At 40.3% G+C, this 72,089-nt stretch overlaps 1 protein-coding gene and 3 long non-coding RNA genes across 4 annotated transcripts; 2 read left to right on the top strand and 2 right to left on the bottom strand.

Annotated features, from left to right (window-relative positions):
* Window positions 1-12,444: 12,444 nt before the first annotated feature.
* LOC147356989 (uncharacterized) lies at window positions 12,445-23,048 on the bottom strand. Its single transcript, XR_015142844.1, has 2 exons — window positions 22,635-23,048; window positions 12,445-13,587 (listed from the first exon to the last, which is right to left on the bottom strand). It is a non-coding gene; the product is annotated as an uncharacterized LOC147356989 (long non-coding RNA).
* On the top strand, window positions 17,431-28,150 carry LOC147356988 (uncharacterized). The gene is made up of 3 exons (XR_015142846.1): window positions 17,431-20,550; window positions 27,238-27,369; window positions 28,023-28,150. It is a non-coding gene; the product is annotated as an uncharacterized LOC147356988 (long non-coding RNA).
* On the bottom strand, window positions 27,484-31,365 carry LOC147356987 (uncharacterized). Its single transcript, XR_015142845.1, has 3 exons — window positions 31,053-31,365; window positions 30,565-30,589; window positions 27,484-28,894 (listed from the first exon to the last, which is right to left on the bottom strand). It is a non-coding gene; the product is annotated as an uncharacterized LOC147356987 (long non-coding RNA).
* Window positions 31,366-31,636: 271 nt separating this feature from the next.
* On the top strand, window positions 31,637-36,557 carry LOC147356986 (histone H4-like). The gene has a single exon (XM_086342774.1). The coding sequence runs from the start codon at window positions 35,522-35,524 to the stop codon at window positions 35,831-35,833; it is 312 nt and encodes a 103-aa protein (XP_086198900.1). The 5' UTR covers window positions 31,637-35,521; the 3' UTR covers window positions 35,834-36,557.
* The last annotated feature ends 35,532 nt before the right edge of the window (window positions 36,558-72,089 follow it).

Below are 72,089 nucleotides of genomic sequence, written 5' to 3'. Positions count from 1 at the left end.
ATAGACTGGAGACTTGGTACTGTTGACATTTCTACACTACCCAAAGCTAAGTAAAAATTCATTGCAACACCAATCAAAATATTAATGCCATTTCCACACAAATGGAAAAAGCAAGTCCAAAAATATATGTGGAACCACTAAGGACTCCAATAGACAAAATGAGAACAAAGATCAGTTTCTCACTTCCTGATTTCAAAACACATTACAAAGATATAGGAATCAAAGCTGTATGATACTGACATAGAAACAGATTCATGGCCCTAAATACCAGAATAAAGACCCCCAAGTAAACTCAAAGATACATAGTCAAACAAAATTCACCTAGTTTCTAAGACAACATAGGGAAATGGTAGTCTCTTCAACAATCAGCAGGATGAAAAGATAATTCACAGAAAAATAACAAATCATATATCAGATAAGGAGCTCACACTCACAATATATAGGAAAATACCACAACTCAAATGCAAAATAAATAAAAAAGGTAAAAAAAAAAAGAAGTTGATGAGTGTGCAAAAATGGTGATCAAAACCATCTGGAGCTTTTGTCTGAAGGGCTTATTGGGTTCTATGAGGAGCAGTGACCCTGGGTCCTGCTGCTCTGAGTCTCTGACCTAGGTCTGGTCAGTCCCAAGAAACCAGGTCAGCAGAGCTGCGAGAGCAAATGTGTAAAGAAAGCCAGAAGCCCCTTTACAGTCTCTAGAATCTGTGGCCATGTTGGTCTCTAGGGGCAGCTGGACATGGACTGCTCTCATATGGAAGCCCCTTCAGGAGAGCATCCTTGGGGAGGTATGGTGCTGAGATGAGCTCCAGGAGACTCAGCCCAGGCAGGGACACCAGAGCACGTGTGCTTTGACTCATCCAACCCTGAGAGAACCCTTTACATGAGGAATAAACAGTGAGAACAAACATGAGGGGAAGCCACACGCCCTAAAAATGCAGGAGAGAGTTCATGTCTCACCCACTACCTGACACTCACTGCAAGAACTTGGTCTCCAGTGTCAAGTGACCATGAGAATTTTGTGTCCACAGGATGTGGCCATCACAGGAGACATTAAACATGAAGCCAAAGTCCCCTGTACATAATACCCAGCAGGTACTAACCAGAAGCCAACCTTTCATATTTGGCCATGAAAGGACAAGGAAAGAGTAGTCATATAAGAAAGGACATTTCTAAATGGAAAAGCAAGAAAAGATGACTATAAGTAAATAATAAGACACATGGACACATAGTTCTATTATTTCATTAAAATATGAAAAGAACAAATCACAATTCTACAAATATGTCCTTCTTCCTCAGTTTATATTCACCTTCCTTCATCTCCAAAGAAGCAGGTGTAACTGGTGTGGTCCTGGAACCCTTTCCCTCTAAATCTCAACTGAGAGTTGTTCCCTACCCAAGTTCTCTTCCACATCACTGCTGCTAATGCTCTCCAGGAAGCAGTCTGCAGAAAGACAACCATGAGCAATAATACAGTTATTATACAAGTTGACCCACCCATTTCTCTTCCTCTGCTTGGCTCACACAGCATCTCCCTGGTCTTCCCTCCAGGTTCACAGACCTCCCCTGTGTTTGTGGAGTCAGAGTCCTTCAACAAGACGGTGATCACAGTTGCAAAATTTACATGAAAAGCAGATGTGGGGAGAATCACCGTTCAACCTTACACTTCTACAGGCCCAATATAGCTCTAACATTCAAGCTTATGAAGCTAAATTCCAACACTTATGGACATACTTTAAATATAGCTAGTGTGATCAAACAATTGTGTGGTTTTTGTGATATTTTTAATATAACAAGCTAATTATTGTTTGAAATATGTTAATTATAGATAACTCATGGCTACTACACTGGAAAGTTCAGGTATAAGAGCTCCAAAGACAAGGAAAAGGCAACTAATTGCCTGTTATGGTTTTTCTTTATTCCAGATAATTTTATGGCCTGATAAGATCATTCATGTGTAGGCATACCTGAGGTTCTTGAACCCAGGCCAGACATTGGGAGTGTGCTTGTGAACATTCCAACAGTAAGGTGAACACTCAGATTCAAAGAAAATTCTCCATAGGTGGCTCACTTGTAGGCAGAGGAGAAGGGCATGGCCCTGCACATCTGTATTACAAGTAACCAGAGAGTAGATACAGAGGGGAGGGAAGGGACAGTCATTGTCTTCATGAGCCCATCTTTCCCATTCCTGACTCTAGAGGTCCCAAGGAAGACAACACAAAAGTCCGCTTAGGAAGTGAAAGATTTGTACACTGAAAATCATAGAACACTTTCGAAAGAAAGAAGAGACAAGTAATTGGAATGACATAACATATTCATAGACTGGAATATTTAGTATTGTTGACCTTCCTATACTCTTAAAAATGAGGTACATATATATGAAACCACTCACAAAATCCCATGTCATTTTTATAGAAATGGGGGGGGGGGGGGAAATCCCAAAATACTAAGATTTATGTAACCCAAAAGAAACCCAGAGAAAACAGTCTTAAGAGAAAAGAACAACAATGGGGCCTTCAGGCTTCCTGAATTCAAAATAGATAAGAATGCCACAGCAATCAAAATGGTATTCTACCAGCAACAAAATAGGCAGAGAGAGCAATGAATTATAAGGAGAGAATCTTGAATAAATTGACACATGTGTGGCCAAATGATCTTTGCCAAGTTTCTAAAATCACCAAGTGAAGGATCGACACTCTCTTCAGCAATCAATAGAAAGGCAATCTATAGAATGAGAGGAAATATCTGCAAACTTCGTATCTGAATAAGAGGCCAATATCCAGAGTAAATAAGCAACTACTACAACTCAACTTCAAAACAACAGCAGGCAAATAACTGACTTTAAAAAAATGTGTAAAAAGTTTCAGTAGACATTACTTCATAGAAGACAGAAAAGTGACCAATATGCATAGGAAATGTGCTCCTCCATCCATGGAATTTTCCAGGCAAGAGTACTGGAGTAAGTTGTCATTTCCTTCTCCAGGGGATCTTCCTGACCCGGGAATTGAACCCAGGTCTCCCTCATTGCAGGCAGACGCTTTACCCTCTCAGCCACCAGGGAAGCCCCAGCATCACTAAGTATCAGTGAAATGGAAACCAAGACAAAAGAAGATATCAAGAAAATAACAGATGTTGTTAAGGAAGTAGAGAAGTGGAACTTTTGTGCCCTGTTGGTAGGAATGGAAAATGGCATATTCATTAAAGGACAGTTTGGAAGTCCTTCAAAAATTATTGAGAACATAAGATCTAAGAATCATTGTTTTGAGTGTATGTTGAAAGGAGATAAAACAAGAATGTCCAGGAGATTTCTACAGTCTCATATCCATTGATTGCTACATTATACACAACAACCAAGATAGAAAAACTGCCCAGAGTCCATGGGCAGATAAGTGAAAAAAGAAAATGTTGTGTATACATATGCTGGAATGTGTTTCAGTGTTTAAAAATGAAGGATATCTTATCATTTGCAGAAATATGAATGAAGCTGGAGGATATTGGTAAGAGTGAAATAAGCTAGTCACAGGAGGACAAATACCTGAGGTATCTTAAGGAAAATTCAGAGAAACAGAGAGTAGAAAGACTAGAAAAGGTCAGTTTTCATTCCAATCCCAAAGAAAGGCAATACCAAATAATCTTCAAACTACCACAAAATTGCATTCATTTCACACACTAGCAAAGTAATGCTCAAAATTCTCCAAGCCAGACTTTAACACTGCGTGAACCAGGAACTTGCAGATGCACAGGATGGACTTAGAGAAGGCAGAAGAACCAGAGAGAAAACTGCCAATGAATCATCAAAAAAGCAAGAGAGAAAAAAAACATCTACTTTTGCTTTATTGACTACGCTAAAGCCTGTGACTGTGTGGATCACAACAAACCATGGAAAAGTCTTAGAGAGATGGGAATAACAGACCACCTGACCTGTCTCCTGAGAAATCTGTATGCAGGTCAGGAAGCAGCAGTTAGAACTGGATATAGAACAACAGACTGGTTCCAAATTGGGAAAGGAGTATATCAAGACTGTACATTATTACCCTGCTTATTTAACTTATATGCAGAGTACATCATGAGAAATGCTGGGCTGGATGAACCACAAGCTGGAATCAAGATTGCCAGGAGAAACATCAATAACCTCAGATATGCAGATGACACCACTTTTATGGCAGAAAGTTAGGAAGAACTAGAGAGCCTCTTAATGAAAGGGAAAGAGGAGAGTGAAAAAGTTGGCTTAAAACTCAACATTCAGAAAATGAAAATCATGACATCTGGTCCTATCACTTCATGGCAAATAGATGGGGAAGCAATGGAAACAGTGACAGACATGACAGAGAAATATATTCAATCCCTGGTCTGGAAAGATTGCCATGGAACAACTAATCCCCTGCGCCTCAATTACTGAGCCCAAGCTCTGTAATCAGGAGCCACAACTACTGAGCCCACGTGCCAAAACTACTGAAGCTAGAGAGCCCTAGAAGCCACGGTCTGTAACAAAAGAAGCCACAAAAGTGAAAAGCCTACACTCCAAAACTGGAGAGTTTCCCTGGCTCTCGACAAATAGAGAAAAGCCTGTACAGCAATGAAGACTCAGCAGAGACAATAAAAAAAATTAATGAAAATTAAAAGGAATCCTGTAAACATTTCCCTGGGTAATGATGGGATTTGCCTTCCAGGTTAAAGGATTTCACTTGGTATAGATTTAAATACAGAGAATGTGTATACTTTGTTTAATCTTAATATGCATACTCATTCATGGTGCATGGTGTTAGGAAATTTGTTGCGGAAGTTGATACCAGTAACAGTGATGGTTAGAGTGACAAATATCAAGGAAAACACAGCAGAAAAAAATCACACACAAAGAATCACACTATTCATTATACATAGAGATAAACCCAGTCCCATGGACACTAACCTACACTATTAACCATAATACAGCTTCTTCCTGGAACTACAGTAATCAGCTACATTTCTCTACTTGTAAATCACTTTCTATCACCAGGGCCCGTATACTCATTCCCATCACAAATTTGGAAACAGTTTGCCCTCTACATTAAAACCATCGAGAAAGCCCCAACTTTCTCATCTACAAAGTTTTTTCTCCCAGAGTTATGATTCTAGAATACATACTGTTTTCACGTTCTGGAGGGGCCACCTGAAAGTACAAAAGAGAAGACACTATGAGGGTAAGATCACATAGATGCACAATCTTTGGTTCATTTGGTGACAGTAGAAAACATAATGAAGGGAAGGGTGGAGTCCAGAGAACCAGGTAAGATCAGAGCACACATACTCAGGATGAAAGGCAAGACCATTGCCTGGAGGATGGAACTTCAAAGACCTTTTGGGTTGCAAATTGCAGAATCCTTTTCTTAAGGAAAGGTTGCTGCAGGAGAGAGAATGCTGTACCCTACAGGGTGTAATGGATGATAACAATTTTAATATCCTGTGGACTGAGGCATCATGAGTTGGTATCACTCCACAATATCTCAACCAAGGGAATTGTTTCAATCTGAAACAAACAACCTCAAAGACTCATAATTTAATTATACTGAAAGAGAAATGAAACAATATTTCTATCTAAGATCAGAAGGAAAACAAAACAAAACAGCTTGCCTTGGAGACACATAGAGTCTCTTCTGTCACAAGCTGAGTTGACTGGCAGGTCCTCAGTGAAGTCTAGAGGGACACAGAGTAGCTGTTAGAACACTGGTGAGGCTGCTCAGGAATCATGCAGGGGGTTTTCTCTTTGTGTGGACATGGGGTGGTGTGTATGGATGTGGGAAGTTAATAAGCATGAGCTGAACCTGTGTTCATCCATACTCTTTGGAGGAGGAAGGAAAGTAGAGGAGGAAGGAAATGAAAAGAGAGCTTTGGCTTTCTAGATAAGAGGAACCTAATCAACAGGAAATATTCTATCTAAAAAAAAGGAAAACACTAAAATATGTATACTGTTCACTGAAAGAGACCCATGACTCCTGCTTATTTTGAGCTCTTGCTAAACTGCCATGGTCTCTTGATTTTTCCCAGATCACTCTTCCCCCATGATCCACAGTTGCTGCAACTACATCATGTTTTCATGGGACTTTGTACTTGATTAAAGTGAACTCTTAGAGGACTGAATTCAAGCCTGGGCAACGTATGCTATTCTATTAACTCACTCATTACTATATCTTAAAATCAAATATACAAGATTTGATAATACTAAATTCCTACCATTTAAAAACAGCCACTATGATTAATGCTATATTATTCTATCAATATTTGTTTTCTATACAATGCGTGCATGCCCACTGAGTCAGTTGCTGTCCACACTCACTGGGGTCATACGTTTAGTGGGACAATTAATTATAGACAGCACAGTTCCTCCACCAGGTCTTCCTGGGGAGCTAGAGGGACACCCGGTAGCTGTCAGGACACTGGGGAGGCTGCTCACCAATCACTCAGCATTTCTTTCTTTCTTTTTTTTTTGTTTTGATGGGAACATGGGGTGAAGTGTATGCATGAGGGAGTTTGGTAACTGGACTAAGCTGCTGTTGAATCATCCTCTTTGCAAAGGAGAGGAGCAGGAAAGAAATAAAAGAGAACTTCTGTGCTTTAACTAGTGATAACATAACCGATGGGGAAAAAAGAAATATCAAAATGCATGCCAGCATTCAATGACAGAGATCATGACCCTCCTGCTTATTTAGAGCATCTGCTATATTGGCCTTGTCTTCTGGATATCTTCCCAGAGAACTGCCTCCCCAGGATCCACCTTTCTAGCTATTGTACTTACCAAGTCTTCTATGAGACTCTGTTCTTCATAAAAAGCAAACTCTGTTAGAGGACTGAATTCATCCCTACCTTTCCAAATAGTTATTATCAATCACGTGATATTTTTTCCCAGTCTTCATTTTCCAAACAATTTTTGCATGTCCACTGAGTCAGTGGCTATCCACACTCACAGAAGTCATACATTTAGTGGGATGTTTCATTATGCAGAGGAAGCATAGGGTGAATGCTGACTGTCTCTAACTCAGCTGATCAGGAGATTATAACAAGAGTAATGGTCTTTAGACTAAGGACCAAGTGCCACTATGAGATCTGACACCTTCCATTGAGTACGCCAACAAAGGTCCATCTAGTCAAAGCTATGGTTTTTCCAGTATTCATGTATAGATGTGAGAGTTGGAATATAAAGAAAGCTGAGTGCCAAAGAATCAATGCTTTTGAATTGTGGTGTTGGAGAAGACTCTTGAGAGTCCCTAGGACTGCAAGGAGATCAAACCAGTCAATCCTAAAGGAAAACAGTCCTGAATATTCATTGGAAGCACTGATGTTAAAGCTGAAACTCCAATACTTTGACCACCTGATGCAAAGAGCTGACTCATTGGAAAAGACCCTGATGCTAGGCAAGACTGAAGGCAGGAGAAGAAAGGGATGACAGAGGATGAGATGGTTGGATGGCATTATGTACTCAATGGACATGAGTTTGAGTAAACTCCGGGAGATGATGAAGGACAGGGGAACCTGGCGTGCTAGAGTCCATGGGGTCACAAAGAGTCGGACATGACTGAGTGACTGTGCTGAACTGATTGAATGTGTGCTACAGGGTTTAATCAATGTAAGGCTTATGTTAATGTCACCCAGTACAATGAAATATCTCCCTGATGATAACTGCTTTTGCCCTTGCTTAAGCAATGAAGCTAGCATCAATACATATGATCTATAGTTTCTACATAAGGCCACACAACTCTCAGAATCTGAGAGCTGACTAGAAGAGTGTGACCCCAAGGTGCTTTTCACACTAATAATTGGGTCACATTTGGCTGTTAATCCACCTATGCTTGCCCTGGGTTCCATGATAATGATTGGCATGGTCTGTACCTCTGGAGCTGCTAATACCTCCAGGCATAAACATAGATGCAGGGACCACTTTCTCCATGACTAGGATTTCAAGGCTGAGTGATCAGTGTAGGTTAGGGGTCCAGAGCAGTCACACTGGGACCACCTTGGGTTCTCAGTTGGGTTTTTCCACTTTGAAGGTCAAGAGCTTGGGCCATTTTTCTCAGTACCATCTCCATTTGAAGAAAATAAATATTAACCAAACCTGAGGAATGGATGAATTGAGGAAAGAATCAAGTAATATATAGCCAGTGTGCAGTGGTGATAAGAAGTGTTTAGAAAGTTCTCAGTTGCCTTGTGCTGTGTAAGAGGGAAACATGTCCTGAGGAAACATACACATAGTTTCAAAATCACACCACAAGGGCTCACACATGGGGCCCCAACCCTGATTCACACAAACCCACAGCATCTAAATGATGTAGTTGTTTCCAGGGGCGATAGAATACAATACAGACATTGTTTTTCCTGGGAGATCAGTCTCTTCTCTGCACAGCAGATCTTAGCCCTCTAGGAACCCAGCATCAGCATCCATACACAATGGAATATTAGTCTCCAATGGCGCCTCTCCAACCAGAGCTGGCAAGACAGCCTCACCTTTAACAACTAGATTCTTTCTCAGCAGAGGGATAATCCCTGAATATTTACCGTGTTCATAGACTGCTCCATATGCCTGTGATTAGAGAGAAGCAAACAGAGGGAGGGAGGGTGTCAATAACATGTGTTCTCTGCAGTAAGTCTTCTGTTAGCTGATTTTAGTCCTCAGATAACTAAAAGTTATTTGGTCCTCAGATAACTAAAACTCTTTAAGTCAATGCCTCCCTAAGAAAACAGAGAGGACCCCTGTTGAAAAGCCTGGAATATTTCACACAAGACCTCTCAGTTTCAATTTGAACAACAGTTACCAAGTTGTTTATGAAGCAAGGAAATATTTCTACTGAGGACACTACCTATAGTAGTAACTGATGCTTTTTTTTATGAAATTTATTTATTTTTAATTGAAGGATAATTGCTTTACAGCATTTTGTTGTTTTCTGCCAAACCTCAACATGATTCAGCCACAGGTATTCATATATCCCCTCCCTTTTAAACATCCCTCCCTTACCCCTCCCCATCCCATCCCTCTAGGTTGATACAGAGCCCCTGTTTGAGTTTCCTGAGCCATACAGCAAATTCCCATTGGTTATCTGTTTTACATATGGAAATGTAAGTTGCCATGTTACTCTTTCCATTATCTCACCCTCTCCTCTCTTCTCCCCATGTCCATCAGTCTATTCTCTATGTCTGTTTCTCCATTGTTGCCCTGTAAATAAATTCTTTAGTACCATTGGCAGGGGGCACAATTGAGGGACTCTGGAGAGGCTACTCCTCAACATGTCCCAAAGGCGCTATCTGCTGAGCCCCAGTAGCTGTTAGCCAAGCCGGTGGGGGTTCTTCTGTCCTTTCTCTTCTCTCTGCCAAGGATCAGACCAATGAAACTGTGAACAATGGTCAGATATTTAGCAAATTTTCCGGTGAGCTATGAAGGAGATTCCTTGGCACGTTTTTCCCACTGCTTTTTCCTCCTGTCCTTCAGCTCTCTCCCTGGACTCAAGCCCGGCCAAAACTAATGAAACTCAGGCTCTGATGTCGCATTACAAAAATTCATTGAGATACAAAAGAGAGAAGCCACTCTTCAGGGTATGAACCATTGCTGAGGGCAAGGGCTGGGGCCATGGAATTAGGCCTGGCTAGGTTTTGTGAAACCTCCCGGTTTTGGCAGATCACCAGGCAAATGTCAGCCAGATACCAATGATCTGTACTCTGCTCTTTTTCCTGCTCCTTTGGTGTCTTGGAATCCCCTTTCCATCCCCTGCATCCACATTCCATAGTTCTCTATGTTCCTTCTCTTTCCCTTAGATTCTCCAGTCTCTTTTGCTTTCAGGCCCTTTGTAATGTGGACACTCCCACTTAAAACTGAAAATCCATGTTTTGTCTTGTCCAACTCCCAGATTTTTTATTACACAGAATTTTCTGGGTGGCACTGTGCACACCCTACTGCCTCATCTGGACAGTTGCACTCTTAAAGCTCTCCAAACGTGGAGATTTGGAAATTGCACCATGTGTTTTTCTTCTCCGTTTTCAGGGGAGGTAGAATGCAAAAGGGAGAAGGCAATGGCACCCCACTCCAGTACTCTTGCCTGGAAAATCCCATGGGCGGAGGAGCCTGGTAGGTTGCAGTCCATGGGGTCGCTAGGAGTTGGATACAATTGAGCGACTTCACTTTCAATTTTCACTTTCATGCATTGGAGAAGGAAATGGCAACCCGCTCCATTATTCTTGCCTGGAGAATCCCAGGGACGGAGGAGCCTGGTAGGCTGCCTCTATGGGATCGCACAGAGTCAGACACGACTGAAGCAACTTAGTAGTAGTAGTACCATTTTTCGAGATTCCATATATAGTCATTAGAACATGATACTTATCTTTCTCTTTCTGATTCAATTAACTCTGTATAATAGGTTCTAGATTCATCCACCTCATCAGAACTGACTCAAATGTGTTCCTTTTTATGGCTGAGTCCATTCATCTATTGATGGACATCTACATTGCTTCCATGCTCTAGCTATTGTAAATAGTGCTGCAATGAACAATGGGATACATGTCTTTTACAATTTTGGTTTCCTTAGGGTATATGCCTATAAGTGGGATTGCTGGGTCCTATGGTGGTTTTATCCCCTGTTTTTTAAGGTATCTCCATACCATCTTCCATAGTGGGTGTATCAATTTACATTCCCACCAGCAGTGCAAGAGCAGTCCCTTTTCTCCACACCCTCTCCAGCATTTATTGTTTGTAGACTTTTAGGTGATGGTCATTCTGTTTGGTGTGAAGTGATATGTCATTGTAGTTTTTATTTGAATTTCTCTAATAATTAGCAATATTGAGCATCTTTTCATGTGTTTATTAGCCATCTGCACGTCTTCTTTGGAGAAATGTCTATTTATGTCTTTTCCCCACTTTTTGATTGGGTTGTTTGCTTTTCTTACATTGAGTTGTATGAGCTGCTGGTATATTTTGGAAATTAATCCTTTTCAGTTGTTTCATTTGTCCATTATTTTCTCCCATTCTGAGGGTTGAACTTGCACCTTGCTGTGCAAAAGCTTTTAAGTATAATCAGGTCCCACTTGTTTACTTTTGTTTTTATTTCCATTACTCTAGGAAGTAGGGCATAGAGGATCTTGCTTTGATTTATGTCATCGACTGTCTGCCTATGTTTTCCTCTAAGAGTTTTATAGTTTCTGGCCTTACATTTAAGTCTTTAATCCACTTCAAGTTTATCTTTGTGTATGGTGTTAGGAAGTGTTCTAATTTCATTCTTTTACATGTAGCTGCCCAGTTTTCCCAGCACTATTTATTGAAGAGGCTGTCTTTGCCCCATCGTTTATTCTTGCTGCCTCTGTTGAAAATAAGGTACCTATAGGTGCATGGGTTTATTTCTGGGCTTTCTATCTTGTTTCATTGGTCTATATTTCTGCTTTTGTACCAGTTCCGTACTGTCTTGATGACTGGAGCTTTGCAGTATAATCTGAAATCAGGAAGGTTGATTCCTCCAGCTCCATCCTTCTTTCTCAAGACTGCTTTGTCTATTCAGGGTCTTTTTTGTTTCCATATGAATTGTGAAATTTTTTGTTCTAGTTCTGTGAAAACTGTATTAGTAATTTGATAGTGATTGCATTGAATTTATAGACTGCATTTTGTAATATAGTCATTTTCACAATATTGATTCTTCCTACCCAGGTACTTGGAATATCTCTCCATCTGTTTATGTCATCTTTGAATGCTTTCATTAGTGTCATAGTGTTTCACTTTTTATGTCATTCTGTGTACAGTTCTTTTGTTGCCTTAGGTAAGTTTATTCCTAGATATTTAATTCTTTTTGTTGCAATGGTGAATGGGATTGACTCCTTACATTCTCTTTTTGATTTTCTATTGTTAGTATATAGAAATGCAAATGATTTCTGTGTATTAATTTTGTATCCTGCAACTTTGCTAAATTCCCTGATTAGCTCTAGTAATGTTCTTATACTATCTTTATGGTTTTCTATGTACTGTATCTGGAGACGGCATACTGTATCATGCCATCTGCAAACAGTGAGAGCTTTACTTCTTTTCTGATCTGGATTCCTTTTATTTATTTTTCTTCTCTGATTGCTGTAGCTAGGACTTCTATAACTAGGTTGAATAATAGTGGCGACAGTGGACACCCTTGTCTTCTTCTTGATCTTAGGGGAAATGCTTTCAGTTTTTCACCATTGAGAATAATGTTTACTGTAGTCTTATTATATATGGCTTTTACTATGTTGAGGTTGGAGAAGGCAATGGCAGCCTACTCCAGTACTCTCGCCTGGAAAATCCCATGGACGGAGGAGCCTGGTAGGCTGCAGTCCATGGGGTCTCTAGGAGTCGGATATGACTGAGGGACTTCAGTTTTGAAAGGGTGTTGCTGAATCACGAGAAGACACTGGGATTCTTGGCCCCCAGAGGAGAAGAATTGAACCCGGGGCCAGAGACGAGGCTTGATCACTCAGAGCTTTTGTGTAATAAAATTTTATTAAAGTATAAAGGAGATAGAGAAAGCTTCTGACATAGACATCAGAGAAGGGCAGAAAGAATACCCCCTTGCTAGTGTTAGCAATGAAGTTATATACTCTCCAATGAATCCAAAGAATGTCTGAAGGTTGTAAAGACCTCACCAGACCTACTCCCATAATTTACATTTTAAGATAACAGAATGAGCCAGAAGATTTAATCCAGAGACTGTCCTCAGGCAGGATACATTATTGTTATATAATCCTTCTAAAGACCAGGTCTACTCCCATAATTTACATTTTAAGATTACAGAATTAGTCAGGTTTAATCCAGAGACTGTCCTCAGGCAGGATACATTATTGTTATATAATCCTAAGGAATGTAGAGAAGGAAAAAAAGTCTGTCCTTTCTTCCTCCTTGAGAATTCCAGACCCCTCTTCTCCTTGGGGACCCCTAGACTTCTTATCAACCTGCCTAGGAAATGACTCTCTCATCCCCCCGGCCCCCTTTTCTTTTAGGAGAATTATGTTGCCTAGGGAAAAGGGGCGTTCTCGTTCCATAACTGCTTTCGAGCTGACAAGGGGCGTTGTCCCTAAATTGGTGAGGCAACATATTCTCCTAATCCTCATATTGAGGATATCTGATCCAGGGGCCCCAAATAGTAGTTGGAGGAAGCTGCAGCAGTAGCAGGAGTTTGAGCAACCATTTTTAACTTAAAAGCTTTCATGCGGCTAGAAACAAATCCAGTTATACAGTTACAGATGCAGGGAGCAAACAGCAAAAACAAAACATTTAGAATCAAAATTAAAAGTCACATTATGTCCATAGTTAGAGTACAAAGTGTTGCACCAATCCATTTTAGGGTTGGTAGATGTCATCAAATGAAGAAGAGGCATCGCATGTGATTGTTGTCGAAGGTATTCACAGACTTAGAGAAAGTCTTTTCCTTGAAGTAGGGATGTCCACCATGGGAAGCCTTCCACTGATGAAGAGGGGAGTGCTCCACAGACCCAGCAGTTAGACCGACTGTGGAATGCAGCTTAGGAGTGAGCCCAGGACAAGAAGACATTGTCTTGAGAATCAAACGGCAGACTCAGGACTTTTGGAGTCAGCAGAAGTAGGCTCACATAGATTATCAGGCCCATCTGAAAGGTATAAAGTCAGAGAATAGAAAGTAAAGACATAAAATGAAGTCACTTAATTTTGGTCAAGGTTCCATCTCTTAACTTGAGTGTGATGTACCCAAGAATCAATTCCTGGCACTTTGACAGCTGTGGGAGAAGAAAGAATAACCTGGTAAGGGCCTTCCCAGAGGAGCTCGATGGATGGGCCCCCAGATCCCAATGTTTTTATCAGAACCTCAGTTCCTGGCTCAAATAGAGGCTTGCTTGACTCAGAGGCGGTGTCAGGAGTCGTCTCCCAGAGTTCTGTTAATGCCTGTTGAAAAGCTGAGTTATATAACTAGTTAATTCCAAGGCTTCAGGGTCTATAACAATGTCCGTGCATAAGAGAACCCTTCCATAAATACATTCAAAGGGGGACAGTCTCTCCTTTGGGGGGAGCAGTTCGAGCTCTCATTAAAGTTATGGATAGGACTTTAATCCATTTGTCCTGTGTCTCTTGAGTTAATTTGCACAGATGTCTTTTCATAATGTCATTAGCTTTTTCAACCTTTCCTGAGGATTGGGAACAGTGTAAGTGATATTCTATTCCTAGAGCTTTAGATACCCACTGAGTTATAGCAGCTTTAAAGGCAGAGCCATTGTCACTCTGAAGGCTCCGTGGCAGCCCAAACCTGGGGATAATTTCATGGATTAAAATCTTTATAACCTCCTTAGCCTGTTCACTATGATAGGGAAAAGCCTCAATCCATCCAGTAAAGGTATCTACCCAAACTTGTAAGCAAGAATATCCATTAGCTTTTGGCATATGAGTAAAATCAATTTCCCCGTCCTCTCCAGGATACTTCCCACTTCGTTGTAATCCAGATTTTGCTAGCTTTTCAGACTTGGGGTTATTTTTCTGACAAACCTCACACTTTTTGATAATATCTTTAAAGTTTTCATTACATTTTTACCTTCAAACAAACAAGAAGCCATTTGGTAAGTACTCTCTGCACCCAAATGAAAACTCTGATGTAAATCCTTAAGAATTTTCCACTGAGCATTTTCAGGAATTATTAATCGTTCATCCTCAGACTGTAACCATCCTTTATCAGTAACCTTTGCTCCTCTTTTCTCATATCTTTCTAATTCTTCCTAATATTTTGGTTTTTCCTGTTCCATAGGACCTGCCCCAGAGAAGGCAATGGCACCCCACTCCAGTACTCTTGCCTGGAAAATCCCATGGGCGGAGGAGCCTGGTAGGCTGCCGTCCATGGGGTCTCGAAGAGTCGGGCACGACTGAGCGACTTCATTTTCACTTTTCACTTTCACGCATTTGAGAAGGAAATGGCAACCCACTCCAGTGTTCTTGCCTGGAGAATCCCAGGGACGGGGGAGCCTGGTGGGCTGCCGTCTATGGGGTCACACAGAGTCAGACACGACTGAAGTGACTTAGCAGCAGTAACAGCAGGACCTGTCCAGATCAAAGGCGTCTGCAGTGAAGGGGTTTTGTAAAGTGCTGCTTTTCTGGCTTGACAGTCAGCCAGATGATTACCTTCGGCTACTTTACTCCCATCCCTTCTGTGCCCTTTGCCACAGCTACTTCTTTAGGACAATATATGGCAGTTAAAAGTCTCTCAATCTCTCTGAAATGCTTAATAGGTTCTCCTGTTGCTGTTTTAAACTATCTTTCCATTTTTCAGCATGAGCATGTAAAGTCAAATAAGCATACTTAGAATCAGTGTATATATTTACCCGCTGCCCTTTGCTTAACTCTAGAGCTTGGGTCAGAGCCACAAACTCCGCTGAGCACTGGTTCCCTGGGGGAGAGATTTTGCTTCCAAAACCTGTTCAGCAGTCACCACGGCGTAACCTGCTTTACGCTTTCCATCCCGAACAAAAGAACTGCCATCTGTAAATATTTCCATGTCAGGATTGTCTAATGGGGTATCCTTTAGATCCTCCCGAGCTACACAGTTTAAAGTTAGGAATTGAGAACAACCGTGAACAGGTGTTTCATTTTCCTTCTCAGGAAGGAAAGTGGCAGAATTTAAATTTCCATAAACTTTAAACTTAGTTACTGGTCCTTCTAACAACAATGACTGATATTTAAGAAGCCTACTGTCTGTCATCCAAATATTAATCTTAGAATTTAATATTCCACTCACATCATGAGAAGTCAGTATGGTAAGTTTTCATCCATTAATTATTTTTAAAGCTTTCAGATGCTAATAAAGCTGCTGCCCCAATTACTCTTAGGCAGTGGGGCCACCCACGTGAAATTACATTTAATTCTCTGCTTAGATAAGCAATAGGTTGCTGGTGAGGCCCTTGGGGTTGTGTCAAAACTCCCAATGCCACACCTTTTCTTTCAGTGACAAACAAATTAAATTCTGATCCTGTGGGCAAGCTCAGAGCTGCAGCTTGCAAGAGAACAGTCTGAAGAACCTTAAAAGCCTTTTGAGTTTCTGGAGACCAAACCAGTTTGTCGGTTTGGGCCTGCTGAGTTTCAGCTATAAGTTTCTATAAAGGCTGGGCAAGTTCCCCATAACCCGGAATCCAAATGCGACAGTAACCTGTGATTCCCCAAAATCCTCTCAATTGTCTTAAAGTCATAGGTAGGGGATGATTTAGTATAGGTTTAATTCTCTCAGGGCCTATGGCCCTAGTCCCTTCTGATATAATTAGGCCCAGATATCTAACCAACTGTTGACAAAGCTGAGCCTTTTCTCTTGATGCCTTGTAACCACAGCCTGTCAGAAAGTTTAAGAAATCTGAGGCTTGCGAACAAGCTTCCTCTATCTCAGCACAGAACAAAATATCATCTACATATTGTAACACCACCGCTTCAGAGCTATTAAAGTTTTGTAGATCCTGGGACAAACTTCGTCCAAATAAGTGAGGACTGTCACGAAATCCCTGGGGCAAAACTGTCCAGGTTAACTGAAAGGCTGGCTGAGTAGGGTCTTCAAAGGCAAATATAAATTGACTTTCTTCTGCCAAAGGCACTGAATAGAAGGCATCTTTCAAATCAACTCCTGAGAAATATTTGGCTCGTTCAGGAATTTCAGACAATAGAGTATAAGGATTAGGCACCACGGGGTGTAAAGGAACTACAGCCTCATTTATTATTCATAAATCTTGAACTAGTCTCCATTTACCATTTGATTTCTTTATACACAATATAGGAGTGTTGCAAGGACTGTTACAGGGAATTAATAGTCCCTGTTCCTTTAAATTTTCAATGATGGGTTTTAACCCTTCCTTAACCTCAGGTTTCAGTGGATACTGCTTCTTATGTGGAAATACGTGCGGGTCTTTGAGCTTGACAACTATAGGAATAGCATTTTGTGTTCGACCCACAGATTTTCCATCAGCCCATACTCTAGGATTTACATTTTGTTCAACTAAAGGGAGAGAAAGGGAGGGCTCCATGTCAGAGGCGTGGACCTTGCTCAGTATATCCCTCCCCAAAAGGGGTGAGGGAGATTCTGGCACGATCAGAAACTCGTGTGAAAATAGCACAGAATCCCAGTTGCAAGATAAAGAATAACTGAAATAATACCTTTTGGCTCATCCAGACAGTCCCATTACAGAAGCGGATCGGGAAGAAAGTGGGCCAGGGGCTTCAGTAAGCACAGAATAAGTCGCCCCAGTATCTAAAAGGAAATCGACGGATTGGCCCCCCACAATTATTAATACCCGGGGTTCCTCAGGTGTAATTAGGACAGGAGCTTGTGTGGGGACCCCAGGGCACCTTCAGCCCTGATTGTCTTGAGAGTCCGACCCCGGAGACCTACGCCTCTGGGGACAGTCTCTCTTCCAGCGTGGTCCTTTGCAGACTGGACATGGAGCCAGGGGCAGCTTAGATGCCTGAGGGCAATCCCGCTTGAGGTGCCCCTCCTTTCCACAGTAATAGCAAGCCCATCCCTTTTCACCTGGGTCCCTCTGGGCATTTTTCTCAGGCTGTTTAAGAACGTTTTTCATAGCCATTGAGAAGGCTTCCTCCTTTTCCTTTGTCTTTTTTTTTTGCCTTTCTTTCTTTTCCTCATATTCCCTACCATAATAGACTGTCTGAGCCAGTTGTAATAGAATATCTAAAGACTGATTTTGTCCATACTCCTGTTTTAATAGCTTACGGCGGATATCTGGAGCTGACTGAGTGAGAAATCTATCCTTTAAAATCACTTTTCCCTCTTCACTTTTGGAATCAATCTCAGTGAATCTGCAAAAGGCTTCTCTCAGTCTATCTAGGAATTTACCAGGAGCTTCCTTCTCCTCCTGTTCTATGTCTGCCAATTTGCTGAAGGAAATGGCAACCCACTCCAGTATTCTTGCCTGGAGAATCCCAGGGATGGGGGAGCCTGGTGGGCTGCCATATATGGGGTCACACAGAGTCAGACACGACTGAAGAGACTTAGCAGCGACAGCAGCAGCAGCGGATACTGTGGCCATGCAGTATCACATAGGAAGACCAGGTGTGTCTTCTTTAAGCCCTGGGGATCAAATCTATCCCAGTTTTTCAGGATACAGTTCAAAGGAGGCTGAAATTGTTAGCTCCCATCTATAAGAGAGAAAAAAAGTGACCAGTGTCATCTTTCTACCGGAGGCGTCCCTTCCTGTTCTAGATGGGGATGTAGACAGACTTTACACCAAAAGCTTTTCCTTCCTGCTCGGACTAAGTCTGTCCCTTACCGACACAGGTGCCATACTCGTCCCTCCCGGTTCTACCACCTAGATGGAGTGGGGATGTATCAGGTGTAGATTTAATAGCATTGCTACTTGACGTCAAGCTCTTCACCCTTAACCTTGCTTGCCTCTGAAGCCACCCGGGGTGCAATCAGAGTAACGTTCTGGAATGCCTCCCAAGCTAAGACCACTGGGAAAAACATTTGTCACCTGAGTGCCTGTGCACAACCCTGAGTATTTCCTGACCACGATAAAACCAACACGAACATAAAACTGAGATGTTCTTTCCAAGCATCACCACACCAGTGTAAGAGCCTGCTCTGATCCACTAAGAGCCAGTGTTACCAAAGGAAAAAATCCATTGCAGTCCCAATCTGAGGAACCTTTAACCTCAGAGATGTTCTTGGAGCTAGAGCTCCATCTAGCTTCCTAATTTTCCATTCCTAGCGAGGTTAGGCGCTTTCTTGGCTACCAAGCCCCTTGAAAGTCTATGATCCAACAGATTAGGTTCAGATAAGATCAGATCAGATCAGTCGATCAGTCGTGCCCGACTCTTTGCGACCCCATGAATTGCAGCACGCCAGGCCTCCCTGTCCATCACCAACTTCCGGAGTTCACTCAGATTCACTTCCATTGAGTCAGTGATGCCATCCAGCCATCTCATCCTCTGTCGTCCCCTTCTCCTCCGGCCCCCAATCCCTCCCAGCATCAGAGTCTTTTCCAATGAGTCAACTCTTCGCATGAGGTGGCCAAAGGACTGGAGTTTCAACTTTAGCATCATTCCTTCCAAAGAAATCCCAGGGCTGATCTCCTTCAAAATGCACTGGTTGGATTTCCTTGCAGTCCAAGGGACTCTTAAGAGTCTTCTCCAACACCACAGTTCAAAAGCATCAATTCTTCAGTGCTCAGCCTTCTTCATAGTCCAACTCTCACATCCATACATGACCACAGGAAAAACCATAGCCTTGACTAGATGAATCTTTGTTGGCAAAGTAATGTCTCTGCTTTTGAATATGCTATCTAGGTTGGTCATAACTTTCCTTCCAAGGAGTAAGCGTCTGTTAATTTCATGGCTGCAGTCACCATCTGCAGTGATTTTAGAGCCCAGAAAAATAAAGTCTGACACTGTTTCCACTGTTTCCCCATCTATTTCCCATGAAGTGGTGGGACCGGATGCCATGATCTTCGTTTTCTGAATGTTGAGCTTTAAGCCAACTTTTTCACTCTCCACTTTCACTTTCATCAAGAGGCTTTTGAGTTCCTCTTCACTTTCTGCCATAAGGGTGGTGGTATCTGCATATCTGAGGTTACTGATATTTCTCCCGGCAATCTTGATTCCAGCTTGTGCTTCTTCCAGTCCAGCGTTTCTCATGATGTACTCTGCATATAAGTTAAATAAACAGGGTGACAATATACAGCCCTGATGAACTCCTTTTCCTTTTTGGAACCAGTCTGTTGTTCCATGTCCAGTTCTAACTGTTGCTTCCTGACCTGCATACAAATTTCTCAAGAGGCAGATCAGGTGGTCTGGTACTCCCATCTCTTCCAGAATTTTCCATAATTTATTGTGATCCACACAGTAAAAGGCTTTGGCATAGTCAATAAAGCAGAAATAGATGTTTTTTCTGGAACTCTCTTGCTTTTTCCATGATCCAGCAGATGCTGGCAATTTGATCTCTGGTTCCTCTGCCTTTTCTCAAACCAGCTTGAACATCAGGAAGTTCACGGTTCACATATTGCTGAAGCCTGGCTTGGAGAATTTTGAGCATTACTTTACTAGCGTGTGAGATGAGTGCAATTGTGTGGTAGTTTGGCATTCTTTGGCATTGCCTTTCTTTGTGATTAGAATGAAAACTGACCTTTTCCAGTCCTGTGGCCACTGCTGAGTTTTCCAAATTTGCTGGCATATTGAGTGCAGCACTTTCACAGCATCATCTTTCAGGATTTGGAAAAGCTCAACTGGAATTCTATCACCTCCACTAGCTTGGTTGGTAGTGATGCTTTCTAAGGCCCACTTGACTTCACATTCCAGGATGTCTGGCTCTAGGTCAGTGATCACACCATCGTGATTATCTGGGTCATGAAGATCTCTTTTGTACAGTTCTTCTGTGTATTCTTTCCATCTCTTCTTCAGTGGCCAGGAGGACCAACCCCACATCTAAGGAGCCATGGCTGCACGGGCACAGGAGGGCCTAAAGGAGCTATCCCACAATGAAGGTCAGGAAGGGCGGAGGTGAGGAGATACCCCTTGTCCAAGGTAAGGAGCAATGGCTGAGCTTTGCTGGAGCAGCTGTGAAGAGATACCCCACGCCCAAGGTAAGAGAAACCCAAGTAAGACAGTAGGTGTTGCAAGAGGGCATCAGAGGGCAAACACACTGAAACCATACTCACAGAAAACTAGTCAATCTAATAACACTAGGACCACAGCCTTGTCTAACTCAATGAAACTAAGCCATGCACATGGGACAACCCAAGACGGGTGGGTCATGGTGGAGAGATTTGACAACATATGGTCCACTGGAGAAGGGAATGGCAAACCACTTCAGTATTCTTGCCTTGAGAACCCCATGAACAGTATGAAAAGGCAAAATGATAGGATACTGAAAGAGGAACTCCCCAGGTCAGTAGGTGCCCAATATGCTACTGGAGATCAGTGGACAAATAACTCCAGAAAGAATGAAGGGATGGAGCCAAAGCAAAAACAATACCCAGCTGTGGATGTGACTGGTGATAGAAGCAAGGTCCAATGCTACAAAGAGCAATATTGCATAGGAACCTGGAATGTCAGGTCCATGAATCAAGGCAGATTGGAAGTGGTCAAACAAGAGATGGCAAGAGTGAATATCGACATTCTAGGAATCAGTGAACTGAAATGGAATGGGTGAATTTAACTCAGATGACCATTATATCTACTACGGCGGGCAGGAATCCCTCAGAAGAAATGGAGTGGCCATCATGGTCAACAAAAGAGTCCGAAATGCAGTACTTGGATGCAATCTCAAAAACGACAGAATGATCTCTGTTCATTTCCAAGGCAAACCATTCAATATCACAGTAATCCAAGTCTATGCCCCAACCAGTAACGCTGAAGAAGCTGAAGTGGAAGGGTTCTATGAAGACATACAAGACCTTTTAGAACCCAAAAAAGATGTCCTTTTCATTATAGGGGACTGGAATGCAAAAGTAGGAAGTCAAGAAACATCTGGAGTAACAGGCAAATTTGGCCTTGGAATACGGAATGAAGCAGGGCAAAGACTAATAGAGTTTTGCCAAGAAAATGCATTGGTCATAACAAATACCCTCTTCCAACAACACAAGAGAAGACTCTATACATGGACATCACCAAATGGTGAACACCAAAATCAGATCGATTATATTCTTTGCAGCCAAAGATGGAGAAGCTCTATACAGTCAGCAAAACAAGACCAGGAGCTGACTGTGGCTCAGACCATGAACTCCTTATTGCCAAATTGAGACTGAAATTGAAGAAAGTAGGGAAAACCACTAGACCATTCAGGTATTACCTAAATCAAATCCTTTATGATTATACAGTGGAAGTGAGAAATAGATTTAAGGGCCTAGATCTGATAGATAGAGTGCCTGATGAACTATGGAATGGGGTTCATGGCATTTTACAGGAGACAGGGATCAAGACCATTCCCATAGAAAAGAAATGCAAAAAAGCGAAATTGCTGTCTGGGGAGGCCTTATAAATAGCTGTGAAAAGAAGAGAAGCGAAAAGCAAAGGAGAAAAGGAAAGATATAAACATCTGAATGCAGAGTTCCAAAGAATAGCAAGAAGAGATAATAAAGCTTTCTTCAGCGATCAGTGCAAAGAAAAAGAGGAAAACAACAGAATGGGAAAGACTAGGGATCAGTTCAAGAAAATCAGAGATACCTAAGGAACATTTCATGCAAAGATGAGCTCAATAAAGGACAGAAATGGTATGGACCTAACAGAAGCAGAAAATATTAAGAAGAGATGGCAAGAATACACAGAACTGTACAAAAAAGATCTTCATGACCCAGATAATCACGATGGTGTGATCATTGACCTAGATTAGGTTAGTACTTCTAATTCCCAAGGAGTTATGAAATGGTCAAAGAGACCAAAAAGTTTGACTGAGAAAGGAGAGTTCGGTCCATACGCTTTGCCCATTTCTGGTCAGTTCCTGGAGGAGACATTGGGTGCCTCTTGGCATTGGCAGGTCGGTATAAACCCCCAATGGGTTTCTGCCATAAGCCATTTGAGATCACCGTGGAACCGCAGAGCAGGGCTCCTTACGTGCTTCACGCAGGGCATGTCATTCATTCACACAAGCACACTGTAGAGTTAGTAAAGCACAGCAGAAAACGTGCTCTTTAAGAGAACATTGAGCTAGAACTCCAAGCATCCTTACCTTGTCCTGAAGGATCCCAGATGAGTCCTCAAGATCAAAGATTGTTGTTCAATCACGTAAAGACGCCAGGGTTCCTGGCCCCCAGAGGAGAAGAATTGAACTCGGGGCCAGAGATGAGGCTTGACCGCTCAGAGCTTTTGTGTAATAAAGTTTTATTAAAGTATAAAGGAGATAGAGAAAGCTTTTCACATAGACATCAGAAGGGGGCAGAAAGAGTACCCCCTTGCTAATGTTAGCAATGAAGTTATATACTCTCTAATGAATCCAAAGAATGTCTGGAGGTTGTAAAGACCTCACCAGACCTACTCCTATAATTTACATTTTAAGACAACAGAATGAGCCAGAAGATTTAATCCAGAGACTGTCCTCAGGCAGGATACATTATTGTTATATAATCCTTCTAAAGACCAGGTCTACTCCCATAATTTACATTTTAAGATTACAGAATTAGCCAGAAGGTTTAATCCAGAGACTGTCCTCAGGCAGGATACATTATTGTTATATAATCCTAAGGAATGTAGAGAAGAAAAAAAAGGTTTGTCCTTTCTTCCTCCTTGAGAATTCCAGACCCCTCTTCTCCTTGGGGACCCCTAGACTTCTTATCAACCTGCCTAGGAAATTACTCTCTCAGTTTCACTTTTCACTTTCATGCATTAGGGAAGGAAATGGCAACCCACTTCAGTGTTCTTGCCTGGAGAGTCCTAGGGATGGGGGAGCCTGGTTGGCTGCCATCTATGGGGTCGCAGAGTCGGACTCGACTGAAGTGACTTAGCGGCAGCAGCAGCATGTTGAGGTAGGTTGCTTCTATGCCCATTTTTGGAGAGTTTTAATCATGAATGGGTGCTGAATTTTGCCACATATTCTTTTGCATCTATTGAGATGATCACATGGCTTTTATCTTTCAATTTGTTAATATGGTGTATCATATTGATTGATTTGCATATATCAAAGAATCCTTGCATCCCTGGAATAAACCCAACTTGATCATGGTGTATGAGTTTTTGATATCTTGAATTCTGCTAGTGAAAATTTTGTTCAGGATTTTTGCATCTATATTCATCAGTGATATTGCCCTATAGTTTTCTGTTTTTGTGTTGTCTTTGTCTGGTTTTGGTATGAGGGTGATTGTGGCCTCACAGAATTAGTCTGGAAGTGTTCCTTCCTCTGCAATTTTTTTAAAGAATTTTTCAAAGGATAGGCATTAGCTTTTCTCTAAATGTTTGATAGAATTCTCCTGTGAAGTCATCTGGTCCTGGGCTTTTGAATTTTGGGAGATTTGTTTTTAATCAAAGCTTCAATTTCAGTGCTTGCAATTGTCTTGTTCATAATTTATATTTCTTCCTGGTTTAGTCTTGGAAGATTGAACTTTTCTAAGAATATGTCCATTTCTTCCAGGCTATCCAATTTATTGCCATATCAGTTCAGTTCAGTGGCTCAGTCGTGTCTGACTCTTTGAGATCCCATGTCCGCAGCACGTCAGGCCTCCCTGTCCATCACCAACTCCAGAAGTCTACCCAAACCCATTTCCACTGTGTTGGTGATGCCATCCAGCATCTCATCCTCTGTCGTGCCCTTCTCCTCCTGCCCCCAATCCCTCCCAGCATCAGAGTATTTTCAAATCAGTCAGTTCTCTGCATCAGGTGGCCAAAGTATTGGAGTTTCAGCTGCAACATCAGTCCCTCCAATGAACACCCAAGACTAATCTCCTTTAGGATGGACTGGTTGGATCTCTTTGCAGTCCAAGGGACTCTCAAGAGTCTTCTACAACACCACAGTTCAAAAGCATCAATTCTTCTGCACTCAGATTTCTTCACAGTCCAACTGTCACATCCATACATGCTACTGGAAAAACCATAGCCTTGACTAGACGGACCTTTGTTGGCAAAGTAATATCTCTGCTTTTTAATAGGCTATCTAGGTTGGTCATAATTTTCCTTCCAAGGAGCAAGCATCTTTTAATTTCACGGCTGCAATCAGTGATTTTGGAGCCCACTGTTTCCCCATCTATTTGCCATAAATTGATGGGACCAGATGCCATGATCTTAGTTTTCAGAATATTGAGCTTTAAGCCAACTTTTTAATTTTCTTCTTTCACTTTCATCAAGAGGCTCTTTAGTTCTTCTTCACTTTCTGCCATAAGGGTGGGGTCATCTGCATATCTGAGGTTACTGATATTTCTCCTGGCAATCTTGATTCCAGCTTGTGCTTCCTCCAGCCCAGTGTTTCTCATAATACTCTGCATATACGTTAAATAAGCGGGCTGACAATACACAGCCTTGACGTACCTGTTTTTCTATTTGGAACCAGTCTGTTGTTCCATGTCCAGTTCTAACTGTTGTTTCCTGACCTGTATACAGGTTTCTCATGAGGCAGGTCAGGTGGTCTGGTATTCCCATCTCTTTCAGAATTTTCCACAGTTTATTGTGATCCACACAGTCAAAGTCTTTGGCATAGTCAATAAAGCAGAAATAGATGTTTTTCTGGAACTCTCTTGCTTTTTCCATGATCCAGCAGATGTTGGCAATTTGATCTCTGATTCCTCTGCCTTTTCTAAAACCAGCTTGAACATCAGGAAGTTCACGGTTCACATATTGCTGAAGCCTGGCTTGGAGAATTTTGAGCATTACTTTACTACCATGTGAGATGAGTGCAATTTTGTGGTATTTTGAGCATTCTTTAGCATTAACTTTCTTTGGGATTGGAATGAAAACACCTTTTCCAGTCCTGCGGCCACTGCTGAGTTTTCTAAATTTGCTGACATATTGAGTGCAGCACTTTTACAACATCATCTTTTAGAATTTGAAATAGCTCAACCGGAATTCCATCACCTCCACTAGCTTTGTTCGTAGTGATGCTTCCTAAGGCCCATCTGACTTCACATTCCAGGACGTCCTGCTCTAGGTGAATGTGAGTGATCACACCTTAGTGATTATCTGGGTCATTAAGATTTTTTTTTTTTTGTACCATTCTTCTGTGTATTCTTGCCTTCTTTTATTCTTTTCTTAATATCTTCTGCTTCTTTAGGTCCATACCATTTCTGTCCTTTATCGAGCCCATCTGTGCATGAAATGTTCCCTTGGTATCTCTAATTTTCTTGAAGAGATTTCTAGTCTTTCCCATTCTGTTGTTTTCCTCTATTTCTTTGCATTGATCGCTGTGGAAGGCTTTCTTATCTCTTCTTGCTATTCTTTGGAACTCTGCATTCAGATGCTTATATCTTTCCTTTTCTCCTTTGCTTTTTGCTTCTCTTCTTTTCACAGCTATTTGTAAGGCCTCCTCAGATAGCCATTTTTCAGTTTTGCATTTCTTTTTCTTTGGGATAGTCTTACTCCCTGTCTCCTGTACAATGTCATGATTGTACAATGTCTCCTGTACAATGTGCAATGGTGCACGAGCATAGTTGAGAGGAGCTACCCCACATACAAGGTCAGGGGCAGCGACGGAGAGGAGTTACCCCACGCCCAAGGTAAGGAGCAGCGGCTGCACTTTGCTGGAGCAGCCGTGAAGAGATACCCCACATACAAAGTAAGAGAAAGCCAAATAAGACAGTAGGTGCTGAGAGAGGCCATCAGAGGCCAGACAGACTAAAACCACAATCACAGACAGCTAGCCAATCTAATCATATGGATCATAGCCTTGTCTAATTCAATAAACTAAGCCATGCCATGTGGGGTCACCCAAGACAGACAGGTCATGTTGGAGTGGTCTGACAGAAAGTGGTCCACTGGAGAAGGGAATGGCAAACCACTTTAGCATTCTTGCCTCGAGAACCCATGAACAGTATGAAAAGTCAAAAAGATAGGACATTGAAAAATGAACTCCCCAGGTCAGTAGGTGCCCAATATGCTACTGGAGAACAGTGGAAAAATAACTCCAGAAAGAATGAAGGGATAGAGCCAAAGCAAAAACCACACCCAGTTTTGGATGGGACTGGTGATAGAAGCAAGATTCAATGCTGTAAGAGCAATATTGCATAGGAACCTGGATTGTTAGGTCCATGAATCATGGCAAATTGAAAGTGGTCAAACAGGAGATGGAAAGACTAAACATCAACAGTCTAGGAATCAGTGAACTAAGATGGACTGGAATGGGTGAATTTAACTCGGATGACCATTATATCTACTGTGTGCTGGAATCCCTTAGAAGAAATGGAGTAGCCATTATAGTCAACTAAAGAGTTCGAAATGCAGTACTTGGATGCAATCTCAAAAACGACAGAATGATCTCTGTTTGTTTCCAAGGCAAACCATTCAATATCATGGTAATCCAAGTCCATTCCCCGACCAGTAATGCTGAAGAAGCTAAAGTTGAATGGTTCTATGATGACCTACAAGACCTGCTAGAACACCCCCCGCCCCCCCAAAAATGTCCTTTTCATTATAGGGGACTGGAATGCAAAAGTAGGAAGTCAAGAAACACCTGGAGTAACAGGCAAATTTGGCCTTGGAGTACAGAACGAAGCAGGGCAAATGCTAACAGAGTTCTGCCAAGAGAACACACTGGTCATAGCAAACACCCTCTTCCAACAACACAGGAGAAGACTCTATACATGGACATCACCAGATGGTCAACACCAAAATCATATTGATTATATCCTTTGCAGCCAAAGATGGAGAAGCTCTATACAGTCAGCAAAACCATGAACGGGAGTGGACTGTTGCTCAGATCATGAACTTCTTCTTGCCAAATTCAGACTTAAATTGAAGAAAGTGGGGAAGACCACTAGACCATTCAGGTATGACCTAAATCAAATTTCGTATTGCCATATAGTTGTTCATAATTGTCTCTTATACTGCTTTGTATTTATTCATTGTCTGTTATAACCTCACCTTTTTCATTTCTAATTGCATTTATTTGATTCTTCTCTCTTTTTTTTAATTAATGAGTCTGGCTAAAGATTTGTCAATTTTGTTTATCTTCTCAAAGAACCAGCTTTTAGTTTTATTGATCTTTACTATTGCTTTTATCAACTCTTCACTTATTTCTGCTCATAACTTTATCATTTCTTTTCTTCTACTAATTTTTTTGTTGTTCTTCTTCTTTTTCCAGTTGTTTTACCTGTGAAGTTAGATTGCCCATTCAATGTTTTTCTTGTTTCTTGAAGTAGGATTGTATTGCTATAAACTTTCCTCTTAGAACTGCTTTTGCTGCATCCTATTGGTTTTGAGTTGTTGTGTTTTTATTATCATTTGTTTCTAGAAATGTTTTTATTTCCCTTTTGATTTCTTCAGTAACATGTTTGTTATTTAGAAACATGTTGTTTAATCTCCAAGTGTTTGTGTTTCTTACAGTTTTTTTTTTTTTCCCCTTGTAATTGATATCTAGTCTCACAGTGTTGTAGTTGGAGAAGATTTCTGATATGATTTAAATTTTCTTAAATTTTCTGAGGTTTGATTTGTGACCCAAGATACAGTCTGTCCTGGAAAGTGTTCCATGTGTGCTTGAGAAGAAGGTGTATTCTTCTGCATTTGGATGGGATGTACTGAAGATATCCGTGAGATCCATCTCATCTAATGCATAATTTAAGACCTGTGTTCCTTATTGATATTCTGTTTTGATGATCTGTCTATTGGTGTGAGTGGGTGTTAAAGTCATATACGATTATTGTGCTACTGTCAATTTCTCCTTTTATGTCTGTTAGCGTTTGTCTTTTGTACTAAGTTGCTCCTATGTTGGGTGCATAGATATTCACAATTGTTATGTCTTCCTCTTGGATTCATCCCTTGATCATTATGTATTGTGCTTCCTTATCTCTTATAACATTCTTTATTTTAAGGTCTATTTTGTCTGATATGAGGATTGCTACTCCAGCTTTCTTTTCCTTCCCGCTTGCAAGGAATATATTTTTTCATCCTCTCACTTTCAGTCTATATGTGTCTTTTGGTCTGAAGTGGGTTTCTTAAAGACAGCATATATATGGGTCATGTTTTGGTATCCCTTCAGCCAGTCTGTGTCTTTTGGTTGGAGATGCTGTGTTTTTTTTGTTTGTTTGTTTGTTTGTTTTTAATGTCTTTTTTAATCAAGTCTGTGCTGATAATAGATTTATACTTGATATTTCCCCAGCATATATTAGTGCATATATCAGTGACAATGTACATTGTCATATTACATAGATAACTGCATTTGACTGAATAAAACATAAAGAAATGAAGCAACAGTCTTACCACAGATAAAGACAAGTGAACTTACCTTCAGAGTACTCAGAGGTTGTTCCTCAGCCCAGGCCTGGTGCAGTTTCATCCCTGGGTTCTCATGGGAAGCTACAGGGACACAAAATAGACACCAGGACCCTGGTGAGTCTCCTTACCAGTCACTCAATGTTTTGTTTCTTTGTTAGTTTGATGGGGACATGGGGTAGAGTGTATGCATGAGGGAGGTTAGTAACTATGAGCTGAGTTGCTGTTGAATCATCCTCTTTCCTGAATGAAGGTGAGCATAGGAGAGGTTCAGGAAAGAAAGGAAAGAAACCTTCCACATTTTAACTAGGGATGACGTAATCGTTTGGGAAAAAACAAACACTAAAATGCATGCCAGCTTTCAATGTCAGAGACCCTTGATCCTCCTGCCTGTTTAGAGCTTCTGCTAAATGTCCCTGTCTTCTGGATTTCTTCCTAGATCACTGCCTTCCCAGGATCCACGGTTATAGCTATTGTAATTATCAAGTCTTCTATGAGACTCTGTTCTTTATAAAAAGCAAACTCTGTTAGAGGACTGAATTCAATTCTACCTTTCCAAATAGCTGTTATCAATCATGTGGTATTTTTTTCCCAGTCTTTATTTGCCAAACAACGTTTGCATGTCCACTGAGTCAGTGGCTGTCCACACTCACAGAAGTCATATATTTTGGGGACAGCTCCTTATGGAGAGATACCATGAGTTGAATGCTGACTGTTTGTGACCAAGCTGTGAGGAAGTTTACAACAAAAGTCATGGTCACTAGGCTAACTATAAAGTTAGCTATCAAATTCCATTGTGAGATCTATTTGACACCTTCTCTTGATTGTGTGATACAGGGTTTAATCAATGTAAGGCTTATGTTAATGTCACCAAATACAATAAAATATCTCCCTGATGATAATCTGTTTTTGTCCTTGTTTAAGCAATGACAGTAGCACCAACAAATATGACCTATAGTGCCTACACGAGGACAGACAACTCTCAGAATCTGTGAGCTAACCAGGGGGATATGAGTCCCGAGGTGCCTTTCACACTAATAATTGTCCCAAAGTCAGCTGTTAATCTGCCTACGCTTGCCCTGGGTTTTGTGACCACTGAGCCAACTTTATAATGATTGCCACGGTCTGGACCTTTGGAGCTGCTAGTACGTCCAGGTATAAACATAGATGCAAGACCCCCTTGCTCCATGACTAGGATCCCATGAGAGTGATCAGTGCAGGTCAGGGGTCCAAAGCAGACACACTGGGACCACCCTGAGGTTCTCAGTGTGGCTTTTCCATTTAGGAGGTCAAGAGCTTGAGCCATTTTTTAGCAGCATCTCCATCTGAGGAAAATGAATATTAACCAAACTTGAGGAATGTCTGAGTTGAGGAAAGAATCAGGTAATGTATAGCCAGGGGGCAGTGTGATGAGAAGTGTTTAGAAAGTTCTCAGTTGACTTCTGCTGTGTAAGAGGGAAACATGTCCTGAGGAAACACACACAGAGCTTCTAAATCACACCACATGGATGCAAACAAGGGCCCCTAACTCTGATTCACACAAACCAGCATCATCTAAGTGATGTAGTTATTCCCAGGAACCATGGAACACAGACACTGTTCTTTCCTGGAAGATCAGTCTCTTCTCTGCACCCACAGGCCTCACCCCCATAGGAACCCAGCATCAGGCACCTCTCCAACCAGAGCCGGTAAGAGAACCCCACCTTCATAAGCTAGATTGTTCCTCAGAAGAAAAACGTTCCCTGAATACTTACCATGTTCATAGGCTGCTTCACATGCCTGTAAGTAGAGAGAAGAAAAGAGTGTAAGGGTTTCAGCATCTTGAGTACCATGCATTCAGGTCTTTCATTCTCATTTTATTCTCATAAAACCAAATGGGAAAGTGTTGTTGAGTCCATAGCCCCAAAAGAAAACAGAAGACACCTGTGGGGAAGGCTGGAGCTTTTCCTAGAAGATCTTTCCAGCTCTTTTTGACCAGCAATTACAAAATTTTATTTCAAGAAAAAAACAATTTCTGCTGAGGAAACTGTTCCTGAGTACAGTTTTAAATTTATGTTGCCATTTTTGAAAAATTTCCTTTTGAGTAAGTTATCTGCTGGGTAAGACTCAACATTCATCCATCAATTTAAAAACTATATATCAACTGTCTTGAATATTTTGAAAGTTTTTTTCTGAATTCAGCGAAAAAAAAAATAAAGTCATGAAGCAACAGTTTCATCTTAGATAAATAAGGGCCACTTACCACAGAGGTGGGCAAAGCCTCTTCCTCCAACTTTGAATTGGATACCTCCCCAAGCTAGTCCTCAGGGAGCTCTAGGAGGACATAGAGAGACTGTCAGGACATCTGTGATGATGATCGGGAACACCTTGTTAATGCAGACATGTGGTGGGAGTGTATGGATGTGGGTGGTTAATAAGTGTGGGCTGAGATCTATTGGACAACCTTCCTCATGGGTAGAAGAAGGGAAAGGAGATGAACGTTTCAGAAATGAGTCAGAGAGCCTTTGAATTTCTAGCTAAGGGGACCCTGATTGACTTGAAATTGTCAGTCTGACAAAGGGAAACACTAAAAATTACACTAAGCTTCAGTAGTCATTTACATTTGTGAGACTTGGACCATCAAGAAGGCCGAGTGCCAAGAATTGATGCTTTAGAACAGTAGTGCTGAAGAGACTCTTGAGAGTTCCTTGGACAGCAATGAGATCACACAAGTTAATCCTAAAGGAAATCAACCCTGAATATTCATTAGAAGGACTGATGCTGAAACTCCAATATTTTGGCCACCTGATATGAAGGGCAGACTCACCGGAAAAGCCCTGATGCTGGGAAACATTGAGGGTAGGAGGAAAAGGAGGGGCCACAGAGGATGAGATGGTTGGATGGCATCATCAGCTCAATGGACATGAATTTGAGCAAACTCCAGGAGATAGTGAAAGACAGGGTAGCCTGGTGTGCTGCTGTCCATGGGTTCACAAACAGTCAGACACAACTTAACAACTGAGCACTGTGATCAAAGATACATTGTATTTATTATTTTCATAACTTTTAAGAATTAAAAAGTTATGTAGCATTTTCTATACTCACAATGCTGTGTACCTATCAACACCATCTACATCTAAATCATTTTCATCAGATCCAATATAACCTCTGTACATATTAAGTCATAATCCACCTTTCCTCTAGTCTCGTGGCTTTGTTAATTTCTATTCCCAGTTTCTGTGTGTTTGCCTGTTCTACATACATTAAACCAGTGAAATCATACAATATTTGTCCCTCTGTGCCTGCCTACTTTCACTAGACATTTTTTTCAATAATACAATAATTGTTGTATTCTTTGAATAATAATTTTTGTATTATTTCGTGCATCCATGTTGTAGTATATTTCAATCCTTAATTCATCTTTATGGCTGAATAGTATCCCATTATGAGTGTGTGTGTGTGTATATATATATATATATTTATATATGTATGTATTTTATCCATTCATTCATCACATTATGGTCTTTGGGTTGTTTCTATCATGTGAGTACTAATAATACACTGTGAACATTAGTGTATGGATTTCTGTATGCTACCATAATGGTGATAATAATATTGTGAATATTTAAAATATCATTGAGTGTAACAATAAAAACTGTGAATCTAAGGTGAACTATGGATTTTTAATTGCTAAAAATATATTATCTCATTAACTGTAATAAACCTTCCACACATATGTTATCTCTGAGTAACATATGATAGCTGAAACTGAAGTGATAAGATATAGGAATTTTCTGTACTACTTTTACAAATTTTATGTCAATGTAACCCTGTTCTAAATAAAGTCTAATAATTTAAAGAAATCTTGAAACATGGCTTCAGGGAGGAACATATCACAGCTAATGTTAAAAAGTTAGCTAATGTCCAAACTATAGCTAGAGACCATCTTCACTCTTAAACATGAACCAAATGTTGAATTTAAAATGCATCTTTCTGGAGGAGGAGCTAAGATGGCGGAGGAGTAGGATGGGGAGAACACTTTCTCCCCTACAAATTCATCAAAAGAACATTTAAACGCTGAGTAAATTCCACAAAACAACTTCTGAAAGCCTGCAGAGGACATCAGGCACCCAGAAAAGCAACCCAAGTCTTCGAAAGGAGAGAGAAGAAATACAGCTCCACTCACCAGAACACCGACACAAGCTTCCCTAACCAAGAAACCTTGACAAGCCACCTGTACAAACCCACACAGAGCGAGGAAACACCACAATAAAGTGAACTCCACAAACTGCCAGAATACAGAAAGGACACCCCAAACTCAGCAATTTAAACAAGATGAAGAGACAGAGGAATACCCAGCAGACAAAGGAACAGGATAAAATCCCACCAAACCAAACAAAAGAGGAAGAGATAGGGAATCTACCTGATAAAGAATTCCGAATAATGATAGTGAAATTGATCCAAAATCTTGAAATCAAAATGGAATCACAGATAAATAGCTTGGAGACAAAGATTGAGAAGATGCAAGAAAGGTTTAACAAGGACCTAGAAGAAATAAAAGAGAGTCAATATAAAATGAGTAATGAAATAAATGAAATTAAAAACACTCTGGAGGCAACAAATAGTAGAATAACAGAGGCAGAAGATAGGATTAGTGAATTAGAAGATAGAATGGTAGAAATAAATGAATCAGAGAAGATAAAAGAAAAACAAATTAAAAGAAATGAGGACAATCTCAGAGACCTCCAGGACAATATTAAACACTACAACATTCGAATCATAGGGGTCCCAGAAGAAGAAGACAAAAAGAAAGACCATGAGAAAATACTTGCGGAGATAATAGTTGAAAACTTCCCTGAAATGGGGAAGGAAATAATCACCCAAGTCCAAGAAACCCAGAGAGTCCCAAACAGGATAAACCCAAGGAGAAACACCCCAAGACACATATTAATCAAATTAACAAAGATCAAACACAAAGAACAAATATTAAAAGCAGCAAGGGAAAAACAACAAATAACACACAAGGGAATTCCCATAAGGATAACAGCTGATTTTTCAATAGAAACTCTTCAAGCCAGGAGGGAATGGCAAGACATACTTAAAGCGATGAAAGAAAATAACCTACAGCCCAGATTATTGTACCCAGCAAGGATCTCATTCAAATATGAAGGAGAAATAAAAAGCTTCTCAGACAAGCAAAAGTTGAGAGAATTCAGCACCACCAAACCAGCTCTCCAACAAATACTAAAGGATATTCTCTAGACAGGAAACACAAAAACAGTGTATAAACTCGAACCCAAAACAATAAAGTAAATGGCAACGGGATCATACTTTGGCAACGGGATCATACTTATCAGTAATTACCTTAAATGTAAATGGGTTGAATGCCCCAACCAAAAGACAAAGACTGGCTGAATGGATACAAAAACAAGACCCCTACATATGTTGTCTACGAGAGACCCACCTCAAAACAGGGGACACGTACAGACTGAAAGTGAAGGGCTGGAAAAAGATTTTCCACACAAATAGGGGCCAAAAGAAAGCAGGAGTAGCAATACTTATATCAGATAAAATAGACTTTAAAACAAAGGCTGTGAAAAGAGACAAAGATGGTCACTACCTAATGATCAAAGGATCAATCCAAGAAGAAGATATAACAATTATAAATATATATGCACCCAACATGGGAGCGCCGCAATATGTAAGACAAATGCTAACAAGTATGAAAGGAGAAATTAACAATAACACAATAATAGTGGGAGACTTTAATACCCCACTCACACCTATGGATAGATCAACTAAACAGAAAATTAACAAGGAAACACAAACGTTAAACGATACAATAGACCAGTTAGACCTAATTGATATCTATAGGACATTTCATCCCAAAACAATGAATTTCACCTTTTTCTCAAGCGTGCATGGAACCTTCTCCAGGATAGATCACATCCTGGGCCATAAATCTAGCCTTGGTAAATTCAAAAAAATAGAAATCATTCCAAGCATCTTTTCTGACCACAATGCAGTAAGATTAGATCTCAATTACAGAAGAAAAACTATTAAAAATTCCAACATATGGAGGATGAACAACACCCTGCTGAATAACCAACAAATCACAGAAGACATCAAAAAAGAAATCAAAATTTGCATAGAAACGAATGAAAATGAAAACACAACAACTCAAAACCTGTGGGACACAGTAAAAGCAGTCCTAAGGGGAAAGTTCATAGCAATACAGGCATACCTAAAGAAACAAGAAAAAAGTCAAATAAATAACCTAACTCTACACCTAAAGCAACTAGAAAAGGAAGAAATGAAGAACCCCAGGGTTAGTAGAAGGAAAGAAATCTTAAAAATTAGGGCAGAAATAAATGCAAAAGAAACAAAAGAGACCATAGCAAAAATCAACAAAGCCAAAAGCTGGTTCTTTGAAAGGATAAATAAAATTGACAAACCATTAGCCAGACACATCAAGAAACAAAGGGAGAAAAATCAAATCAGTAAAATTAGAAATGAAAATGGAGAGATCACAACAGACAACACAGAAATACAAAGGATCATAAGAGACTACTATCAACAATTATATGCCAATAAAATGGACAACGTGGAAGAAATTGACAAATTCTTAGAAAAGTACAACTTTCCAAAACTGGACCAGGAAGAAATAGAAAATTGTAACAGACCCATCACAAGCACGGAAATTGAAACTGTAATCAGATTGCGACAGCAACCATGTCTGGTCGTGGGAAGGGTGGCAAAGGCCTCGGCAAGGGGGGTGCTAAGCGCCATCGCAAAGTCTTGCGGGACAACATTCAGGGTATTACTAAGCCAGCTATCCGGCGTCTGGCTCGTCGTGGAGGCGTCAAACGTATCTCTGGTCTTATCTACGAAGAGACTCGTGGGGTGCTGAAAGTGTTTCTGGAAAATGTGATCCAGGACGCGGTCACCTATACGGAGCACGCTAAGCGCAAGACTGTTACCGCCATGGATGTGGTCTATGCGCTCAAACGTCAGGGCCGTACCCTTTATGGTTTTGGTGGTTGAGCAAAGCATCTAGCTTGAAACGTTTAGAAAAACTAAAGGCCCTTTTCAGGGCCGCAGAAAAAAAAAAGAAACTGTAATCAGAAATCTTCCAGCAAACAAAAGCCCAGGTCCAGATGGCTTCACAGCTGAATTCTACCAAAAATTTAGAGAAGAGCTAACACCTATCCTGCTCAAACTCTTCCAGAAAATTGCAGAGGAAGGTAAACTTCCAAACTCATTCTATGAGGCCACCATCACCCTAATACCAAAACCTGACAAAGATCCCACAAAAAAAGAAAACTACAGGCCAATATCACTGATGAACATAGATGCAAAAATCCTTAACAAAATTCTAGCAATCAGAATCCAACAATACATTAAAAAGATCATACACCATGACCAAGTGGGCTTTATCCCAGGCATGCAAGGATTCTTCAATATCTGCAAATCAATCAATGCTATACACCACATTAACAAATTGAAAAACAAAAACCATATGATTATCTCAATAGATGCAGAGAAAGCCTTTGACAAAATTCAACATCCATTTATGATAAGAACTCTCCAGAAAGCAGGAATAGAAGGAACATACCTCAACATAATAAAAGCTATATATGACAAACCCACAGCAAACATTATCCTCAATGGTGAAAAATTGAAAGCATTTCCTCTAAAGTCAGGAACAAGACAAGGGTGCCCACTTTCACCATTACTATTCAACATAGTTTTGGAAGTTTTGGCCACAGCAATCAGAGCAGAAAAAGAAATAAAAGGAATCCAAATTGGAAAAGAAGAAGTAAAACTCTCACTGTTTGCAGATGACATGATCCTTTACATAGAAAACCCTAAAGACTCCACCAGAAAATTACTAGAACTAATCAATGATTATAGTAAAGTTGCAGGATACAAAATCAACACACAGAAATCCCCTGCATTCCTATACAGTAATAATGAGAAAACTGAAAGAGAAATTAAGGAAACAATTCCATTCACCATTGCAACGGAAAGAATAAAATACTTAGGAATTTATCTACCTAAAGAAACTAAAGACCTATATATAGAAAACTATAAAACACTGGTGAAAGAAATCAAAGAGGACACTAATAGATGGAGAAATATACCATGTTCATGGATTGGAAGAATCAATATAGTGAAAATGAGTATACTACCCAAAGCAATTTATAGATTCAATGCAATCCCTATCAAGCTACCAACGGTATTCTTCACAGAGCTAGAACAAATAATTTCACAATTTGTGTGGAAATACAAAAAACCTCAAATAGCCAAAGCGATCTTGAGAAAGAAGAATGGAACTGGAGGAATCAACCTACCTGACTTCAGACTCTATTACAAAGCCACAGTTATCAAGACAGTATGGTACTGGCACAAAGAGAGAAATATTGATCAATGGAACAAAATAGAAAGCCCAGAGATAAATCCACGCACATATGGACACCTTATCTTTGACAAAGGAGGCAAGAATATACAATGGATTAAAGACAATCTCTTTAACAAGTGGTGCTGGGAAAACTGGTCAGCCACTTGTAAAAGAATGAAACTAGAACACTTTCTAACACCTTACACAAAAATAAACTCAAAATGGATTAAAGATCTAAACGTAAGACCAGAAACTATAAAACTCCTAGAGGAGAACATAGGCAAAACACTCTCTGACATACATCACAGCAGGATCCTCTATGACCCACCTCCCAGAATATTGGAAACAAAAGCAAAAATAAACAAATGGGACCTAATTAAACTTAAAAGCTTCTGCACAACTAAGGAAACTATTAGCAAGGTGAAAAGGCAGCCTTCAGAATGGGAGAAAATAATAGCAAATGAAACAACGGACAAACAACTAATCTCAAAAATATACAAGCAACTCCTACAGCTCAACTCCAGAAAAATAAATGACCCAATCAAAAAATGGGCCAAAGAACTAAATAGACATTTCTCCAAAGAAGACATACAAATGGCTAACAAGCACATGAAAAGATGCTCAACATCACTCATTATCCGAGAAATGCAAATCAAAACCACTATGAGATACCATTTCACGCCAGTCAGAATGGCTGCGATCCAAAAGTCTACAAGCAATAAATGCTGGAGAGGGTGTGGAGAAAAGGGAACTCTCTTACACTGTTGGTGGGAATGCAAACTAGTACAGCCACTATGGAGAACAGTGTGGAGATTCCTTAAAAAACTGGAAATAGAACTGCCTTATGATCCAGCAATCCCACTGCTGGGCATACACACTGAGGAAACCAGAAGGGAAAGAGACACGTGTACCCCAATGTTCATCACGGCACTGTTTATAATAGCCAGGACATGGAAGCAACCTAGATGCCCATCAGCAGATGAATGGATAAGAAAGCCATGGTACATATACACAATGGAGTATTACTCAGCCATTAAAAAGAATACATTTGAATCAGTTCTAATGAGATGGATAAAACTGGAACCTATTATACAGAGTGAAGTAAGCCAGAAAGAAAAACACCAATACAGTATACTAACACATATATATGGAATTTAGAAAGATGGTAACAATAACCCTGTGTATGAGACAGCAAAAGAGACACCGATGTATAGATCAGTCTTATGGACTCTGTGGGAGAGGGAGAGGGTGGGGAGATTTGGGAGAATAGCATTGAAACATGTATAATATCATGTATGAAACGAGTCGCCAGTCCAGGTTCGATGCACGGTACTGGATGCTTGGGGCTGGTGCACTGGGACGACCCAGAGGGAGGGTATGGGGAGGGAGGAGGGAGGAGGGTTCAGGATGGGGAACGCGGGTATACCTTTTGCGGATTCATTTCGATATTTGGCAAAACTAATATAATATTGTAAAGTTTAAAAATAAAATAAAATTAAAAAAAAATAAAATAAAATAAAAATAAAATTCATCTTTCTTTCCATAGTTAAAACAGTACCAACTGATGTAGTAAGTTGCCATTTGAACATGTAAAATAAAAGAAGAACATTGCTAAATATTTCACAGTTTTTCCCTTAAATATGAGGAACTGCACATACTACAATAATTATTCATGAGTGAACTTAATGAGAAAATTTCCAGGGTACCTTCAACTGCGTCAGTTATAATGTGCACCATATTTCGTGTCCAACAACGAACCCTCTTCACCCAGCTGGAGATTGATGCTCTTGAACTGCTGAGTGATGTTTTTTCTGGACTTCTGGGTGAAGCATCCTGGGAAATGCATTACAATGAAGAGAGCTGTTGACATCTTGCTGGCACAAGACCACAGGGAAACTAATAATAATTGATCCACAATTCAATCCCTTCCCTCACCAGATGCCTAGCAGGACCTCCTGGACCAAGGTGGAGTTAGGAAATTATGTAGTTTTATGTACCCTGAAAATATCCAACAGACTGAATGTGCAGGCAAATATCTCTATTTAACTGAGACTTAGAAGCTCAGCAGAGCATAGTGACCATGCCTGATGGGCTGAATTCAAACCCCACTTAGGAGAAGCAGATATTTGGGAAACACATATAGAACCCTCTTTGCTTCAGTTCCCTGTACTGAGTTGGAGCAATGTTAATATGGCCTATTTTTAGTATTATGAGGCCAAGAATGATTAAGTGCAGTTAAAATATTAGAAAAATAAAGGAGAGACTTCCCTGGTAGTCCAGTGTTAAGAATATGCCTTGCAATGCACAAATGGGGATTTGATTTCTGGTTAGGGAACCAAGATCCCACACATGGCTTGCAGCAACTAAGCCCACATGTTGCAGCTACTGAGCCCAAGTGCCACAACTAGAGAGTCAGTGCACTGCAACGAAAGATCTGCATGATACAAAAAAAATCTCATGTGCCACAACTAAGACCCAATGCAGCCAAATAAATAAATAGGTAGACAAATAAATAAATAGAAAAGTAAAGCCTTGTTGCTTCATAACCGTTCTATAAGTGTTCAGTCTTCAATGATGGCAACAATAAGGTGGACCTTTAGTAGTGGTTGAAAGCACAGAGGGCATTTGGATGGCTCCAAGTAAGTGGGGACAGAACCGTACTCCAGCTTTTTCACAGAAACAAGGCTTTACAGCTCATGGAGAGTATCTATGATTACCTCCTCTGACACCCAGCCCAGTTGGGGAGGAAGGGGGAACAAAGTGGGGGCTGTAACCCATATGTTACATTGGAGGGTGTTTTTTTTTTTTTTTAAGGGTAAAGGGAAATAAGCCTCTATGTCACCCTAAGTCAGCTTCAATAATTGCCATAGTGAGCAGTCTTTTTTTTTTTTTGGGATGAAATGTCCTATAGCTATCAATTAGGTCTAACTGGTCTATTGTATCGTTTAAAGTTTGTGTTTCCTTGTTAATTTTCTGTTTAGTTGATCTATCCATAGGTGTGAGTGGGGTATTAAAGTCTCCCACTATTATTGTGTTATTGTTAATTTCTCCTTTCATACTTGTTAGCATTTGTCTTACATACTGCAGTGCTCCCATGTTGGGTGCATATATATTTATAATTGTTGTATCTTCTTCTTGGATTGATCCTTTGATCATTATGTAGTGACCTTCTTTGTCTCTTTTCACAGCCTTTGTTTTAAAGTCTAATTTATCTGATACGAGTATTGTGACTCCTGCTTTCTTTTGGTCCCTATTTGCATGGAAAATCTTTTTCCAGCCCTTCACTTTCAGTCTGTATGTGTCCCCTGTTTTGAGGTGGGTCTCTTGTAGACAACATATGTAGGGGTCTTGTTTTTGTATCCATTCAGCCAGTCTTTGTCTTTTGGTTGGGGCATTCAACCCATTTACGTTTAAGGTAATTACTGATAAGTATGATCCCGTTGCCATTTACTTTATTGTTTTGGGTTCGAGTTTATACAGTGTTTTTGTGTTTCCTGTCTAGAGAATATCCTTTAGTATTTGTTGGAGAGCTGGTTTGGTGGTGCAGAATTCTCTCATCTTTTGCTTGTCTGAAAAGCTTTTGATTTCTCCTTCATACTTGAATGAGATCCTTGCTGGGTACAATAATCTGGGCTGTAGGTTATTTTCTTTCATCATTTTAAGTATGTCTTGCCATTCCCTCCTGGCTTGAAGAGTTTCTATTGAAAGATCAGCTGTTATCCTTATGGGAATTCCCTTGTGTGTTATTTGTTGTTTTTCCCTTGCTGCTTTTAATATTTGTTCTTTGTGTTTGATCTTTGTTAATTTGATTAATATGTGTCTTGGGGTGTTTCTCCTTGGGTTTATCCTGTTTGGGACTCTCTGGGTTTCTTGGACTTGGGTGATTATTTCCTTCCCCATTTTAGGGAAGTTTTCCACTATTATCTCCGCAAGTATTTTCTCATGGTCTTTCTTTTTGTCTTCTTCTTCTGGAACCCCTATGATTCGAATGTTGTAGCGTTTAATATTGTCCTGGAGGTCTCTGAGATTGTCCTCATTTCTTTTAATTTGTTTTTCTTTTATCTTCTCTGATTCATTTATTTCTACCATTCTATCTTCTAATTCACTAATCCTATCTTCTGCCTCTGTTATTCTACTATTTGTTGCCTCCAGAGTGTTTTTAATTTCATTTATTGCATTATTCATTATATATTGACTCTTTTTTATTTCTTCTAGGTCCTTGTTAAACCTTTCTTGCATCTTCTCAATCCTTGTCTCCAGGCTATTTATCTGTGATTCCATTTTAATTTCAAGATTTTGGATCAATTTCACTATCATTATTTGGAATTCTTTATCAGGTAGATTCCCTATCTCTTCCTCTTTTGTTTGGTTTGGTGGGCATTTATCCCGTTCCTTTATCTGCTGGGTATTCCTCTGTCTCTTCATCTTGTTTAAATTGCTGAGTTTGGGAGTCCTTTCTGTATTCTGGCAGTTTGTGGAGTTCTCTTTATTGTGGCATTTCCTCACTGTGTGTGGGTTTGTACAGGTGACTTGTCAAGGTTTCCTGGTTAGGGAAGCTTGTGTCGGTGTTCTGGTGGGTGGAGCTGTATTTCTTCTCTTTGTTCAGTCGCGCTGTGGGGAGGGAGGGAGGGATGCTGCAAACAAATGACACTGGCATGCGCTCGCAGTGCCTCAGCCACACTGGGTCTGCCCCCGCTCACGGCGCGTGTAGCCTCCCTGCCCACACTGCTCGGGCTCTAGGTTGTTCCGCCGGGAGCAATCCCGAGGCTGGCCCTGGGTTGCATGCACCTCCCAGGTCCAAGCCACTCAGGTTCAGGCACTCAGGTAGTCCTCAGAGGCGCAGACTCAGTTGGGCCTGCGTTTTGTGCTCTTCCCAGGTCCGAGCAGCTCAGGTGATGAGGTGTTTGGCGAGCGCCAATGCTGCGACTTATCGCCTCCCTGCCACTCGGTTATCTGGGTGTAAAACCGGCGCACCTTCTCAGGCAGATGTTGACCGTCCAGACCCCCAATAAGTTTTAGTTAGCAAAGAAGCCAGTTTTATAGATAATGTCTCTCTGGGGCTGCGATTGCCCCCTTCCGGCTCTGGCTGCCTGTCACCGGAGGGGGAAGGTCTGCAGCCGGCTATCTCTGTTTAGTCCTTTGTTCCGTGCGCAGGCTGGCGGTGTCTTAGGTTAGGGCTGGCTTTTCGCAGTCTGGTTTGTTAGCCCAAATTATTTCACTCAGATAGTGCTCAGGGTATTCAGGCCAGATTCTTACTCTCAGTGATGCAGCCCGCGCCGCGCCTCCCTGCCCAGCCCCCGCTTGTTAATGGCGGATGCAGGCGTCTGCGCTGCTTCTCCGCTGGTGGAGTTACCGTAGGGCTCGCAATCTGCGAGTTTTAATTGTTTATTTTTTCTCCCTGTTATGTTGCCCTCTGTGCTTCCAAAGCTCGGCACGGATTCGGCAGTGAGAAGGTTTCCTGGTGTTTGGAAACCTCTCTCTTTTTAAGACTCCCTTCCTGGGACGGAACTCCGTCCCTCCCTCTTTTGTCTCTTTTATTGTCTTTAATATTTTTTCCTACCTCCTTTCGAAAAGTTGGGTTGCTTTTCTGGGTGCCTGATGTCCTCTGCCGGCATTCAGAAGTTGTTTTGTGGAATTTACTCGACGTTTAAATGCTCTTTTGATGAATTTGTGGGGGAGAAAGTGTTTTCCCCGTCCTACTCCTCCGCCATCTTGGCGCCTCCAGGGAGGGTGTTGAAATTTAGAGAGATCAAGTGACTTTTCAAGAGTCACACAATGATGAATGCCCCCATCTCTCAAATTCCCCTGCACCTAGTTTTCTGTGGATGAGAGCTGATGCCCTGGAGAAGATGCCTGAGCCTGAAACAGAGCTCAAATCCTCCTTCCACCTTTTGTCTCTATATTTCAATCCCTGATCCAAAATTCAAGCTTCTTCTGAGCAAAGCCCCTCAGAAAGACCACAGGATTCCAACTCTGTCTATCCTCCACAGACTCTTCACATGGTCAACTGTGTCACAACAGCCTTTTTAATGCCCTGGTCACCTTGCTGAGTGGCCGGTGGTCTGTTTGGCTGTCAATTTGTCTCAAAGCCCAGGACTTTATAAACCAAAGGCCACATGATGGCTCTACCAAGAATTAGCTTCCCTTCCACTGACCACCAGGACTTTATAAACCAAAGGCCACATAATGGCTCTACCAAGAATTAGCTTCCCTTCCACTGACCAAGTCTGGATGAGGAGTTAAGGTGCACCAACTGGGGAAGCAGCCATTTGTGCTGGGCTTTGTTGGCTTAATTAAGTCTGTGACACTCGAAGTCTCACAGTTGATCTGAGCACTGATTTGAGCAGCCTGGACCAAGAGCTAGCTAAGAATGGGCAGAGCTCAAGTGTTTCCTCACTAAAATTCTGACTCTATTAACTCCTTGTCATACTCTAGACCCTATAGTGGAAGACAACAGAGCCCCATATTCTTTTTGAAAGTCATCTCCGTACTCACAGCCTGGAGACCTCACCCCAAGATTCTCCTTGAGAATCAGCAGACAGACCCTCCTTCCCTCAGTGGCCACATGTTCATTCTACTAACCCAACAGCACTGCCCCATCTCATCAAACTCCCCGGCAACAACTTCACAGTGATACTGCCTAAATCCACCCAAGGAAATCCCACCAGTAAAACCTAGTTTCTTTCTTTTTTAAAAGTCTTTGGATTTAGACAACATAAACAACTCATAAAATCTCATGATATTATTATATAAATGGAAAAAGAAATACCAAAATACTAATATTTATATAACCCAAAAGAAACCCAAAGAGAAAAAACAATCTTGAGGGCAAAGATCAATGGGGCCTTAAGGCTTCCTGATTTCAAAACACATAAGAATGCCACAACAGTCAAAACAGTGTTCTCCCAGCAACAAAACAGGAAGGGAGACCAATGAACCATAAGAAGGGAGTCACGAATAAGTAGACACATGTGTGGCCAAATGATCTTTGCCAAGGTCCTAAAATTACCAAGAGAAGAAAGGATAGGCTCCTCAACAATCAACAGAAAGACGGCCTATAAAATGAGAGGAAGTATCTGCAAACTTTGAACAAGGGACCAAATCCAGAATATATAAGAAGGTATTACAACTCAACTTCAAAACAACAGCAGGCAAATAACTGAGTTTAAAAAATGTGTAAAAAGCTTCAATAACATTTCTTCAGAGAAATGATCAATATACATAAGAAAAGTGTCTAACATCACTAAGGATCAGTGAAATGGAAATCAAGTCAAAAAGAGAATCACTTTCCAGGATATGTATTATAAAAGGAAAATAACAGATGTTAGCAAGGATGTGGAGAAGTGGAACTTTTGTGCCCTTTTGGTCAGAATGGAAAATGATGTAGCCATTATGGAACAGTTTGGAAGTCCCTCAAAAAATTAAAATACTTACCATAAGATCCAGCAATCATTTATTTGAATTTATGTACAAAGGAGATAAAGCAAGAAGGTCCAGGAGATACCTACAATCTTATATCCATTGCCACATTGTACACAAAAACCAATATAGAGGAACTGCCCAGTGTCCACAGGCAGATAAATCATTAAAGAAAATATGGTGTATACATACACTGGAATGCGATTCAGTCTTTAATAATGAAGCCAATCTTGTCACTTGAAATAATTAATGAAGTGGGAGGATATTGGTAAGACTGAAATTAGCCAGTCACAGGAAGACAAATACTGCTGAGGTAACCAAAGGAAAACTCAGAGAAGCAGAAAGTAGAATGGTGATACCAAGAGCTGGAAGGAGGTTGACACGGAGGGTCTGTTCAATGGTTATACAATTTTAATACAAAGACGGAAAAGTTCTAGAGCTGTACTGAATAACATGGTACATTGAGTTAACAGGACTGACTAGACACTTCAAAGTTTAAGAGGCAAAGCTGGCCTGAACTTCCTCCATCTATGTCTGGAGGCTCCTCCTTTGTCAGATTGCTCTAGAACTGGGTGCAGCATGTGGGTACCACTTGGGGCTCCCTGCAGAAGGAAGGAGCCTCCCCAGTACTGGGGGCTGAGGGTGACGGGGGAGGATTCATTAGGAGGCTCTAGTAAGAAAGAGTTTGAATGAGGGAAGTGTCAGAGTGATGAATCATGACCAATCAAAACATTATAAGACCTACTAAGAGATGAGATTTACTATTAAATCAAGGTGTGATTGACACAATAAGGGGGATTCTGAAACAGTTTTGCTCATTAACACTCCTACAAGGCTTCCTTTGTGGCTCAGTGGTTAAGAATTTACCTGCCACTGCAAGAGATAAAGGCTGGATCCCTGGTCTGGAAGGAGTCCACATGACCCAGAGCATATAAGCTGGTGTACCACAACAACTGAGCCTGTGCTCTAGAGCCCAAAAGCTGTAACTACTGAGCCCACATCCCAAAAGCACTGAAGCCCAGAACCCTAGAACCCTTGCTCTGCAACAAAAGAAGCCACAAAAGTGAGAAGCCTACACACCACAACTAGAGTTGCCTTGGCTTTCCACAAGTAGAGAAAAGTCTGTGCAATAATGAAGACCGAGCACAGCCAATTAAAAAAAAAAAATTAATACAAATTAAAAAGAATCCTGTAAACATTTCACTGGGTAGTGATGGGATTTGTCTTCCAGGTTAAAAGATTTCACTTGATATAAAATCAAGCATACAGTGAACGTGTATACTTTGTTTAATTCTTATATAGTTACTCATTCATAGTGCAGTGGTGTGAATTTCGGGTAGGAAGTTGACACCAGTAACAGTGATGTTTAGGGTAACATAAACTGAGGAAAACACAACACACAAAAAATCACACACACAGAAAGAATCACTCTGTTCTTCACACATAGAGACATACCTAGTTCCATGGACACAAACCTGCACTGCTGCTGCTGACACTATTAACCATAATACAGCCTTCTAGTGGGACTACAGGAATCCTCCACATTATTCTATTTATAAGCCTCTTTCTACCACCAGGGCCCCTGTACTCATTCCCAGAAGGAATTTAGAGTCAATTTGACCTCTACACTAAACCAGTGAGAAAGCCCCAACTTTCTCATCTAAGTTTTTTCTCTCCTAGTGAATGATTCTAGAAAACATACCACTTTCACATCCTGAAAGGGCCACCTGCAAGCACAGAAGACACTCTGAGTATAATATCACATTGATGCACAATCTTTGGGTCATTTGATGAGAGTAGAAAACCTGATGAGCAGTGGTGGAGTCCAGGGAACCCAGCAAGATCAGCGCACACATACTCAGGATGAAAGGCAAGACCTGTGCCTGGAGGGTGGAACTCCCAAGTCCATTTGGGTTGCAAACTGCAAAATTCTTTTCTAGAGAAAAGGTTGCTACAGGAGACAGAATGCTGTACCCTACAGGGTGTAATGGATGGTAACAATTTTAATATCCTGTGGACTGAGGCATCGTGAGTCCGTAATAAGACTCTCACTCTACAATATCTCAACCAAGGGAATTGTCTCTATCTGGAATAAATACCCTCAAAGACTCATAACTTAATTCCACCGAAAGAGAAATGAAACAATATTTCTATCTCAGATCAGAAGAAGAAAACAAACAAACAAACAAACAAAACAGCTTGCCTCGGAGACACATGGAGTCTCTTCTGTCATGTCACAAGCTGAGTTGACTGGCAGGTCCTCAGTGGAGTCTAGAGGGACACAGAGTAGCTGTTAGAACACTGGTGAGGCTGCTCAGGAATCATATAGGGGTTTTCACTTTGTATGGATATGGAGTGGTGTGTATGGATGTGGGAGGTTAAGAAGCATGGGCTGAACCTGTGTTCATCCATGTTCATCCAAAGATCCTCTTTGGAGGAGGAAGGAAAGCAGATAGAGGAGGAAGGAAATGAGAACAGAGCTTTGAACCTAATCAAAAGGAAATATTCAATCTAAAAAAAAAGAAAACTCTAAAATGAATGCTACTGTTCAGTGAAAGAGATCCATGACTCCTTCTGCTTATTTTGAGCTCCTGCTAAATTGCCACAGTTTCTTGATTTTTCCCAGATCACTCTTCCTCCAGGATCCACAGTTGCTGCAACTACATCATGTTTTCTGTGGGACTTTGTACTTGGTTAAAAGTGAACTCTTAGAGGACGGAATTCAAGCCTGGGCAATGTATGCTATTGTATTAATTCACTAATCACTTATCTTAAAGAAAAAAAAAAAAACAAGATTTGATAATACTTAATTCCTACCATTTAAATATAGCCACTATCAATATATTTTTGTATAAATATTTGTTTTCTATACAGACTGTGCATGTCCACTGAGTCAGTTGTTGTCCATACTCACAAGGGCCATACGTTTATTTGAACAGCTGATTAGAGAAAGCACAGAGTAAGCATTAACCATCTCTAAACCAGCCAGGTAGGAGATTTTCAGCAAGAGTCATGATCATGGTCACCAGGCTAACAATCAAGTTTTACTTTGAGTTCTTAGTTGGCCACTCTCTCTGGGGTGTGTGCCGCAGGATTTCATCAAGTGAAAGGCTTATGGTAATGCTACCCAATACAATAACACATGTTCCTGATTCTTATCTGTTTGTGTCCTAGTTTAAGCTCTGACACCTGCACTGACGGATGTGACCTGTATTGTCTATATGAAGCTACACAACCCTCTGTGAACTGACAGAAGGATGAGGGTCCAGAGGTAACTTTCACACTAATGACTGTGCCGAATTTGGCCATTAATCCTCCCAGTAGCTGCCCTGGGTTCTGTGACCACAGAGGCCACCTTATAATGAAGGGCAGGGTCTGGAACTCTGGAGCTACTAATACTTGCAGGTATGGACATGGAGCAGGGACCCTTGCTCCATGACTGAGGATCACTCGTCTCACTGATATGGGCAGGTCAGGGGTCCAGAGCATTCATACTCAGACACAGCCCTGTGTTTTCAGTTTGTCTTTTCCACTTAAGAGATCAAAAGCTGAGAACATAGATCTCTGTACCATCTCCAGCCAACTAAAGGGAACATGAACCAAACCTGGGGAAGAGCTGTTGAAGGCATAAGAGGGAATGCACAGAGGGTGTGCAGTGGTGATAAGATTGTTTGCAAAGAAAATTGACAGGTTTATTGTCTAATAGTAAATATCTCCTGAGAAAATATACAGACAGGCAGATACACAATCACACTATGTGAATTCAACCCATCCCCAACCTCCAAACACCTTCCTTCATACAATCCCACACCATCTAAATGATGTAGTTGCTTCTGGAGACAGTAGAACGGGGCCGACACTTTTTCCTGGGATATCAATCTCTTGCTCTGTATCCCCAGACCTCACCAGCTGTAGGAACCCAAATTCAGGGCTCCTCTCTAACTAGAGTAAGCAAAGAGCCCCACCTTCATCATTTTGAATGTATCTGAGCAGAGGGATGTAGATATTTGTATATGAAGCAATCTCTTTGGCTCTTCCACGCACCTATGATGAGAGAGAAGCAAACAGTGTAAGGCTGTCAGCGTCTTTTGTTCTCTGCATTTAGTCTTATGTGATCTGATTTTTGTCCTCAGAAAACTAAAACTCCTTAAGTCAATGGCTCCAAAAGAAGACAGAGAGGACCCCCCTGTTGAAAAGGCTGGCCTATTTCACATAAGATCTCTCAGTTTCACTTTGACCAACAATTACAAAATTCTTTTTCAAGGAGGAAAAATTTCTGCTGAAGAAAGTACCTACTGTTATACAGTAGTAACTGATGCTGTCTTTTTTAAATGTCCTTTTGAATCAGGTCTATGTCGATAATAGATTTACCCTCAATATTCCCCCAACCAAGTAAATTTTACATATCAGTGATAATGTACATTGTCAGACTACTATAATTGTATTCGATTGAATAAAAAAGAAAGAAGTGACACAACGGCCTTATCCCAGATAAAAAGAGGTGACCATACCTTCAGGGTACTCAGTTCCTGTTCGTCATTCCAGCCCCAGGGGCGTTGCTCCACCAGATCCTCCTGGGGAACTAGTGAGACACAGAGTAGCTGTCAGGACACTGGTGAGGCTGCTCACTGATCCCTCAGTGTTCTTTTTTTTTTGATGGGGACACAGGGTGGACTGCATGCATGTGGGAGGTTAGTACTATGGACCAACCTGTGGTTGAATCATTCTCTTTGCTGCATAAAGGAGAGTAAAGGACAGGAGCAGGACAGAAATGAAATAGAATTTTTGCATTTTAACTAATGATAACCTAACCAATGGGGAAAAAAGAAACACTAAAATACATGCCAGCTTTCAAAGACAGAGACCCATGATCCTTCTGTCTGTATAGAGCTTCTGGTAAATCACCCTTGTCTTCTGTATTTCTTCCCAGATCACTGCCTCCCCAGGATCCACAGTTACAGCTACTGTACTTACCAAGTCTTCTTTGAGACTTTGTTCTTGATTAAAAGCAAACTCTATTAGAGGATTGAATTCAGTCTAACTAACTAATTCAGTCTAACTAATAGCTATTTGAAATAGCTATTATCAATCAGGTGATATTTTTTTCCCAGTCTTCATTTTCCAAACAATGTTTGAATGTCCACTGAGTCAGTGGCTCTCTACAATCACAGAAATGATACATTTAGTGGGACAGTTCCTTATGGAGAGGAAGCATAGAGTGAATGCTAACTGTCTCTGACCCAACTGTGCAGGAGATTTACAAGAGTCATGGTCACTAGGCTAACTCTCAAGTTCCACTGTGAGATTTATTTGAAACCTTCCCTTGAGTGTGTCAGAGGATGAGATGGTTGAATGGCATCACCAACTCGATGGACATGAATTTGAGCAAGCTCCCAGAGTTGGTGATGGACAGGGAAGCCTGGTGTGCTGCAGCCCACGGGGTCATGAAGAGTCGGGCGCAACTGAGCAACTGAACTGAACTGACTAACTTGAGTGTGTACTACAGGGTTTTATAGATGTAAGGCTTATGGTAATGTCACCCAGTACAACGAAATATCTCCCTAATCATTATCTGCTTTTGTCCTTGTTTAAGCAATAACAGTAGCACCAACACATATAACCTATAGTGTCTACACAAAGCCACACAACTCTCTGGATCTGTGAGTTGACCAGGAGTATGTGAGTCCCAAGGTGCCTTTCATACTAACGACTGTGCCAATGTTGGCTGTTAATGCACCTTTGGCTGCCCTGGGTTCCTTGACCACTGAGCCCACCTTATAATGACGGGCAGGATTTGGGCCCTTGGACCTGCTAGTACCTCCATGCATGGACATAGATGCAGGGACCCCCTTGCTCCGTTAATGAGGATCCCATGGCTGAGTGATAAGCACAGGAATCATACAATATTTGTCTTTCTATGCCTACCTTATTTCACTAACTATAATATACTTTTGCATTATTTGGTCCATCCATTTGTAGCATATTTCAATCCTTAATTCATTTTTATGGCTGAATAGTATATATACCATTATGAGTATATATCATATTTCATTTATCCATTCATCACATGATAGTCCTTGGGTTGTTTCTATCATTTGAGTACTAATAATACACATGAAATGAGAGTACATATTTCTGTATGGCACCATAATGGTGATAAATATTGTGCATATTTAAAATATCATTGAATATAACAAAACAAAGTGTGAAACTTAGGTGAACTGTGGACTTTTAATTACTAAAAATATATTATCTCACTAATTATAATAAATGTACCACTCATATGTTATCTGTGAGTAACATATAATAGCTGAAACTGGAGTGATAGGATATAAGAATTTTCTGCACTGTCTGTACAACATTATGTCAATGTAATCCTGTTCTAAATAAAGTCTAATAATTTAAAGAAATCTTGTAACATGGTTTCAGGGAGGAACATATCACAGCTAATGTTAAAAAGTTAGCTAATGTCCAAACCATAGCTAGAGACCATCTTTACTCTTAAACATGAACCAGATGTTGAATTTAAAATGCATCTTTCTTTCCATGGTTAAACAGTACCAACTGATGTAGTAAGTTGCCATTTGAACACATAAAAGAAGAACATTGCTTAATATTTCACAGTTTTTTTCCTTAAATATGAGGAACTGCACATACTACAATAATTATTCACGAGTGAACTTAATAAGAAAATTTCCAGAGTACCTTCAACTGGGTCAGTTATAGGGTGCATCTTATTTTGTGACCAACCACGAACCCTCTTCTCCCAGCTAGAGATTGATGTTCCTGACTCCTCATGGACGTTTCTTCTGGCCTTTTGGGCAAAGTATTCTGGGAAATGCATAACAGAGACAGCTTTTGACTTCTTGCTGGCACAAGACCGCAGGGAAACTAATAATCATTGATCCACAGTTCAGTCCTTGGTCCCCTTCCTCACCAGATGCCTAGCAGGGCCTCCTGAATCCAAAGTGGACTTAAGAAGATCTGCAATTTGATGTGCACTGAAAACATCCAACAGGCTGGCTGTGTGTGTGAATATCTCTATTTAACTGAGACCTAGAAGCTCAGCAGAGCTTAGTGACCATGCCTGATGGACTGGATTCAGATCCCATTTAGGAGACGCAGGTACTTGGGAAAGACATTTGGATCTCTCTTTGCCTCAGTTTTCTGTACTGAGTTGGAGAAATGTTAATATGGCCTATTTTTAGAATTATGAGGCCAAGATTGATTATATACAGTTAAAATATTAGAAAAATAAAGGAGGAACTTCCATGGCAGTCCAGTGGTTAAGAATATGCCTTGCAATGTACAAATTAAGCCCATGTGTTACAGCTACTGAGGCCAAGCACCACAACTAGAGCATCAGTGCACTGCAACGAAAGATCTGCATGATGCAAAAAAAATCCCATGTGCCACAACTAAGACCCAATGCAGCCAAATAAATAAATAGATAGATAGACAAATAAATAAATAGAAAAGTAAAGCACTGTTGCTTCATAACCGTTCTATAAGTGTTCAGTCTTCAATGATGGCAACAATAAGGTGGACCTTTAGTAGTGGTTGAAAGCACAGAGGGCATTTGGATGGCTCCAAGTAAGTGGGGACAGAACCGTACTCCAGCTTTTTCACAGAAACAAGGCTTTACAGCTCATGGAAAGTATCTATGATTACCTCCTCTGACACCCAGCCCAGTTGGGGAGGAAGGGGGAACAAAGTGGGGGCTGTAACCCATATGTTACATTGGAGGGTGTTGAAATTTAGAGAGATCAAGTGACTTTCCAAGAGTCACACAATGATGAATGCCCCCATCTCTCAAATTCTCCTGCACCTAGTTTTCTGTAAATGAGAGCTGATGCCCTGGAGAAGATGCCTGAGCCTGAAACAGAGCTCAAATCCTCCTTCCACCTTTTGTCTCTATATTTCAATCCCTGATCCAAAATTCAAGCTTCTTCTGAGTAAAACCCCTCAGGAAGACCACAGGATTCCAACTCTGTCCATCCTCCACAGACTCTTCACATGGTCAACTGTGTCACAACAACCTTTTTAATGCCCTGGTCACCTTGCTGAGTGGCCAGTGGTCTGTTTGGCTGTCAATTTGTCTCAGAGCAAGGACCTTCTAAACCAAAGGTCACATGGTGGCTCTACCAAGAAATCACTTCCCTTTGAGAGGGAAATGGCAACCCACTCCAGTGTTCTTGCCTGGAGAATACTGGGGACCGGGGAGCCTGGTGGGCTGCCATCTATGGGGTCACACAGAGTTGGACATGACTGAAACGACTCAGCAGCAGCAGCAGCAGCAATCACTTACCAAGTCTGGATGAGGAGTTAATGTGCATTAACTGGGGAGGTGGCCATCTGTGGTGGGCTTTGGTGGCTTAATTAAGTCTGTGATTCTCAAAGTCTCATGGCTGATGTGAGCACTGATTTGAGCAGCCTGGACCAAGTGCTAGCTAAGAATGGGCAGGAGTTTGAGTCTTTCCTCACTAAAATTCTGACCCTATCAACTCCTCATCATGCTCTAGACCCTATAGTGGAAGACAACAGAGCCCCATATTCTTTTTGAAAATCATCTCCATACTTACAGCCTGGAGACCTCACCCCAAGATTCTCCTTGAGAATCAACAGACAGACCCTCCTTCCCTCAATGGCCAAAAGTTCATTCTACTAACCCAACAGCACTGCCCTGTCTTATCAAACTCCCTGGCAACAACCTAACAGTGATCCTGCCCACATCCACCCATGGAAATCCCACCAGTAAATCCCAGTTTCTTTCCTTTTTAAAAGTCTCTTGGTTTACACTTCTAATACTTATAGATTTGGGAAGCTACATTTAGAAGAGTTGAGCTGTAATTCCCTTTTCCTGTACTGTCCATTGTTGGGGAGACCTCATGGTTCTCCTGCTTCAGGTCTTTCCATCTGTTCTCTGGTAGAGTGTGTACAAAACTGGCACTAGGATATTGTACATTTTTCTAAATTTATAAAGGTATTTAACGCAGCCAGCTGGCAGAAGAATCAAAAAATATAAATTAAGGAATCTAACAAAACTATAAAATACATTTATAATGCTGCAGGTAAACTAGAGTGATGGAAATGAAAAAGATGAGGAAAAAACCTCAGTAAAAATTAACCAGCCTATTTGAAGAAACAGCCTCCAGAGGATCAGTAGGAACCTACCTCCAGAGCAGCAGTTCAGATTGCCCATTTTCAAACTCTCAAGGTTGAAGGTGAATCCTTCTCACTTGCCAGCGTATGTGAACCTCTCAGCTCACAAATTGGCACTGGGTACAGAATGCAGAATGTGTATTACCACATTACCGTGGCAATGATACATCGCAGAACTTTCAGAATGAACTGGACTCTGCACAGGATAAGTCCAACTGCTACCATCCAGAAAGTGTGTTTCCATGGGCAAATTGGGCTTTTCAGAGTAAACATTTTATTTCAGAAACTGAATCCCAGGCTCACAGATTCCTCTCTGCTTAAGAAAATCATTTATATGAGAGAAAACTCCCTGCTCCCCAAATATAGTTGTTTGTGAACATCTCAGGGTGATGAGGGACAAGGCTAACATGTTGAGAATAAAATGAATGCTATTCCTAATATATATATATCATCTCTTGTCATTTCTAGTATTTCTAAGTCACCAGACATATATAGATCAAATAATTTAAAATATGTTCCAGTTGAAATATAAAGCAGCATCAATCGAAATTCAATTGCAAATTGTCATATTCTCTCTCTAATCATATACTTATCAAATTATACAAATCCTTCTTTCATTCTCTACATTTATTACTTCCTTTTCTCTTTATGCACCTAAATATACAGACTTACTTATTTCTCAATATCTGCCAATGTATTTAACAAATTATCTTATTGTGTGTTAATCCTGCCTACTCATTGCACAAGTAACAAAAACAAAACACTGTGTTTTCACCTGTAGATTAGGTGAAAGTTTAGTGATTGCTTTTCTAAATGAATAATTTTAAACAACCTGAAACTCCAGGATTAGATGTATGTTCTGGGTCATAATTCAATACCTAATCACACACCCCATCCTCATGCTCATGAACACTGGCTATAGGATAAGTGACCAGTCACCTAAAACACAGAAGTGAAAACTTTAGGAGAAAGATGAAAAGTTGCCCTATTAAAACAAAGTAGAAACCCTTACCTTGGAAGGGTACCTTACTGTGTGTGTGTGTGTGTGCCTGTGTGTTCAGTTGTGTCTGACTCTTTGTAACCCCATGGACTGTGGTCTTCCAGGCTCCTCTGTCCATGGGATTTTCAAGGCAAGAATACTGGAGTGGGTTGCCATTTTCTTTCCATGAGATCTTCCCAACCCAGATGGAACTCTTGTCTCCTGTATCTCCTGCATTGGCAGGCAGATTCTTTACCACTGAGCCATCTGGGAAGCCCGGGTGGAGTACAAATCCTTATCATTGCTGAAAAATAAAAAAAAGTGTGAGTCACTCAATCATGTCCAACTCTTTACATCTCCATGGACTATAGCCAGCTAGTCTCTTCTGTCCATGGAATTCTCCAGGCAAGAATACTGGAGTGTGTAGCTATTTCTTTCTCCAGGGGATCTTCCCAACCTAGGGATTGAACCTGTGTCTCCAGCACTGCAAGCAGATTCTTTACTGTGTGAGCCACCAGGGAAGCCCTTCATTGCTGATTCACCTCACCTCCAAGTATCTGAACTAACAATTTAAGTGGGTCCTTGATGAAGTAAAACAATAACTGAGCTATGACCAAGAGTGGAAAATAATAGGTAATTTACAGTATTCTAAATGAATAACTTTAGTGCTTCCCAGCTTGATGGAAAATGTGCATGCCTGTGTATAAATAAGGAAATTGAGGAATAAAATAAAAAGAGAATTAGTGAATGTATTCCTTTTTTAAACAGGATTTTCTTTTTTTTAATGCATTGAATTTGTTACAATATTGCTTCACTTTTTCTTTATGTTTTCGGACTTTTGGCTTCCAGGTATAGGGAATCTTAGCTCCCGACTAGGGATTGAACACAAAACCACCCCCATCCCCTACTTTGGGAGGCAAAATCCTAACCACTAGACAACTAGGCATGTCCATAGGGAATGTATTTCAAAAGACATTGGGGGAATGTCATTAAAAATGGGGTAAAGCATAGCAGTTCAGACACCCAGTTTTTGAAGGGAATCGGAATGAAAAAGAGGACTCCCCTTCCAGCTGCTGCTGCTGCTGCTAAGTCGTGTCAGCCGTGTTCGACTCTGTGCGACCCCATAGACGGCAGCCCACCAGGCTCCCCCGTCCCTGGGATTCTCCAGGCAAGAACACTGGAGTGGGTTGCCATTTCCTTCTCCAATGCATGAAAGTGAAAAGTGAAAGTGAAGTTGCTCAGTCGTGTCCGACTCCTAGCGACCCCATGGACTGTAGCCTACCAGGCCACTCCGTCCATGGGATTTTCCAGGTAAGAGTACTGGAGTGGGTTGCCATTGCCTTCTCCGCCCCTTCTAGCTACCACCTGAGAAAAGACAGTAAATGAGTAAATATAGGTAAACCTCTTAGTAAAATGCTTCTCAGAGCATCAGTGTTGTCTGATCGTTCCATCAATAAATCTAGAAGGAGTAACAATTGTTACTTCCAGAGACGGCATCTAGAAGGCCACAGAATAGGGAAGGAAGGAAACACTGATTTTAATCCGTGTTCTGTTGTAACTTAGCAGCAGCAGCAGCTGTTGTAACCCATGAATTTTCCACAAGTGTGGTTTTCTAGTTGCTATTATTATAAAATGTTTTTATAAACTAACCCCCAATTTCATGGCATGTAACACCCACATGTTTTGCTCATGGTCCCAAGGTGAGGAATTTAGACAGGGTGCAGTGGGATGGCCCTTTCTGCTCTAGGATGTTGGGGTCTCAGGAGTGGAGACTCACAGGTTGGGGCTGACACTAACACTAGGACCTGGACTCCTGTGGAGGTGTTGTCACTGCCAAGTCTGCAGTTGAAGCTGGGTTTGTTGGAGGAGCTTCAGGAAGCCTCCCCGCAGGGCCTGGGCTTCATCCCAGCAGGCAGGACTGCAGAGCTCATTCTTGGTGGTGGAGGCCTCCAACAGGAGACTGACCTGGATGGCTCATGGCCTTTTCAAGCTTAACTGTGGACATTATGCAGTGTTATTTCCAGGACATCTGTGAGTGATAAGTAAGCCCTTGTCACTCTGTAACAACTCTAGTTACAAGAAAGGGCCTAGACCCCACATCTAAGTGGGAGTAATATAAAGAAATTGCATAGGTGTTAAGATTTATACCTGTATATATCAGTTTAAAAATACTCAACAGCAGCACATGAAAAGGTGTTCAGTATAGCTAATCATCAGGGAAATGCAGATTAAAACACATACACACACACACACACACACACACACACAATGAGGTATGCAAATAACAAATGTTGGTGACAATATGGAGAAAAGGGACCCCTCCCACACTGTTGGTGGGAATGTAAATTGCAACAGGCACTACAGAAAACAGTATAAAGGCTCCTCAAAAAACTAAAAATAGAGCTACCATATGATCCAGCAGTTCACTCCTGAGTATACACCTGAAGAAAACCAAAAACCAATATTCAAAAGAATACATGAACCCCACTATTCATAACAGCATTGTTTACAATTGGCAAGATACGGAAGTAACCTCGTGTCCAACAGCAGATGAATGGATAAAAAAGATGTGATGTGTGTGTGTGTATGTATGTATATACATACATATATATATATTCACAGACATACAGTAGAATACTACTCATCCATAAAAAATGAAAATTTGCCATTTGTAGCAACACGGATGGATTTGGAGGATATGCTCAGTGAAATAAATCAGAGAAAGAAAGATGCTTAATGATATCACTTATATGTGGAATCTCAGTAACACAACAAACTAGTGAATGTAACAATAAAGAAGCAGACTCACAGATATAAAGAACAAATTAGTGGTTACCAGTGGGGAGAGGGAAAAGAAGGGCAGAATAATGATGTGGGATTAAGAGATAAAAACTACTGTGTATAAAATAAGCTACAAAGATATTTTGTACAACATGGGGAATATACCCAGAATCATATAATAATTGTAAATGGAATATAACCTTTAAAAATTATAAACTGTTGCACACCTGCAGCTTATATAATGGGGCTTCTCTGGTTTTAGCTCAGTGGTAAAGAATCTGTCTGCAATTCAGGAGACACAGGAGATGATACAGGTTCAATCCCTGGATCAGGAAGATCCCATAGAGAAGTAAATCACAGTCCCCTCCAGTAGTCTTATCTGGGAAATCCCAAGGACAGAGAGAGAGAAGCCTGGTGGGCTACAGCCCATGGGGTTACAAAAGAGCTGGTATGGCTGAGAGGCTAAAGCAACAACAACAACTTATATGATATTGTACATCAGCTATACTTCAATAAAAAAAATAAAAGTGCTCAGTAGGCAGAGGTACTGCTCTAGCACATGTGAGACAGGAACAGTGGCCTCCTGGCCTAGAGTCAAGAGTGAGGTAACTGCAGTTTGAACTCCTGCCTCCACCACTATACGCCTTTTGACAAGTAAACACAAACACATAGGAAACCATATACAATAGTTATCGGATAATAAAGAATGATGTCTACCTCCAATGTTGTTGTAGCAAGGAAATACTTTCTACATTCTCGCATCAGGATGCATGGTTTATGTGCCCTTAGAGCTTCCTGCACTTCTCTTTCAATGCAGTGCACATGCTTGTAAGGAATCATGGATCTGTGTACAATTTGCATGGTGATCACTTTTCCTTTTAGCCTTAGAAGCCCTGTGATGAATGAGGTCAAGGCTGTTTTGTTCATTCTAGCTCTGTGCTCACCTGAACGTTGATGGGGTCATGCTGAAAATTCAAATACCTTTCTTTAGGCAAAAGTCCACCTCTGGACCTTCCCCACAATTCTGAATCCATAAAGCTCTCTTTAAAATGGCATTCTCCTTAAGTTTGGCACCAAAACTGAAATGGCAGGAAACTTGACCTAACTGAATAAAATATATTTCTACTCTTTTTTACTCTCTTCTGACATCTCTTTCTACATTATAGTGTGTTGTGATGTCTCATTGTAAATTTAATTTGTATTTCCTAACAATGAACTGCACTGAATACATTTCTGTATACCTACATATCTTCTTTGGAGAAATATCTATTCAAATATTTTGCCATTTCTAAGTGTGTCTTATTTTTTATTTCTAAGATTTCACTATATATTCTGGATATCAGTGTGCTGCTACTGCTGCTAAGTCACTTCAGTCGTGTTCGACTCTGTGTGATCCCATAGACGGCAGCCCACCAGGCTCCCCCGTCCCTGGGATTCTCCAAGCAAGAACACTGGAGTGGGTTGCCATTTCCTTCTCCAATGCATGAAAGTGAAAAGTGAAAGTGAAGTCACTCAGTTGTGTGCGACCATCCGCGACCCCATGGACTTCAGCCTATCAGGCTCCTCCATCCATGGGAGTTTCCAGGCAGGAGTACTGGAGTGGGGTGCCATTGCCTTCTCTGGGATATCAGTCTACTACTGGGTAAATGATTTGCAAATATGTTCTCCCTGTCAGTGGGCTTGTCTTTTTTTTTTTTTTTTTTAATGTAACCTAGACAAAAATGTAAGAGCTAAAATTATTTTTAATAGGATAAAACATAGGATAAAGTCTTTGTGAGTTTAAACTATGTGTAAAATTCTTAGATATGATACCAACAAAAAACATGAGTATTGAAAGAAAATTTGGTAAATTGGACATTAAAATTCGTTCTTCATTTCAAGAGACACTGTGTAGAAATATTTCAAACTGGATTGTGTTAATGACTAATGAAGTCAATAATACACTAAAAATATCGAACTGTATAGTGGGTAAATATATGATATATACATTATACATCAACACAACTGATAATAAGCAACCACAATCAGATCAGTGTGTGTGTGTGCTCAGTCACTCAGTTGTGTCCAGCTTTTTGTGATCCCGTGAACTATAGCCCAACAGACTCCTCTGTCCATGGGATTCTCCAGTAAAGAATACTGGGGTGTGTTGCCATTTCCTATTCCAAGGGATCTTCCCAACCCAGGGATTGAACCCCCATCTCCTGTATTGTCAGAGGAATTCTTTAGCCCTGCACCACCTGGCAAGCCCTCATCAGATCAGTAGTTGACCAGAAAAATAAAGTGAAAGATCTCAATAAAACTAATGTCTAGTGATCAAACTAATGATATAGACAAATCTCACACAAGACAGGAAAACCTGGTATAAAAACACTGGGAGCAAAGAGGGCTAAGATGAGGGATGGGTTTGCTTTTATTGTACGAGAGTAACGTAAATAACTTTTCCAATGAACTTGGAAATATTGATGAAATTGTTGATTTCTCCTAAAACACAAATTATTAAATTGATGCAGAGCCCAGTTTTAACATGGGGTCATTGAAGGTTCAAAGGAGACCACAGTCAAGGTTTAAAGGAGACCACAGGCTGGCTGCCACATAGACCAGGAGCTGGTCACACAGGTGAGGGAGGAGCCTGATGGTCCTGAGGTGCAGCTAGGAAGGCAGGGAGAGGCATTATGAATGTGAAGGCAGCTGGAGAAGAAAATGAAGGATGAGGGTGAAGACTGGGCAGGCAGGTGTGGAGATAAAATGAAGAAAGGCAAGCCCCTGTGGTAGGAGGTGGTCAGAGGTCAAGGCCCTTCCTCACTGCAGAGTGCACAGGCAGGTCCCAGCCCCTGCGGTGACAAACGCCCTGCTGAGTGGACAAGGCAGTGGCTAGCCTCTCTGAAGTGCCATTGGCCCCATGTGTCAAAACTGAATCTTCCCACTCCTATGGGCTCTGTGACTTCACTTCTAGGAGTGTTTCCTGTAGTTACCTTGGCCCAGGAGGTCTAAAATCTAGTTTCTTTGCACCATTTTCTGAAAGAGGGAAATTTTGGATAAGATCCTAAATGCCTCTCAATAAGGATCTCCATGGGAAAATCCATGAACATATCAGGATCCCCTGAAGAGGATGGGAAAAATGTCCAAAATTTCTTTCTAAGTGAACAGACTAAGTTTTGGGGGGAAATGTTTCAAAAGCGCTTTGAAACTGCATATTAAATGAGTGCACTGAGCACAGAACTTGGATGTAGTAAGGGCAGAGCATACGCTGCTGAAACTACTGGGATTTAATGAAAGAAGCTTTTTTGGTAGTCTATAATAAAAAAGTGAGTGAAATATACTACACAAAAACTAGAATTTCATCAACCTTTTTGTAATAACTTGTGCAAAAAAAAAAAAAAATGGAGTACCACATTTATAAAAAGAGCAGTGAGCTAAGAGTTTTATACTGTGGAAAAGTAAAATGCACTGATCCACATCCAAAGAAATGAAGTCTTCAGAACATAAAATACTTAGGAAGACACTGGCCTAAGGGCTTATAGTAAGTTCTATTTTTGCAGTTATTTTCAGTTAAGACTTACAGTTGAAAAGATACATGCAATCCAATGTTCACTGCAGCACTATTTACAACAGCCATGACATGAAAGCAACCTAAATGTTCATCAACAGAGGAATGGATAAAGACTATGTGGTACATATACACAGTGGAATATTACTCAGACATAAAAAGGAACAGAGGTGGGCCACTTGCAGGGACATGGATGGACCAAGAGCTTATCATATTAAGTGAAGTCAGACAAAGAAAGACAAACATCATACAACACCACTTATATAAGGAATATTTAAAAAAGAGATACAAATGAACTTATTTACAAAACAGAAATAGACCCACACACATAGAAAACAAATTTTATGGTTACCCAAGGGAAAAGGGGGAGAAGGATAAATTAGAAGGTTGGGGTTAACATACATACGCTCAGTTCATTTCAGTCACTCAGTGGTGTCTGACTCTTTGCGGCTCCATGGACTGCAGCATGTCAGGTTTCCCTGTCCATTACCAACTCCTGGAACCTACTCAAACTCATCTCCATTGAGTCGGTGATGCTATCCAACCATCTCATTTTCTGTCGTCCCCTTCTCCTCCTGCCTTCAATCTTTCCCAGTATCAGGGTCTTTTCCAATGAGTCAGTTCTTCACATCAGGTGGCTGAAGTATTCAAGCTTCAGCCTCTGCATCAGTCCTTCCAATGAATATTCAGGACTGATTTCCTTTAGGATAGACTGGTTGGGTCTCCTTGCGGTCAAAGGGACTCTCAAAAGTCTTCTCCAACACCACATTTCAGAAGCATCAATTCTTCAGTGCTCAAATTTCTTTATAGTCCAACTCTCACATCCATACATGACTACTGTGAAAACCATAGCTTTTGACTAGACAGATCTTTGTTGGCAAAGTAATGTCTCTACTTTTTATTATGCTGTCTAGGTTGGTCATAACTTTTCTTCCAAGGAGCAAGAGTCTTTTAATTCCATGGCTGCAGTCACCATCTGCAGTGATTTTGGAGCCAAAAAAAAAAAAAAAAATTAAATCTGTCACTGTTTCCGCTGTTTCTCCATCTATTTGCCATGAAGTGATGAGACCATGCCATGATCTTAGTTTTCTGAATGTTAAGCTAAATTTAAGCCAACTTTTTCACTCTTCTCTTTCACTTTCATCAGTTCTTTGCTTTCTTCCATAAGTGTGGTGTCATCTGCATATCTGAGGTTATTGGTATTGATAGTGTACATACATACAGTACTATATATAAAATAGATAACCAACAAGGAGTTATTGTATAGCACAGGGAACTATCTTAAATTCCCTGTGGCTCAGATGGTAAAGAATCTGCCTCAATATAGGAGACTTGGGTTCAATCACTGAGTTGGGAACATCCCCTGGAGAAGGGCATGGCACCCTCTCAATTATTCTTTTGTGGAGAATTCCATGGACAGAAGATCCTTGTGGGCTACAGTCCATGGGGTTGCAAAGAGTTGGATGACTGAGTGACTATACATAGCACATAAGGAAACAGAATCAGAATATCCTCTGACATTAATTATAAAATATATATTTAAATCTAATTCTAAAACCATACAGTCAGAAACAAATTATCTGGCTTTGAATTGGCTGACTTGGAGCGGGGGACAGCGGGAAGAGCAGGGAAGGAACAAGGGGAGGAGGGGAGTGGGGTGGGGGAGACAGGGCGGAGAAGCAGGGCGATGTTCAGGGGGAACTGGCCAGGCAGCCTTGTGGTGACTGGTTGCTGACAGTGAAATTGATGACAGGGAAGGGAAGGCTGTGGGATCCGAGGTTGAAGGGGTGAGTTCCTCCCACCTGGGACCTGTGAGAAGCAGGATGTCTGATGACACAGGCAGGAAGGTGACCCTTCTCCTTCATTCTTAACCTCAATACAATCCAGTCATGAGATTTTCATATTAGTAGAAAGATAACTTCCTGGAGCTCTTCTATTTTTTTTTGAATAATCTTTTTTAAAAATAAAACCTTTGCCAAACTTCGCCCATGCCTTTAAAATTAAAAACAATCATTGTACTTTAGTAATAAGCCCATAAATTCAATGGTGTTACTGTAATTCAAAGTGAAAAGGTTACAGAAGACACTGCTTTTCAAAACACAATATCCTCAGGCATATTTATTGTATTTAATTACAAACATGTGGGGTAAATAAGAAGAATATGAACAATTTGTAATCTTTCCTCTGTAACTCATACCATTGAGCATTGTTTGCCTATATGATAGGTAAAAATAATATCTCATAAGAATTTAATTTATATTAATCTTATTATAAATGGGGATAGTTTTTTCACATTTAACCTTCACTTGTACTCCTTTACTTAGTGTCCTATAAATTCAGTTTTTCTCCTCACAAAATTAATGCTTTTGCTGTGTATTGCAATTATTTTTCCAATTTGTCAATTTTTATAATTTATTACAGTGACTTTTACTTATATCATGAAGATATTTTATTTTTGAATACTCAGTAATTAAAATATTGTTATTTGTTATTTTTGGCCATGACAAAGGAAAAGAAGAAGAATATCACAACTAATATTCATATTAATGGCTAAATACTCTTTAAGACAGACTTTTCTAATGGGGAAAAGAAATGCAGGGTGTTTCAAGAAAACTTTTTTATTAAACAATTTAAACTATTTCCAAAAAATATGTCTAAAGGGCTTATTTTTTTAGCATAATGATACAACTTTTTTCCCCAGAAATAATATATACTCAGAAAGGTCCTGCTATATTCATAAGTGAGCTCCATGAGCTCAATGTTTTGTAAAGTGCATGAAGTAATTTATATCTCAGATTAAAAGTTCAGAGTATTTTGGAAGCAATAATGATGGTGCATCAATGATTCATTCAGTTGAACAGGTTAGATTTGTGATGTGTCTTTTCTTCAAATAATGATCTTGTAGATGTTTGCTGAGAAAAACAGGGGCATACTCAACAAATGTTAGTTAAAGCATATGAAATGAATTTGCAATTAAAATAAATTTATAAATGTCCTATTATTGGTTTCAATAGTTGAGAATTAATTGAGTTTTAATATGGATTCAATTTGCTAAGTATATTGGTATTTCTCTGACCAAGGAACAATTGATTTTCTGAAATTCTTATAATTGATTCAAGAACTGTTTTTGAAAGCTGGTGAATTTTTATAATGATTAATTTAGGTAAATTAAGTAAAAAATAATGAAGTAAAGCCAACCTGGAAATTCCTACTCTGTTAAATGCATACTACCTTGAACATTCTAATAAATCCTGCTGACTATAAATAGAATACACTATTATTGTTATAGACTACAGGTTTGTATACCCCAAAAAACTCATATGTTGTATACCTAAACTCCAGTGGGATGGCCCCAGCTGGTGATGTTTTTGGGAAGTAATTAGGTCATAGAGATGGACTCCCCATAATGAGGCTAGTGTCTTTATAAAAAGACAAATAGAGTAAGTTCTTTCTCTCTTTCTGCGATGTTAGGATAGAAGAGAAGATGGCTGTATGTAAATCAGTGAGAGGGCATTCACCAGAACCTGACCGTGTGGCAGCCTGACTTTGAACTTCCAACATTCAGAGCTATGAATATATACTGAGACATATATAGCTGATGTTTATACCACCTCATCTATAGTATTCTGCTAGGGCAGTCCACACTAAGGCAGCTATCATTATAGATTTTGAGAGTAAGATTTCTCTTTAATTATTTACTTAATAGAAAACAGTCACAGATTGTTCAAAAAACATTGCATTAGACAGAATTAAATAGGTAAGGAAAAGTTTATTCAAGACATTGAAATAAGGATCAAGAGTATTTCAAGATGGAAGGTTGAACTCAACTCCCCTGAACAAGTGACTGCAGGGGTTTGTAAACACTGAGTGAGCTAATGAGAAGGCACTACAGGCCCTCAGCCTTGAGGTTGCCGATCTGTGCTTACTCATTGGCACTTAATGGAAGTGAGGCTCCCCCTTTTCCACAGAGACTGGGGTAAAGGGACTCTTCCTTTTTTAAACATTTTTATTTTATGTTTAATTGGAGGATAATTACTATACAATACTCTGTTGGTTTCTGCCACACATCAACATGAATCAGCTATAGGCATACATATGTCCCCTCCCTCTTGAACCTCCCTCCCACCTCCCTTCCTATTTTCCCCTCTAAATTGTCACAGAGCACTGGCTTTGGGTTGCCTGCAACATACAGCAAATTCCCACTGGCTATATCTATTTTACACATGCTAATATATATGTTTCAATACTACTCCCTCAAGTCATCCCTCCTTCTCCCTCCTCCACTGTGCCCAAAAGTCTGTCCTTTTTGACTCTATCTTTCTTGATTATTACTTTTAGGAAGGAAAATTGCCAGGTTCTCGAGAAAGACACTCTAGGGTTGTACAACATTCACATATTGATGGAGGGCTTTGTGTGTGTGTTAAGTTGCTTCAGTCGTGTCCGACTGAGACCTCATGGACCATAGCCTGCCAGGCTCCTCTGTTCATGGGATTCTCCAGGCAAGAATAATAGAGTGGATATTTCTCTAGGGGATCTTCCCAACCCATGGATGAAACCCATGTCTCTTATGTCTCTTGCACTGCCAGGCGGATTCTTTACCACTAGTTCCATCTGGGAGGAAGGAATTTACATTTTCTGAAGTACATGATTGAAGAATCAGGATATCAGGGAAAAAATATCTGGGGTAAATTGGGAGACTGGGATTGATATATATATATATATATATATATATACATATATATACATATATATACACACACACACTATTATATATAAAATAAATAGCTAATAAGGACCTAGTGTATAACACAGGGAACTCTATTCAATACTCTATAATGATCTTTATGGGATAGAATCTAAACAAGAGTGTACACATGTAACCTGATTCACTTAGATATACAGCAGAAACTAATACAACATTGTAAATTAACTATTGTTGTTCAGTCATCCAGTCACGTCTGACTCTTTGTGACCCCAAGGACTTCAGCATGCCAGGTTGCATGGTGCAATTATACTCCGGTACAAGTTAATTGTTTTAAATGTCTGAAGTTTAGTCAAATTGTGGGGACTGTTAAGGCCCTTTTGGTAAAGTCTTTGTTCTTGCTTATAAATACTTGAGAGAAAGGCAAAAATAAAAGAAAATCTTGAGCTGAAAGAGATGCACGGCTGATCTTTTTGTTTTGTGGATTATTCATGAGGAACCTCTGAATTAATGAAGTAGCAAAATTAATCCATAAACATTCTCCATAATACCTCTTTGTTAAAATATAATTAACAATTCTATATTTTTATGAGGGGCAAGTAGAATAATGACCACAAACCATGGCTTCAAGATGCTTTTCCATATAGTAATTATAGTAATTATTATAATGACTGCTCTTGCAATGGTAGCAGTGTGAGGGGCTGAAAATTACTTTTAGGCATGCCAGACTTCCTCCATTGGTCTAAAATTCCACCTAGTCATCCAGATCCACAAACAAAAATAGATGGTTGTTTATTCTATACATATATATATATATGCACATCTATATATTCATACATCTATACATGTGCATACCTACCTATAAATGTACTTTGTTTTAATTTTTCTTTTGTTTTACGTTATTATTCTTTCATGTTTCTATATCTGACTTGACTTCTACTTCCATTTTATTTATTTTTTGACAGTTTCTATGTTTCTTGTTTTTCTTTCTGTTATGTGACTTTTGTAAACAGTCGTTTGAAAGCATGGTTAGAAGACTGGTTTTTAAGAGAGCTGATGTCACACAAAAAAGGAAGCTTTGAACCTCATCTATAATTCTCTATACTCACTCTTTGACAGTTTACAATTTCCCTTGTGATGGTTCTCAGAATGCTTTTGTTTGTCAGATGCAAATAGCCCGGTGATGTGCCAGCTGAAAATCTCAACTTTCCAAGTGCACATTTGACTGTTTCATCAAGATCAATGCTTACGAAAAGATTGTAGCTTACAGAATAAATCATTATTTGACAAGTTAAAGATTTAGTTAATGTGGTTCTGTATATGTTCAAACACTAATTTTTTCCTATAAAACAAAAATAATTGGCAACAGTAAGTATGCAGATAGAGATATATTTTCTTATGTATTTCAGTAATACATACATGAAACTATGAAACTACTATCATTTCAGAAACATCACTGTCTCATATTCAGAATTTCAAAACTGTGTAATTCCCTATGGAAAGAGAATTTGGCTGAGTTAATGGTAAATTGTTTACCTGAATCAATCAGGATTTACTATAGAAGAGACATATTTACATTTTTTTTTTCAAGCAAGAGGTATCAAATACTGGAAATCAGATACTTATACATTGTTTAGTAACAAAGATGTGGAAGCAAGAAGACAGTTGCAGCTTTCAGATTTTACTCATGAGATTTTTTTTGCCTTATCAGGTGGCATGCAGGATCTCAGTTCCCCAACCAGGGATCAAACTGGTGTCCTCCTGCAGTGGGAGAGTGGGAGTGTGGAGTCTTAACCACTGGACCATCAGGGAAGTCCCTCTTCATGAGTTTTATCAAGAAAATCAGTAAGTTGCTGCTTCCCTCCTCCATGCCTTATCAAAGCACTGCTTCTAATCATTACTCCTGCATTGTAGCACCAAGGCAAGTGCATGAGAGGTAAATGACCTAAAACAGCTGATGAAAAAAAAAAAAAAAATCCTCACTTTTACAGAGCACACACTTCTGCTCCCCACTACTATAGAGAGATTAATAGGACACCCTTACCCCTATTCCCTGGTGGCTCAGAGGGTAAAGCATCTGCCTGCAATGCAGGAGACCTGGGTTCGATCCCTGGGTCAGGAAGATCCCCTGGAGAAGGAAATGGCAACCCACTCCAGTACTCTTGCCTGGAAAACCCCATGGACAGAGAAGCCTGGTAGATTAAAGTCCATGGGATCGCAAAGAGTTGGACACGACTGAGTGACTTCACTTTCACTTTCACCCCTTCTACCTTCTGATTCTCACACATCATTTACTGATTGGTGGGACTTGAAATCTTACCCATGCAAGGTACTCAAGATACATGTTGAGAATTCCCTGAGTTACAGGGAAATCCTATAAGGATTTTGGAATTGATGCTATTGCCAAAATTCCATCTTTTCCCACAGTTTAACACAATGGCATATATTTTAACTTTTGAATAAAGGGGAAATCAACAACAGCATGCTTTTGAGAGGGTAACAGGCAGGAAGGCTAGGGGTCTCCAAATGGACAAAATAGGCTGCAAGTGTCAGACATGTTTTATCTCTCTCTTTAAAATGCAGGGAGAAACAAACTACACATGTCAGACTCTTTTTCCCTTCTCTATACAAAATTAAAATGAGGTTTCTTTTAAAATTCTGTGTTGCCATGATGACACCTGGTTCCACCCAAACTTAAAACTTTTCTCAAACCTGGATCTAACCAATGCGTTTTTCTTAAACTATGTTACTGAACTATGCATTTACCCTAGACTCTGTCTTTCTTCAAGTCACTTCCAACTAAGACTCAGAACCCATAATGGCTCAACAAACCAGTATGTTTTACTCATACAAATGTTCTTAAGCTATGTTAATGAGATTATGTATTTGTTTGGAAACCTGCCTTTCTTCAAGAATCATGTTAATTGTTTAATGGCCCTGGTTAACTCACCTTGTGCCAATGTTATCTCAAAACCCATGTTGTGGGTGAGGGGCCTGGTGCCACTCTCTGAGTTTTGAGACATTTCCTTTTAGCAGCCTGCTAATAGGTATATGACTTCTTGCTAAAAACCAGCAAGGGGGCACTCTTTCTGCCCCCTTCTGATGTCTATGTCAGAAGCTTTCTCTATCTCTTTTATACTTTAATAAAACTTTGTCGTGGGAGTGTGTAATTTCCTTGGTTCTGTCTCATCACAATAAAAACTTGAAGCCACGGACCAGTGTTACAGCTCTCGGACAGACCAGTGTTATAGCTCCCTGTTACAGCTCAGTTTTATTTAGAAAATAAAAGAAAATACATCCTTGAGGTATGAGGGCATGTCAACCCAGAAGATGCAAAGAGAAGAGAGAGACTGAGAGCCCCGCGGCCCTTTGGCTCCTCTTTTTATATGTTTTTCTACTCCCCCTGGGCCTGCCGGATGTAAATTTGTCTAGCCAGGAGTGCTGTTTGTTCTACCTGAGGTCCTCACTCTGGTCCTTGGACCTTCCTTTGTTATATTTTCACAGGCTTTTCCTTTCCTTGTATTTTAGCCACCACCATTCTGGACTCCTTTTTCCTATTCTAACTACCTAACAACTTTATTACACAAAAGCTCTGAGCAATAAAGCCTCATCACCGGCCCCAGATTGAATTCCTCTCCTCCAGAGGCCAAGAATCCCAGTGTCTTTCATGGTTCAGCAACAACCTTTCACTTTGATCTAATGTAATGCAGGTCTCTCCTCATTTAGTGAAGATTTCCTTAAGGTCTCTCCTCACAGTAGAGATCCACACTTGAATCAATCACCTTATGCATTTCTGGTTGACGCTTATGTTTTTTTCCTAGTTAAGATATACTGTTCTGTGATCATCAGAAAGAAAATTATAAGGTAATGAGCACCAACACAACTTATATGCAATATTTAGGAATACAGAAAGTAGTGGCATTTAAATGCATTAAAATATAGGGCATTAAATATTAATATTAATTAATTAAATATGTGTCAATTAAAATGTAATGGATGAGGTTTACCTTACTATTACTAAAGGCCTGAAACTACTCTTGAAGTATTGGAGGTGTTATTTTATTTTTCCACTACCTGGAAAATTTTTTGGTTTCCTTTTTCTACTACCTTTTGCTTTCTTACTCTCAGCCATCATTTTAATTTTTCACGATTGTTAACTTTGTGGACGTTTCTTGTTAGCCTTGACTGTGTTGGAGTCAGTGGTTTTACCAATTAGACTTGGAAGGACGACGCAGTATCCCTGGAAGTCTTCTGAACTGCAGATATGTGTCTTTACAACCATTATGTGGCAGGATCCATCACTTCACCCAGAATAATAACCCACACCACTGCCTGTTGTTTTCAGAGGCATAAAACACTTAGCATGTAAACTATCTAGCTTGTAGCTCAATGCCCAGATTCATCTAAATCCTTCCACATATACACTCAGCTGAAATTTGAAGGTGATAATTTTTCCTAATTAATGCTCTAAATTTCATGTAAGTGATTTACCTATGCTTTTAATTTGGTTACTGCTTAATTAAAACTACAGGGTTAAGTGGGTCTGGTGTTTACAGATTTCTATATTCTACAGCTATAAAATGTAAAATATCACTTAAAGAGTGATATTTAAAAGGCTATGCTGTGTGTGCATGCTCAATCGTGTCTAACTCTTTGCGACCCCATGGACTATAACAGCCTGCCAGTTTCCTCTGTCCATGGAATTTTCCAGGCAAGAATACTAGAGTGGGTTGTCATTTCTTACTTCAGGGGATCTTCCCAACCCAGGGATCGAGAATCTTGTTTCTTTTGCATTGGCAGGCAGATTATTTACCACGGTGCCATTTAGGAACCCCTTTAAAAAGCATCAAAGCCTTTTTATCATGCTTGGGCTGAGGACTTGAAATCCCAAGTGAGTAATTTTCTATCTATAGGCAAATTCCATAATGATAAAAGCAACCAGTCAACCAAGTAGTGTAACCAATCCTTTGCCTCTTTTTTTCTTTTTTTGGCTGTTGTTATTTTGTTTGGTTTTGTTTTTGTTTTTGGTAAAAGCTAATTGGCCTTCTGGGCTTCCCAGGTGACTCAGTGGTAAAGAATCCACCTGTAATGAAGGAGACTCAGGTTTGATCCCTGAGTTTAGAAGATCCCCTGGAGAAGGAAATGGCTGCCCACTCCAGTATTCTTGCCTGAAGTCCCATGGGAAATCTCATGGACAGAGGAGCCTGGTGGGCTTCAGTCCATGGGGTTGCAAAGAGTGGAACACGACTGAGCATCTGAGCACAGGACAGTTAGCCTTCCTAAGCCATGTCTTCAAAGGACAACTTATTTGAGCACACATGATAATTTAAGGAGTAACCTGGAATACCATGCCTTGGAAAGTCAGCATATATTGTTTACTTGCTGCTGCTGCTGCTGCTGCTAAGTCGCTTCAGTCACTTAGGGTATAACAATCCCCAATAAACAATTTTCACCTTTCATTTTTTATTTTCCAGTTCTTGGAAACACTTGGTGCTCTGTTTTGTTTCACCATAATTTTGTAAAGAAACCAAAAACTATTTTAGGTATTTCGAGCAAAAATAAACCAATACAATATTGTAATTAACCTCCAATTAAAATAAATAAATTTATATTTAAAATAAATAAGGCTGATATCAACCATAAAAAATAAATAACTCTAGAGAAACCATGTTTACAAAGTCATTAGAAGTCTTGGATGAATGAAAGTCACTAGGTTGTTCTGTTTTCTTTTTTTTTTTCCAGTTGTGATCTATATAGTCATAAATCTTCTCTTATGATACGGGCCATAAAATGATTGGAAATCCCTGCTGATTATGGAGACTTCCCTGAATATTTCTGAAGTTAAGGGATATTAACTTGAAGCCCCCATAAGGTGTGGTTATAGGGATAACACAGAAGAATAAGAAATGATTATATCAAAATAAAAGGAAAATCTAAAGAAATGGGAAGAAACCTCAACATGGACTTACAGTTGTCTTCCTCAAGATTATGATATAAAATGACATGGAAATATGACAGAGATTGTTGTCCTTTTATTCAGATTTTTACAAATATGTTCCAAGTGATACAATGTGATAGATACACAAGTGAACTCTGTGAATGTTATAGCAAACTAGCAACATTTTCCTTCTGCTCCCAAATCTTAGGTTCCAGAGAGGAAAATGGAGGTACAATCTAATGTTTTACCTTTATTGGTGGTGAAGATATGTCAGACGATATTTGTTTAATTTTAACTTTAATTTTAAAATCATCAAATTGATATGTTTCAGCTTTTGCTTTTTCTCTCGTATAACTCTAGATTCTAAGGGT

Source organism: Bos grunniens, chromosome 16 (assembly GCF_055505025.1).
Source record: "Bos grunniens cultivar Pamir isolate PY7600 chromosome 16, Bosgru_T2T1.0, whole genome shotgun sequence".
Classification (NCBI taxonomy): Eukaryota; Metazoa; Chordata; class Mammalia; order Artiodactyla; family Bovidae; genus Bos; species Bos grunniens.
This window is presented reverse-complemented; position numbering and strand designations above follow the sequence as displayed.

Bases quoted from the DNA above. Each gene is read 5' to 3' on its own strand.
- LOC147356986 (XM_086342774.1), top strand. From the start codon at position 35,522: ATGTCTGGTCGTGGGAAGGGTGGCAAAGGCCTCGGCAAGGGGGGTGCT.